The sequence below is a fragment of the Panthera leo genome (assembly GCF_018350215.1).
Source record: "Panthera leo isolate Ple1 chromosome Y unlocalized genomic scaffold, P.leo_Ple1_pat1.1 chrY_random_Un_scaffold_86, whole genome shotgun sequence".
Taxonomy (NCBI): domain Eukaryota; kingdom Metazoa; phylum Chordata; class Mammalia; order Carnivora; family Felidae; genus Panthera; species Panthera leo.
In genome coordinates, this window is record NW_024962240.1 from 172,843 (window position 1) to 244,931 (window position 72,089).

Here is a 72,089-nt window from a genome sequence, read left to right on the forward strand (position 1 = left end):
TCCTCTTCATAAAAAAGCTATTGAAATTCATGGAAGATTTCTATACCATAAAAGCCTAGAAAGAGGAGTGCAGAAGATTAATTCCTATTACTTGGGAAAATAATCCTTAAAAATTAATAGTTGAGCAGGATCTTTACAGTCAAATTAGATGATGATGTCTTTAAGACAGTTATGAGTAAACTAGTAAAGTGGTTATAAAAATAATTCACTCTTAACCCATATCTAATATTGCTCTTCTTTTCTTAGTATGTTTTTATTCTATACTCAGTGATTTTTGTAAAATGGCTACTTTGATCGTTTATGTTTGCCTGCATTGTAGGAATTGTATTTGGCCAAGGATTTTGTATTGTGTACAGAGGTAAATGAAACTTACTTAGAATATTTTATAATCATTACTTTGATATCTGGTTTTTAAGCATAAGAACATGGGGTTTGTATGGAAGTTATTCTTAAATTCTTTCATTCACCAGGCATTTTATTGAGTCCCAGCCATTGATAATGCAACTAATGGTTACAAATAAGATAATATATTTTTTTGTATACCAAGTTAAAAGATAGGAAATGTATAAATAAAAATAAAGTGTAAATATAATTATTTTCTTGTACACAAAAACATTAGAAAAAATAGGTAATTTAGTTAGTGCTTGCAGGGGGAGTTGACAATGAGTTGACATGAAGATAAACAGATGTTAGCTGAATCCTGCATTTTGTGAAGGAAGCAGCCCTGCATAAATTGTGGAAAATATTTTGGACCTAGAAACAGCAATGGAGTCCGTAAGGTGGAATTGCTAGTTGTGGCTGTTTAGATGGGCTAGGGCCCAATGAAGTCTCAGTAGGAATTTAGGACCTAAGATTCTTTTTGAAAAACAATATAAAATACCAGAATATTTTATGTGCAACAGTCATTTTTTTAATGTTTATTTTGAGAGAATTGGGGAGGTGCAGAGTTGGGTGCTTAACTGACAGAGATACCCAGGCTTCTCTGTGTGGAACAATTATTAAAAATTACGTTTTTAAAAATAGTTTGGGTCTGTGTAAAAGGTAAACCATTCTGAAATTTCTGAGAGTTTACAAAATTTAAGTAGTCCTGAAAAAGGAGAGTATGAAGTACTACATTAAAACGGTGTGTTTTAGGGACATAATTAAAACAAAACTGAGTTAAGAACTGGGTATGACAAAACATATTAAAGACCAAATAAGTGTACTGTTAAAGAAAAGTAAAGGAAACTATTAGGTAAGTAAATATAGCTACACTGTATTGGCAAATGTTCATTTTTAACAACAAATAACAGAAATATAGAATATAAATAGTCATTTTGAATAAACACTAGTAACTTGTTTTCTAAGTGACATACGCAATTGTTTTACATCTCTTTGGGACACTGGAAAATTTAAATGGTAGAAATAATAAAAATGAAATGAGCTATATGGTAGAAAATGTGTATTTTCATGAAATGTGAGAGCTATTAATTTTTAAATACTGGATGAAATGCCAAGAGTTTTAAAAAATATATATGTACTTGTGTATTGAATGGCTTCATGGAGGGAAGTTATTTGTCAAATGTCTCATATTTGGCAAGTGAAGAGACTGGTCAATAAAATACATGCTTTTGGGGAACAAAACCCATTGATCTTTAAGTTGATTTTAGTTTCAGTAGTTACTGGATTTGTAAAATTTGTTCATTTGTTAAACTTAAATTGGTTTAATGTTATGGTTATTATACTTAATCTTTTTAGTCGTTGGATGGAAAAGCAATTAAAGTAGAGCAAGCCAACAAACCATCTTTTGAAAGTGGTGGTAGACAGAAACCACCACCTCCTCCAAGAAGCAGAGGCCATTCAAGAAGTGCAAGATGTGGAAGAGGAGGAAGTGGGGGAGTGAGAGTGCGTCCCTCACATGGAGGACACTTGGGTAATGTTTTAAAATACAAGGATGCAACCATAGAACTGGAAAACAGTAAGTTTGAATGTATGGAATTCAGTTTTTATTTACATCTTTTATGAGATGGATGAACTGTTAGATTCATCAGATGAAGAATTAACATTAGTAATAAATGCTAAGGGTTTATAGTTTTAAAAAATGATTGAAATAGGTAATGTGCAAAAAATAATCTTGCAGTGAAATGGGATAGATACCAAACTAAATTTAGTTTGTTTTAGCAGTATTACCAATTATTTCTAGTCAAATCAACAATTTTTCCTCAGTACTCATTTTTATTGATTGTATGTTTTTATAGAAGTTAAGATTGGTTGTTCATAACAGTGACTGGCTGGCTCTGTTTGTAGAGCATGGGACTTTTAATCTTGGGGCTGTGAGGTTGAGCCCCATGTTGGCCATAGAGCTTAGATAAAAAAAATTGTTGGCTTATATTTGAAAATCCATCTTTTCTTTATTGTGGAAGTTATTTCATTGCATCACAAAAATATTGGGGAATCTTTACAAATACGCAAGAGAAAATAAAATCACTCAAAATACATGTTTCATGCATAATACTTCATATTTCAGGATTAACCTTGCAGTATTGTTTTCCATGTGTGCATGTGCAAACATCTATGCAAATCTCTTCATTTTGAAAGAAGGGTTTTCTTCCTTGGTTTTTTGTAGAAAAAACAACAACTTGGATTTGGGAAAATATAGGAAATACTATAGAGCTTTTTTTAGATTTTTGAAGATGGGTTTATTCAGAAAGAAATTTAAAAGCTGCTGCTTCACAAATAGTATGTACCTTTATCGTGTGTGGGAAGGATAATGAGTTACTGAAAATGGTATTTATGAACTTTTCAGAGAAATCTTTTTTATTCATTATGAAAGGGAGTCACTTCATGTACCACATAAACTTTATTTCTTCTATTAACCAGTCTTCAAATCAAACATTGGGCTTCCATTTTTCATAATTAAGTGTGATTTTTAGGAAATGGCTCCTAAAGTGGAATTGCAAGGTTTGACCCATTTAAAACACACTAAATTGATCATGATAAAATTTTAGTATTTTTGCCATGTTTCAAAAATTCATATTTTTCTTACCTATAACAATACTGGGGACTTTTTCTAGTTGAAAAGATAAACAAATGATTTTTGATGATTTAATATGTATATCTTAAACTATTAAAATTGAACAGAACATAGTTTTTTTCATTGATGTAAAATTGCTGTTATTTTGTAAGTGAACTTTAAGAATAGTATGTTAATTTACTCTCAAGATACTTCATTTTTAAAATATATTCCCCTTTTCATTTTTTAAAATAACTTTATTTATGCCTATGTGTTCTATTTTTCAAAAGCTTTCTTGACACCAGGATAATAGAGCAATTACTTACCATTTTTCTCCACTCTTTCAGTTTTCCCCAAATGTGTGTCTCTTTCATATGAATATAAAATGCTTCTTAAATTTTTCTGGGTTTTCCAAGTTGATTTTCATAAGAAGTCTTTGAACTCTATTTATGTCTTACTAGGAAACACTTTTAGTTTATACAAGATGAATGCCTAAAACAATAATATTGTGTAGTAAAGATTTTTAAACAATAATTGAAACTTGATCATTAAAAATTCTACTTACTAAAAAGATTTCATTTAAATACAGATGATCGTGAATATACTGTTAATCTCAACATGAGTTCTTCCAGGGGACCCTTTCCAGTTAAAAGAGGTTCATCTTCAAGAAGTGGAGGTCCTCCTCCAAAAAAATCTGCTCCTTCTGCCCCAGGGCGTAGCAATAGAGGGATTGGAGGAAGAGGTAAATTCTATAAATTAAAAAGGCAATAGTTTCTTATAAATGAAAATCACTTATTTTCAACTGTTTAAATTTCAAGAAGCACAGTGGAATGTGAGGAAACATATGGGGCTTATTTAGTGATCATAACCTATTTTTGGTGAGGAACTAATTGTTCAGGTTCTAACTGTAGATGCAGTAGATAATTAGCAAACATCAGTGGGGGAAATTTTGCCTTTAAGGTCCATGTTTGCTATGGAACTCTTCATTTTTCTTACAGTTCTTGTGAGCATGCTTTGATTAGCAGGCTTCTTTTTTCACATGGATTCAAGGTCAATATTTTCATGAAAATGTCCCATGAGAGAATATTTTCATGTATAGCATAGTTTGGCTATGTATTTTGATCACCTGGTTTATATTAGTTACAAACAATAACTACGAGTTATAAACAAAACAATACTTCTTTTTTTCTTTCTGAGTTTGGACCATAATGGTGTTCTGCTATACAATTTTTGCTTGAAATGTGGGTGGTGGTGGATACACACTTAACCTCAGTGTGAGTTCTTCAAAAGGATCTGTGCTAGTAATGCCCCAATGTAAAAGTTACCAGAAAGCTCAGTATTAAAGTCATAAGCTTATGTGTAAATCATTGTTTTTGTTCTGTGAGTATACGAAGAAATATGTAAGTACATAGAAGATACATTTTCTGCTACCAAGAATTCTCTCACTGGGAAGGAAATATGTTATATAAGTATTTCATCCTTAATAAATTTAGAAATTAGCTGGGAAGATACTGTACACATGGATAGTTATTTAATTTAAAAAATTAAGGCTTGATAGACTTAAAGGAGACTGACATTTTAAGTTGGGGGAATATGAAGTGCACTTAGGCATGAAGTATATAGAAGACATTAAGACTGGTGGAGACCTCAGTTATAAAATACATGGAAGACATTAAGATTGGTGGAGAGCTCATGTTTTAAATTCTTAGGTAGTAGTCCTTAGGGAATTTCAAATTACTTAAGACAAATTAAAGCAAGAGATGAGTATCATCAAATACACTAACATAATTTTGACAAGTAGGTGTAAGATTTTGGATTGAACAGAAAAGGAAGCAAGAGGGCATAGAAAACTTTTGAGTGAAGAAATAAATACCATCTTTTAATTGAGAGAAATCTGAAAACTTTAGTTCTCTTAATTTAGTATTGCTATTTAAACCTTGTTATATAGAAATTGCCATTATCATATTTACCCTTCTGAGGATCTGGTAGAACGTCAAGTGTAATTTGCTGTAATTAAGTGTATTTTGCTGTTGACAAAATACACAAGAAGCCTACACATTTCCAATGAAAGAATTAAATACTGAGCCAAAAAATAAATAAATGAAGGTTGAATTCTAGGAACTAATCATAAGAATTAATATGTGAAGAGAATATTTATGGGAGAAAGTTTTCTTATTTTGAAAAATGTACAGTACTTTCAAATTAGCCCCTAAAAAGTATTGCTAATGAAACACTAGAAATCAGTATTGCCATCATTAAAAAGACCAAGCTATCTACCAGTTGGTGTGGTAAATTAGAAAATATTGTGTATGTAAAGAGTTTGAAATGTAATACACTATGATATGATACTACTGTTGGTGTGAGTGGGATGAATTGGCAGTCAATCATTTCTCTAGCTGAAAGAAGATACATACGTACTTCAGTCAGTGAGAAGTTTGAAGGTTTTACACCTGTTCTTTGTGCTGTTAATATTCATTAGCAATTCCTATGAATGTAAAAAGAAGTAAGGGGCGTGAAATTTCTTCTAGCTAGAGCAGTTTTAATCACTGAATGATTTCATTGCATGTGAATCTTGGGTTTAAACATTGTAAGAAATACTGGCTTTGAAGGGATAGTGGAATATAGAAAGCCATGGAAAATGTTTAGGTGATACCACGAACATTTAGGAATTTAAAGAAAAACATCATTGTAAATTAGCAAAATCATAGAGGAAGCAGGGTATATTACATATGCAGGTACTACAAATTTGCAGTTGGGGGTTGTAAATAGAAAATGATTCTTAAAGCAGGAGAAGGCACGATTCTTTTAATGGAATGAAGAGATGAAATAAATAAAGGAAATGATATATAAAAGAAATGGAGAGTTTTAAATTGAACCTTAATTATGCAGTGAGCTGGCTACAGAAAAGACAATCTAGGAAACTGATGAATAATAGGATAATTATTTAATACATTAAAGTTACTTAATGCCTTTGCTGTGTTAATACTTGGGACACTGAACAAGTATTCTTGGCAGTGTTAGTATATATACACAGGTAAAAGATAAGAAAACATGGAGTATCTTGAGACCTAAAATAGTGGCTAAAAATAGCATTAAAAGACTAAGGAAAGCGTGTAGATGGAGTTTGAAAATAAATTAAAATAACTTATCCTTATAAATACTGTGTTTTTGAACAGCCATCAGAACATTTAACTAGGACTGCAGTAACAAGGTTTGAATACAAAAAGAATAGTTCGGTTGTAATGGGATCTTATAATGGAGAGTATATTGAACACTGAGAGTAAAAATAATGATTAATAGACTTTCAGGTAACCTAAACAAGAGATAGATTAAGTAAGACCATAGCAAATAGGGGAGAAAAGCTGCCAGAGGAAAATAGGCAGATTTAATCACTGAATATGTGGAAGTAGCTACAAAGTTGCTTATATTTAGAACTTTTTTTTAGCAGTTGATGGTAATTTAAAGATTATGCAAAATTTATGTATGGAGTGGAAGATATCAGAAGATAAAACATTCAAGAAATATATGTAAAGATGCAGACAAAAAATGAACATAAATATCCTAAAGGAGAAACCTGTAAGAATTGTGGAAAGAAATCCGTGTTTTGATATCATAAAAGTTACTGAGACACTTACTTCAGAATCTTTAAATTAAAGGTCCATTGTCCCATGGAAGAGAAAACTATGGAGGTCCTTCGCGCAGAGAGCCGGTCTCTTCTCGGAGAGATGACTATATGTCACCAAGAGATGATGGTTACAATACTAAAGATAGGTAAAGGGGGGGTCCCTGGGTGACTCAATAGTAGGTTAAGCATACTACTCCTGATTTCAACTCAGATCATAACTTCAGAGTTGTGAGATCAAACCCCACATTGGGCTCTGCTCTGAGTGTGTTTGAGGTTCTGTCACACTAATGTGTGCTCTTTCTTTTGCAAAAATTAACTTTTTAAAAAGGTACATAAGGGAAAACAAAGTATATAAATTGTCAATGCATTTTTTGTTGTTGAAGTTCTAACATAAAGCTAAGTATTTTTGAGTTAACAATTTAGAAATATTTAGCACATTTACAGCGTTCTATAATCACCACACTTTACCTACTTACAAAATATTTCATCATCCTACAGTAAAACCCTGTAACATTAAGGGTTGCCTGCACCCTTCCCTAGAGCCTGACAAACACCCATCTGATTCTGTCTCTGTTGATTTACCTATTCTGGATATATCATACTAATGGAATGAGACCATATGGCTTCTTTCCTCTAGCATAAGTGTTCTCCGTATTCCTCCGTATTGTAGTATGAATCCTTCTGGTTATTTTAATGGCTTATTATATTCCGTTGTGCATATAATAAATATAATCTGGGTTACTATCATCATAGTACATTTTTGAACATTGATAGTATTTCAGTACCTGTTTTCAGTTCTTTTGGGTGTATACTTAGGGGTGGAAATTCATGGTTGTGTAGTAATTCTGTTTAATTTTCTAAGGAACTAACTTTTCCCACATGGATTGTACTTACTTTGCAGTTCTGTCATTGAAGTACAAATTTGAATTTCTCAGCATTACTAACTTGATACTAAGATATTACTTGATACTAAGTTGATATTTTCCATTTTTTAAGCTATTATAGCCAACTTACTAGGTGTGAGGTAGTATTTTAATTTGTATTTTATTAGCTAATGATCAACTGAGCATCTTTTCATGTGCTTGTTGGCCATGTGTGTATCATCTTTGGAAAATAAGTGTATTCAAGGGTGCCCATTGAAAAAAGTTGTTTTCTTTTTTTTGGTCAGAGTTTTCAAATATATTCTGGGAATTAGGAATTACATTTTAACAATTTACTTGTTTATTTAAGTTATTCGAGCAGAGATTATCCAAGTTCCCGGGACACCAAGGATTATTCTCCATCACCTAGAAACTATGCATACCGTTACTATGACCATTCAAGTTCTCGGGATGAACATTACTCTAGAGGATATAGGTACTGAAAGTTTTCATTTTTATCAAATAGCTGCTTGAAAGTCTTAATTCTTACATTAATATTTTTTTATTTAGTGATCGTGATAGCTATGGTGGAGGTCGTGAGAGAGATTATTCTGAACATTCAAGTGGAGGCTCTTACAGAGAATCATACGAGAGTTACGGTACGAGTCCAGTTTTTCCTGATAAATCATAGAATTAGATTTAACAGGCAAGATTGGTATGTATATTGTTACATCTAATTCCACAAAGGGAAAACTATAGAATGATATTCTGATTAGTTTGAAGATCCTTGAATTACTTTAATAGTACATTTAAACTAACAATGCCTTTGTGGCTAAACTGACAGTCCCCTCTTATCCCTAATTAGAGAAAAAATACTTAAATACAAGGAAGGGAGGAGCGCTTGGTTTGGTTGGCTTTGTGGGCTAAATATCTAACTCTTGATTTTAGTTCAGGTTATGATCTCATGGTTCACAGCATGGGTTTGAGTTCAGGGTAGGGCACTGCACGGACAGTATGGAGCCTACTTAGGATTTTCTCTCAACCTTTGCCACTCTCTCTCTCCCCTGCATGCACATACTGTATCACAAAATAAATACACATTAAATAACAAGAAAGGGACAGTGTTCAACAGTAGAAAGCATAAGAACAGCATGAAGATCAGGATTTCAGTCCTTTTTCAGAAACTGATAGAACATTTACTTCAAGTAACCTGTTTAACCTGAAAAATACTACATTTATACTTCTTTTTAAGTTTAAAATACCTTGATTAGTGCAGCATAATATTTTCTCAGCAGAGGCAGATAAAAACCTATCTCTTCCAAATATTTAGTACTTGAACTAGAATCACAGTGCAATGATACTCTCCAAAATTGTCATGTAGTTAGTTGTTTTTACTTGGTCATTGACTTTGCAGGTAGCTCCCGTGGTGCACCACCAGCACGAGGACCTCCTCTGACTTACAGTGGAAGCAGTCGCTATGATGGTTGTAGCTGCACACGTGATGGATACGGTGGAAGTAGAGAAAGTTACTCAAGCAGCCGGAATGATGTCTATTTAAGTGGTCGTGAGCATGGTGGCAGACAGGAACGAGGGTTTCCACCTTCCATGGATAGGGTGTACCCTGCTCTTCGTGAATCATATGGTAGCTCAAGTTATGGGGGTTCCAGAGGTGGTCATGGGGGAAACCGATCTGAAAGAGGAGGCCGTAGCAAATACTAAAAATAAGTTATGTGCCAGTTTTTCTTTGTTTGTTTTTGCAAAGAGAAATTTTAAATGCTACTTTTTTCTGCTTTATTGCATTGGTTAATAAAAGAAAAATGTTACCCTTGTGGGGGCAGGCACACTTTTATTTGCCCTCCATGCATTTTTGGTAAGAAAAAAACATTCAAAGTAATTTCATAATAATATTAGTGTTAATTGAGGAATATTACAGAAGTTATTTGAAAATAGTGTCTGTATTGTTAAAACTTTTAGCATAAGTTTCCATAAAATGGTATTTCCTTTATTATTTTACTATTTAGCTATAAAAAATGTGAAAGCAAATTTGTTTGAAAGGTGAATTGCACTGTTTGCCTGAAAATTTCCTTTGTGTTGGAAATAAATGCATACAATATAAATGCATACAAAATCTGTACTCTGAAAGAAAAAAAAATGTTACTTTTGGGGAGAGGCATACATTAACTTTTCCTTCCATGATTTTTTTGGATAAGATGAAAAGCATTTTTCAAAGTAGTTTCATAATTGTTAATGTTAATTGATGAAAACTAGAGAAGTTGTTTAAATGTAATTGTCTGTATTAAGAATTTCAGAGTAAACATTTCCACTAAATGGTTATTTCCTATGTGGTTTTACTGTTGACTTAAAAAAATGAGAAAGCAAATGTGTATGGAAGGTAAATTGCATTGTTCGCCTAATTTTCTTTTTGTGTCTGAATGAATATAAATGCATATAATATAAAGTGGCATGTTCTTTTCTCCACAGCAAGCTGTGCCTGTTTTCCACGTGGGCATACTAAGCCATTTATATATTGTTTGCAAGTTTAAATGTGTAAAACAGTTTGAGAAATGGATTACAAAAGAATGTTTGCTTCATTACTTTAAAATCTTACGTATACTTTATTATTCCAAAGGAATGGTATAAGTTGAAAGAAAAATTAGATACAGGAGGAAACAAAAATACTGGAAATCAATAATTAAGTATCCATTTCCTTTCCCAGATTAAAGCAGATGACCAGAGTGGGAACAATGGTCATAAAATCAGTTTTCCACCTGTGTCAAAACTGAACCAGTTAACGTTACAGAGAGTTAAGATGATGTGAATTTTGTCAAATGCTTTCTCTGCATCTATTGAGAGGATCTTACGGTTCTTGTCCTTTCTTTTATTGATGTGATGAATCATGTTAATTGTTTTGCAGATGTTGAATCAGCCCTGCTTGGTGGTGGTGAATAATTTTTTTTTTAATGTATTGTTGGATCCGGTTAGCTAATATCTTGTTGAGAATTTTTGCATCCCTGTTCATCAGGGAAATTGGTCTGTAGTCCTCCTTTATAGTGTGGTCTCTGTCTGGTGTTGGAATCAAGGTAATGACAGCTTCATAGAGTTTGGAAGTTTTCCTTCCATTCCTGTTTTTTGGAACAGCTTCAAGAGAATAGGTGTTAACTCTTCCGTAAATGTTTGCTGGAATTCCCCCGGAAAGCTGTCTGGCCCTGGACTCTTGTTTTTTTGGCAGAGTTTTGATTACTAATTTGATTTCCTTACTGGTTATGGGGCTGTTCAAATTTTCCTTTTCTTCCTCTTACAGTTTTGGTAGTGTATATGTTTCTAGGAATTTGTCCATTTCTTCCATATTGCCCATTGTATTGGCATATAATTGCTCCTTATATTCTCTTATTGTTTGTATTTCTTCTGTGTTACAAGTTGTGATCTCTCCTCTTTTATTCTTGATTTTATTTAGTTGGGTCCTTTCCTTTTTCTTTTTGATCAAACTGGCTAGTGGCTTAATTTTGTTAATTCTTTAAAAGAACCAGCTTCTGGTTTCATTGATCTGTTCTACTGTTTTGTTTTGTTTTGTTTTCAATAGCATTAATTTCTGCTCTAATCTTTATTATTTCCTGTCTTCTGCTGGTTTTGGGTTTTATTTGCTGTTCTTTTTCCAGCTCCTTAAGGCGTAAGGTTAGATTGTGTCTCTGAGATCTTTCTTCCTTCTTTAGGAAGGCCTGGATTGCTATATAATACTACTAACTCTAAGATACATGAAAATGAAACAGAAAAGTAAAAGATTTCACATTTGCTTTTGCAAATGCAGGATTTTTTTTTACCTTAATCCTGGAATTCACTGATTGCTTTGAATAATGAAGAGGTGAACACAAAATGAGCAGCAGGAAAGATTTTATTAGAATATTAACAAAGTAGAAGGAAAGAATAGAAGGAAAGCTGCCTTTGCAGAGAGGGGGCATTTGAATATGAATACCTGTGAATATAGGAAATGGTCCATTTTTAAGGTTCTGGTCAGCACCCCTTTTGCCTGCCGCTCCTTCCTTCTCAGGCTCTGCCCTTGCTGGATAGTTCTAGGTTCTGGCTTGTCCATTCCTGATTGGCTCGACTCCATTGCATTAGAGATCAGACTATAGTCATAATGTGCATCGTGTAACACAAGTTTTATGAAAGATTGGTTTTTTTTAGATAGGTATTTTGATTTTTAAATTCCTGAGGGGAATGGGAGAGGGAGTTGGTGGTGTCTGTAACATTCTTAGAGGAACCTTATACCCAAAGGGATTTGCTTTGGTCAGACACTCCCAAAATTGTTTTGGTATGTTTTTCCCCACCCAGGGACCTCAGGTCCTAACCTTTCCTTCTCTGCCTACTGAGTCCCATGTTTTCCTACTATATTCCCCTCCACTGAACGCGTGTCTCCTAACTGCTGTTAGGAATAGGGACAGCGACCAGTCTTAACTGCTTACTGCTGAATGGGGTTGACAGAAACGGCAGGTTCAGAGGTCGATCCAGAGGTCCAAAATAATAGGGTATTTGGAATGTATGGGCTGGCATGATTTTCTTGGATGTCTTCTGGCATGTGGTGGTCCCTATGAATTGAATAGAAAAAAAGTATATTAGACCAGGAGCATCAATATTCCAAATGCAAAACCTCCTGGGGAGGAGGTCACACCAATAGAAGGGAAGACACATTGTAACCCTCCAAAAAGTCCCTGATGTGTTTGGTCATTTTTTCTAAAACTATGGTTTTTCTTCCATCTTCTGTGCTTATTCAGATCTCGTGATACTATTAGAATACTTAAGTCCTTGAACTGGTTTATGGTCCTCAATCCCCAATTTTCCCTTTGACCATCCAGTTTCCATAGGAGCAACTCTGAGGCATATTTAATTTTACCTCAAGGAAAGACATCTTTGATACACAGAATATTATAAATTTAGGCAATTGTTTATCTGTCCTGCAGCTAGCAGCACTATAGTTCTTAGTTCAGTCATAATATCCTTTTGTAGCAATTGGGTGTGGCTCTCTGGAATTATAAAAAACATTGTGAAAAGTCAAATCTCAGTGTATACACACAGGGACTGGGAGAAAATTTAGTCCTAAGTTTTCTGGAGATGCCTCTAATTAACGCTGTGTTTGGAAGGTTGGCCAGGAGTGGAAATGACAGAAAAAGACTCCAGCGTAGGAATGAAATAAACTGTTTTCCCCCATTAAATCCAGAGTTACACGCTGAGGCTCTGGGTTTCTGACCTGTAGTTGGTTCAGGGGAGCCGCCATGAAGTCTTTGGCCCCATCAGTTCCTTTCAAGGACACTGGTTACCTGAGCCCTCCAAGACTGAAGTCCTCAAGAGCATTCAGATATCCATTCACGGTCTCCACACAAGGAGCATGGACTACTTACACAGTTTTCACTTTTGTCCCCTCTGAAGACATCCTAGTTTCCAGTGCACTTAATAGCCACATAAATGGCACTTGGTGCCAGGACTTTGGGAAGTGTGGTCTGACATAGTTTGTAAGGCCATGACTAAAGCCTTAGATTTTTTCTTAAGCCTCCTTTTCTGTTCCTTATTCTCCTCTTGACCTCAGTTATAATATACTGAATTGGCTGCTCATAAGCGCCCTTCCACGGTCCCTTCCAGCCCAGATAATTTTTGCAGTTTTCTCTGAGTATCTGGGGCCAGTTGAGTGACAGGTTTGTCCTTTAGAATCAGCTTTGGGGGTGTCAAGGGAGATAACCATATGTTTTTTAAAAAGTTTTTTAATGCTAATTTTTGAGAAAGCATGAGCAGGGGAGGGAGAGAGAGAGACACACACAGAATCCAAAGCAGTCTCCAGGCTCTGAGCTGCCAGCACAGACCCCGACACGACTTGAACCCATGAATTATGAGATCATGACCTGAGCTGAGCTTAATTGAGCTACCCAGATATCAGTGGCACCTGTATATTTGATGAGAGTCTTCCTTAACGTTTCCAGGAAAGCCACCAGGTTTTCATCCTGTGTCTATAAAAGAGTGGCTTAAAATTTAGGATAACTTAAAGGTTTAACCTTAGAGCTTAATTTCTCCAAAATAAGCCTGGGAGTTGTGGCAATACCATTCCTCAGTGGGATGGTCATAGTCCCAGTTAGGATCTTGGGAAAGTAGTGCCTGGGTCCCAGTGGGAAACTAGAAGTTCCAAATAGAACTAGTCTCATAATAATATCTTATGATATCTCATCCTCCTATCTTTCTGCTGTTGCCAGAACCCTACATTTCTGTCATTAAGAGTCTGATTCAACAAAAGCAATATATCTTTCACAGTCAATTCAAAAACAATATTCTGAAAAGGCTCTATATACTCCTGCAGATCATCAGAAAATTTACCTAGATTTCTTTTTGTCTGCTTTAAATATTAGAATGAAAAAGGTACTTGTAATCTTATCATGGTGGTGCCTTTTGTGTCCCTCCTTCTGGTACTCTAGGTTCTTGTAGGAGAAACACACCTGCTACATCATAGGGAGGACCTGGATAAGATAGGCGGCATTTTAAAGTGCACATTTTAAAGTCTCGATATATACATTGAGGACCCCAGGAGAAGGGTGAGGTGGAAGACTTCCCTTCATCCTTTTCTAGATATGCTGTGGATACAGGTAATCTTATTGCTGGGTCTTGGAAAGGACTGCCAATAAGCCAGAGTTGACCTTGCATTGCATACACGTTCTGATCTCTTAAATCCCGAAAAACATTAAAGATAGGGGACTTCTCACCATTTCCCCTATATTTACAAAGCAAGTCCAATTGTATGATACTATTATTTTCATTGTTTATTACTTATCTTTGAGTAAGAGAACAAACAAGTGGGGGAGTGGCAGAGAGAGGAAGAGAAACCCAAGCAGGCTCAATTCACACTGTCAGTGCAGACCCAAGTGTGGGACTTAAGCTCACAAACAGTAAGATTATGACCTGAGCCAAGATCAGGAGTCCGATGCTTAATCAGCTGAGCCACCCATGTGCCCTTGTAGGGGGTAGTATTATAATTGATATTTCCCTCTGACACTCAGGGTTTTTTTTTCCTTCCTCCAATTTGTGTTGGAGCCAAACCTCTGTGCAAAAGAAAATGAGTCACTTTTTTCTTTAGGTTTTGTGGATCAAAATCATCCCAATTATTTAGAATGCATTCCAAAGGAGTATTGGCTGTGGTGGGGGAATTACCCATCTATAGGAAAAAGATGAAAAGGCTTCCCTTACCTCAATTTCTTATAGCTGGCCAGGAGAAGCCTCATCTCCTGACCCCAATAGTTGGCCAGGAGAAATCTCATTTCCTGGCCCCCCATTTTGGCTAGCTGTACAACTGGCAGCAAAAAGCCCCATCAGTCTTGCGAGGCGGTGGGAGTAGTAGCTCTTATCTAGGCATGACCCTTCCTCCAAGAACTGACCCATCTTCCCTGGTTTCATCTACCCCTTTGCTTCCTGCCTGCGGGACTTTAGGATATTGACTATGACCAAGCAAGACTCCCCTGGTTGCACTAATTTTAGGATGCACTAATTTTATTTTGGCCCAATAGTAAGTTGCTATAGGTCATAATAAAAACTGTTCCTCTTTACAATTACATTTCAAAATGCTGGCAAAAACCATTTTTTTGTAAGGATACAATTGAACATTGAGGGTGGGCTAAAAGGGCGTAAGCTGAGTTCTATTCCTCTGGCTTTTTCAACAGTCTCTGCATAAATATGTTCCAGCCATGTGGGTGTCCATTTTGAAGTCACTAGAGTGGGACAGGTCAGCATACAGTGGGCTAAGTGTAGCACAATGACTCCCATGTGTCCTGGTAAAAAGTCTTTGATATATCATAGTCCTCTATGTCTCATATGGCACAGGCATCATCCATTCCTGTGCTTTGCAGGAACACAAATATGAAGCATTTGGAGGCCAGCAGCAAGAGTATCGCCATCATTTCCCCCAGCTTTTAGGTCAGAAGATGGACAATTTCAATCTTAACCCCGTGTACTTTTAAAATTCATTCATTTTAATTTTAGCCCATCCTGACCACACATGACATTCCTTTCCAAAGTTTCCCTTTACAAATCTTCTATAACTTTTCTTTGCATTTACGTTTTGCCTCTAGACACTTCTCACCAAACAACCAGTCTTATTTAGAACAAAATTACTTTGTCTTTTACCTTCAACAAAAATGCATTTCTATTTCTTATATATTTCTTAAATACTTTTCTACATACAGAGCTTCTTTCCTTATTTCTATCAGTTTAACTACATTTAACAGAATTTTAACTCTTAGAAATCTTACTCTCCAGTGAAAAATAAGTAGTAATCCATTGCGAGCTGTACATTACATCAGAATTCCACAAAGCATGTTTTCCAACAGACCCAAATATCCTTGGTTTTCTTCAATAAGTCAAAAGCGCAAACTTATGTTTAGTAAGCAATGCTTTATAATATCCCATCCAGTTTGGAAAAGGCCTAAATATTCAACAAACTTAATCTACCTTATCAGCCAAGCAAAACTTTAAAGCATTGTTGCAGTGTATCAAAGACCCTTAAAGCTATCTTAACATTTAACCATTAATACTTTGAGATAAACAAAATTAACCATCATTTTAAGTCATATTTTTGCTTACAAATTGCAACAGAGATAACATGAACTTATTTGACTCTCGGTAAACCTAGGTAGAAAAATACTATATTTATTACTGATAACTCTAAATACATGTCTATCTTAATTAAACAAAGAAACTTAACATTAGTTTAAATACCAAATATGTTACACCTGTGTTCACTTAAAAGTCAACCAATTTGTTAACCATTATCAAGTTTCATCTGTGGCACCAGTGAGGAAATCTGAGGTAGGCAGTGTAACTCTAAAGGGGTGCTCTTTGCTTTTTGACAGTGAGTGGAGGAGGAGCCCATGGTGCAGGAGGCACCCCAGATGATATAGGAGGTTGTCATGCTGGCTGCACTAAGTGATGCAGAAATAGGAGGAGAGAGGTATGTAGAGGGAGGTAGAAAATGTCAGGTTTCACCAACAAGCTTGGAGGCCCATAAAAGCCTTTGTTCAGAAAGGCAGGGAAATAGACCTTGATTTTGGCTCTTTAACCCCCCACCCAATGGCTGATATTCAAATTGTAAGTTACTGTTGGGCCAAAATAAGATTAGTGGATTCTGAGACAACCAGAGAAGTCTTTCTTGGTCACAGTCCAAACACCCCAGGTAGGAAACGGAGGGGTAGGAGAAATCAGGGAAGACAAGGTAAGCTCTGCAAGGTGGGGTAACGCGTGGGTAAGAGAGACTACTACCAGCACCTTGTGAAAATGACAAGGCTTTTGGCTGCAAGTTGCATAGCCAGCCAAAGTGCAGAGCCAGGAGATGAAGTTTCTCCTGGCCAGCTGTAGGAAATTAAGATAAGGGACACTTTTTTCCCTTTTTCCTATAGATGGGTAATTCCCCAACCAAGGCCATTACTCCTTTTGAAAGCATTATGATTCATTTTCTTTTGCACAAAGGCTTGGCCCCAATACAAATTGGAGGAAGAAACCTGGTTGCCAGAGGGAAATATCAATGATATAACTATTCTACAATTGGAATTGTTTGCAAATGTGATGATAAATGGCAGAATTTCCATATGTTCATTGTTTTTCGGCCTGAAGAAAAAAGAGATACATGTAAGCAATGTAATGTGGATCCTGATTTAATGGCCACCCTTTCTGAAGTCCAGCAATCAGGAGGGGAAACAATTAATGACCTCTTGCCTGTATCCAAAAAAGACCTAGAGAAGGAGGAAGGGAAGTCTTCCACCTCAACCTCCTCCTTCAGTCCTCAATCTATATATGTATATTAAAAAACATACAATTCTGCTCCTTGTTGCCCACCTTATACAGGCCTTCCCTGTAATGTAACAGACATGTTTCCCTTACAAGAAGCTAGAATGCCAGAAAGAGAAACTTTTACACTACAAGGTTTAAGACAGATAAAAGGAGATTGGGTAAATTTTCTGATCAGGTGTTGTATAGAGGTTTTTCAAAATCCTATGTATGCTTTTGAGTTGATCTTTGTTAAATCAGACTCTTAATGAGATAGAAAAATTTGGGGTTCAATTTCTTGTCTCAGCAGCTAAGAGATATGGGGATTAGCAAGTCATCAATTACCAAGGGACTAGAGGTACTATAGAGAAATTCCAGCCCCCTACTGGAGCTCAGGAAATTCCACCCCAAGATCCTAATTGAGACAATGACCATCCCAATGGGGGATGGTATTGCTGCCACCTCCAAGCTTATATTTTGAAAAAAAATTAGGATACCTAAGTTTTAGCCCTTAAATTATGCTAAATTAGCCACTATTTTACAAATACCAAATGAGGCCCCAGTGGCCTTCTAGGGGAGGTTGGGGGAGGCTTTCATGACATATATGGCTATCTCCCCTGACAGCCCTAAAGCAGAGATGATTTTAAAGGACAAATTTATCACTTAATCAGCCCTTATTATTCAGAGGAAATGCAAAAATTGTCTGTTGTACTTGAAGGAAACTGGAGGAGCTCTTACAAGCTGCCAACTGGGTATATTACAACCAAGATAAAAACAAAACAAAAACAGGTAGAATTAAAAAAACAATCTGAGTCCTTAGTTGTCACCTTACATACCATGTCAGACCAGACTTCCTGAGGTCCTGGCCCCAAATGCCACTTATGTGGATAGGCCACTGGAAAGGAGACTGCCCTCAAAAGCAACAACAGAATTCAGAGCCCCATAAGCCATGCCACCTTTGTGGAAACAATTACTTGAAGCCTGAGTGCCCTCGAGGACCTCCATCCCCAAGGGCTCAGTTAACCAGTGTCCCTGGAAGGGACTGAGGGGTCTGGGGCTCTTTGGAGTGGTTCTCAGAACCAACTGTCTATTGGAAGCCTGGACCCTCTAGTAACTCTGGAAAACTCGGGTTACTAGCATGTCGGATCACTTCCTAATTGATAATGGAGCCATATATTATGTTGTCTTTTCCACTCCAGGCCAACTATCCAAATGCAGCATAATGATTGGAAGCATTTCTGGAAAACTTGTAACTAAACTTTCTCTCAGCCCCTGGGATGTATATGGAAACCTAATTTTTTCTCATTCTTTCCTGATAATTCCAGAGAGCTTTATCCCTTTGCTAAAAGGGACATTATAACTAATTGGAGACTACAGTGCTGCTAACTCCAGGACAGATAAACAATTATGTCAGTTTTGGAGAATTACTGGATATTGTAGGCTGTGGATACCAGGGTTCAGAAATTAACTCTCACACTGTATCAATTATTAAAGGAGACTCAATCCCATCTATTCTCCCAAGGAAATAAACTGGGGTCTAACTAATGGACACTGGCTCCAGTGACTCCAGCCCTTGGGATGGTTACAAACAGAGCAGGAGAAATTTCTATTATTGAGCTCAAATACCTGAAAGATCATTCAAGTACTGCATCAGGCCTTTTATAAGATATGGTAAACGGCTGCCTTAACTCTTTCTCTAATAGGAACAAATCAACAAACAGAGGCAAAAATTAGCAGACTCATGGAAATCTTGGAGCAACATATGGAACTGGACATCCTGGCTCCTCTCTTTAGCTGGTCCTGTCTTAATGCTTTTCATAGCCCTCCAGTTTGGTCCTTGTATTCTTAATATGCCAATAGAGTTTATTTCCTCTCATTAAGAAGCTATAACGTTCCATATGATGCTCCATCTGGACCATTCTAGCTGTTGCTACTCTCATTTGGAGAGTACAAAGAACCCTAGCTGTCTCACACTCCCTTTCAATGTCCCTGTCCAGCAGGAAGAAGCCAGAACAGTTTTTGCCCCTCCTCCATGGCAGCAAAGGATTCCCTGGCTTCCACAAACTGATTTCCCTAAGTCTCCTACATCAGATTGAGAATCAGGAGGGGTGAATGAGGAGGAAAGCTGGTAAACAGAAATAAAAAGAGGAGTCAGATGTATGAAGTCGGATACTCCCCTTGCATGATTTTGGCTTCTGCAATCTTGCCTGTCTCTTGCATCAGTCAGAAGTCAGAACAAGTAGCTTGACTATACTAGCCCCTGGAAGTGCATTATGTATAAAGGACCAGTAAAACCTGAGCCAGATGCTCAGCCATTGGAGGTGACTTCACTGAGTGGCAGTGGTGTGAAATAAACAGTCTTTCTGATTCCACAAGTGCTTGTGGGTTGTCTCTTCCTGGGCACCAAGTATTTGCTGTAACAATCGTAAATGCTGAATGAAAATTCATAACCAGACCTGAAAGACTTATCCCCTTTAAGTTTTTTTAGGAAAATAATTTAATATGGTGAATAGTTAAATTCATTTATAATGTAGAGAATATGAAACATCAAGTAGAAATGTATTTAAATTTGAGTTCTATTTTAGTTCTATTTAGTTCTTTTTAAAAAAGCTTTCTCTATACATCTTATGGGAATAATATTGCTGCATTATTTTTGAGTCAGTGATACATACAGTTTATGTTAGTTGGCTTATGAAAAATGGCAAACATAAAATACCTAACTGAAAAAACTCAAGTTGGAAGTGTTAAATAATTATGTCCTGTTATTGACTGTGGTCATTAAAACTGGTTTCTGATCTTAAAGCATATTAAATTGTCTTCAGAAACTGTATTGAAAATGCCACACCAGGGAGTTTCCAGTATCGGATTCAAAGTGCATCCTTTTTTGTAGGTGATAAATATAATACCAGAGAATACTAGATTCTAATATCTCATAAATATGTGTCTTTTAATGGAGCTGAGGGTTGTTGGGGAGGAAGAAATTTAATGTCCCCTTCAAGATCCTTCAGTCCTTATGGTTGTTGCTTTAAATTCTCCACCAGGCATGTTACTTACATCTGCTGGGGTTCGATCTCTGGCTGTGACCTTATCTTGTTGTTTCTTTGGGGATGAATTCCTTCTCCTTGGCACTTTGTCTAGGTCTCTGTCTTCTTCTCTGTGTTAGAAAAGCCTGATATGTTTCCTGTGCCCACAGTGCCCACGGTGCCCACACAGTGAGACTAAAGGCTTTATGAAGAACCAGTCATACAGTGTGCAGGACTTCATGCTTCAGGGAATGTCTGTGGTGTATGCTTGGTGTGCTCTGCTGCTCTGCTGTGGCTGCTCTATCCCTCAGGCCAGTCATCTGCAGATGCTCTCTTTACCTGCAGTGGACAGTGTTGGGTCCTTGGCCAGAGTGGGGTAAGTTTTTAAGCAGGCATGGTAAAAGAGACCTGATGCTAGTTCCACTAGAACTGAAGTCCTGCACAACTCAATGGTCGGTACACGTGGGGTGTGGGGGATGTGTGCTGGTCTTCTGGGGGAGGCGCCCCCTGCACTGGCTTCTATGCACAGAAGCGGTGCCAGCAGAGTGCAGGGGGGCAGGACTCGGTGTTAGCAGGTCAGGCATCCACTGTGTGGGCACTGTGCTATTTACTGAAGTGGCTTATGGTGGGGGCGGGGGGACAGAAATGGGACCTAGCCAGGTCCCTTGTTTCTGGAGAGAGGAGTTCATGCTTATGCTCTCAGGGAAGTCCCCCCGAAGAAGAGTGAATACTTTCCCCTCATGTGTCTAGGTGTCTTTCAGATTGCTGTTTTCTGTCTATTCCGCGTTACTTGCCGGCCCAGAGGAGCACAGTGCATTTGGGGTTTACCCCAGCCAGCTCTGCTGACTTCTAAACTTCCAAACTTCAGGGTCCTGGTGTTGGGGAGATTGGCACCGGTCCTCTGGGAAAGGTTCTCGCTGTGCTGCGACAGATGCAGGTTTGGTACAGAAGGGCAGTCACACCAGAGCACAAGGGTGTGGGATTTGGAGCAAGCCTGCTGTGCAGTGTTGTGGTTAGCTGCCCTGAGGATGTGTCTCTGCACCTCCGCTCAGGAGCAGAGGAAATGGTGCCCACCAGCTCCTCTGTCTCCACAGAGGCAATGCCACGCCTCACAGATGTGTTCCAAAACAAACCAGCAGTCTCTCCCTGCCCACTGAGGTGATCCTTAGAACATGCCATCTGCCCAGAAGTTGTTTGCCTGTCTTCTCTCCAGGAGTAGGGCACCGTCCTCAGATCTCCATCCCAGCTATCCTGGGGACCTGTGAAACTCCAGGCTTTGAACCCCACTGTTTACAAAAGCTCACAAAATTCACCCCCTCTCGTTGTGGAGTGAGTGCCTTTGGGGAAATGTTCCTGTGTCTTCCCCTGAGTGTGCCTCTTTCTCACCCTTCTTTGTGACTAGGGTTCTCTGCACTCTGCAGCACCTGCAGTCTGTTTCCCTCCCGAACCATGTCTCTGCACTTCTTACCTTTCTTCGTGTGGCCTCTTGTCTCTCTCTACTTGTGGAGTTTGTTTCTGTCAGTCCTCAGGTCATTTTCGTGGGTACTCAGAATGATTTGATGGTTATCTAGCTGTGTTCGAGGGACAAAGCAAGCCTAGGGTCCTCCTACCACACCTCCGTCTTAGCTCCTCTAGGGTGGGTTTTTTTTTTTCCCTTTTCTTTTCTGTTTGAGTGAACTTCCATAACATTGTTGGGGAGGAAGGAATTCCATGTCCCCTTCAAGATCCTTCTAGCTGGACTGTGAATCAGATTGATACGAGGAGAGTAACAGGAAAAAACATCAAATTCAATTTCATATACATGGGGACTCCACACCAACACAAAATTGAAAGACTGGATATATGTGACATACATCATTCTGCACTAAGGAGAAGCAGGTAGGAGTCTGGGCTTTCAAAGGGAAGGTGTGCAAATCACAGGAAAAAGATAGAGAGTAGATAAAGTGTTTGCAGACAATGGGGCATAGGAATTTTCACAAAAAGGCTTTGCTGAATTCCTCCTTGTTTTACCTGCTTCAATCCCTGTCTTCCACCCCTCGTTCTTATCATAATGTAGTTATCTGTGCAGATTGCTCCTTCCAGGAGCAGCTCCTCCATCTAAGTTGTCTTGAGTCAGCTGAGGGAGACAAGAGGGTCAAAAACTTTTGCTGAGTTGGGACGCCTGGGTGGCTCAGTTGCTTAAGCCACTGACTTCAGCTCGGGTCACGATCTCACAGTTGTGAGCCTGAACCCCACGTCAAGCTCTGCGTTGACAGCTCAGAGCCTGGAGCCTGCTTTGGATTCTGTGTCTGCCTCTCTCTGCCCCTCGCGAGCTCGTGCCTCTCTCTCAATCAATCTCTCTCTCTCTCTCTCTCTCTCTCTAAAGAAAAAAAACATTTAAAAAAAATTTAAAAAAAAACAACAACAAACTTTTGCTGAGTCTATTCGGTTGTGACTGTTTTTAACTGGAAATAATCTTTGTGCCAAAGTGGCCCATCTCGGGGCATCCTGCCATTGGCCTCTACAGGAGTTTTCTATATGGTGAGTAAACTTAAGTGCCTTGTATGCAAAGTGTATGTGATATGGCTTATCATTTGTTTTCACATGACTGTCCCAATATTTCAATACAATAAGAAAAGACAAAAGAAAACTGAGAAAGTGAAGAGAAGAAAGAAAAAAAAAGCCTGACCCAAAACGAGAAAAATAAATGAAAAATAAACAAGAGACTATGAACCTGAGTTTAAATGAAAAAAGTAAAATAAAATAAATAAGGAAGCCTGGTCTTATTTCCACCAGAACTGTGGGTGTCATTTGGACACTTGATTTTCAGTACACTTGGTGCTTGTGGGGTGCTGTCGGTGCTGGTCTTCTGGGAGACCAGCCTGCTGCCTCGCTCAGCATCAGTCTTGCCTCTCAGTTGACAGGCAGGGAGCAGCAGGTCCCTCATCCACTGGGGGCTGCTGTGCTGCTCTCTAAAGTCTGACCCTGTTTGTGTTCTGGCAGGCAATGGCACCACTCTAATCTCTTGCCTCATGGACAGGGGATCTTCCACTCCCGGCTCTTCAAATAGTCCTAACAGAAGAGCGAAGGCAGTGTGTTCACAGTGTGCCACAACTCTTCTGTGTTGTTGTTGTTGTTTTTGTTTTTTTTTTTTTGGGGGGGGGGTGGCTGGGATTCAGAACCCAAAGCCTTAATGGACCTGGTCTCACATGGATCCCCACTCCCTCCTGTAGATTAGAGCCTCTCCACACTGTCTGAAATCCTGCCCCTGATAATCAGTCCCCCGCCTGCACAGTGTGCGGAATCTATGGTGTAGCATTGCTAAAAGCGGCAAAAGCTATATTCCCTCTGGATGCACCTCTGTCCCCTGCTGATGGACGGCTTTGTGCTGGGGCTTGGCAGGGTCTTTGGTCCTTGAGATAGTAATATACCCTGTTGCAAAAGTACTCCAGGAAGAGGAATGTTCTCTCCCAATGCACCCCGGGTATCTCTATACCATGCTATGTACCCTGGGACCATTTCTCTCTTCCCCAGGAAGCCACAGCTCTGCTCCTGAGAAAGTCACACACTTCCAAAACCTGAGTTTGAGTTCCAAATGCTGTTTGAAAACAAAACAAAACAAACAGCAAACAAACAAACACCTGTGGCCCTTTTTGTGTATTTTTTGCCCCCAGTCCCATGGTCAGAGAGGGTTTCCTCTTTTGCGAACTCAGCGCCCCTCTTTTTCTCTTCGTTTCGTCTCTCTGTGGAAAGGGTTCCCTCCCTCCATGGCATCACCATTTCTCTGTCACCCAGTTCACTTCCATGCACCTCGCACCTCCCATGTTGTCTCCCTCTGACTCTGGAGATGGTTCTGCCACTCCACACACACATTGCAGATCGATTTCCTGGGTGTTCCTGGGAGTCGACCTCAGGAGAGCTGTGTTCGCCCAAGTCGTATCAGTTCTTTATATATTTCAGGTATTAACCCGTTATCAGATCTGTCACTTGCCCACATCTTCTCCCATCCAGTAGATTGTCTCCTGTTCCTTCGCTGTGCAGAAGCTTGTATTTTGTCATTATCTCAATAGTTTGTTTTGCTTATGTTTTCCTTGCCTCAGGAGACATCGAGGCAGTGTTGCTATGGTAGATGTCAGAGACATTTCTGCCTGGGTCCTGTTGTTAGGAGTGTTATGGTTTCAGGTCTCACACATACTCAGTCCAATTTCAATTGATTTTTGTGTATGGTGAAGAAAGTGGTCCAGGTTCATCCTTCTGCACGTTGCTGTGCAGATTTCCCAGAGCCATTTGTTTTTCTTTTTCCCCCTGAATATTCTTTCCTGCTTAGTGGAAGATTAGTTGGCCGTATAGTTGTGGGTCTATTTCTGGGGTTTCTGTTCTGCCTTATTCATCTGTGCGTGTGCGTGTGCGTGTGCGTGTGCGTGCGTGCATGCCTGTGTGTGTGTTTTGAGCCAGTACCAAATATTTTAAATACTTCAGCTTTGTACTATATCCTGAAATCTGGTATTGGGATGCCTCCTGTTTCTACATCAATATTTATTAGGATTTTTTTTTTTTTTTTTTTTTTTTTTGTCTATTCAGGGTCTTTGGGGGTTTCCTACCAATTTTGGTATTATTTGTTTTAGTTCTGTGAGGGCTACTGTTGGTAGTCTGATGGGATTGCATTCAATGTGTAGATTGTTTTGGGCAATATGGGCATTTTAGCATGAATGTCTTCCAATCCATGAATATGGAATGTCTTTGGGAATGTCTTTCCATTTAGTTTGGGTCATCGTCAATTTATTACATCAGTGTTTGACAGTGTTTCAAGTAGAGATGTTTTACCCTGCATGGTTAAGTTTATTCACAGCGTTATTTACGTAGTTATTTTTTGGGTAAGATTGTAAATGGTGTTACTTCCTTAATTTCTCTTTCTGCTACTTCGTGTTACTGTAAAGACTCACTTCTGGTATCTGCGTATTAATTTTGTATCCTGCCACTTTCCCTAATTAGTTTATTACTTATACTATTTACTTATTTATTTTTTTGGTCGAGTCTCTAGGATTTTCTATGTATAGGACCTGTCATCTGCAAATAGTGACAGTTTAATTTCTTCTTTTCCCGTGTGGATGCCTCTCATTTCTTTTTCTTGTCTGATTTCTGTGGCTAGGCGTTACAGTAATCATTGATAAGTGGTGAGAGGGGACATCCTTGTCTTCTTCCTGAGGTTACCTGAACTTTCAGCTATTCTGAGTTAATTATTGCGTATGGTGTTCAATGTCCAGCTTCATTCTTGTTTTCGTTTCTTCTTCTTCTTCTTCTTTTTTGTTTAATGTGGCTATTGTTTCCTCAGCATCTTTTGTTGCAGGGGCAGATTTTTGCCCTCCGAATGGCTCGGCACCCTTTGTGGAAAATCATCTGAAAATGTGTTTGAGAAATTATTTCTGTGCTCTTACTTTCATTAATCTTCATGTTTGTCTTCATCCCAACACCACATCATTTTGATTATTGTAGCCTTGTTTTAAGTTTTAAAGTCAGGAGATGTGAGTCATTCAACTGTTTTCTTGTTTTGTTTTGTTTGTTTTGTTTTGTTGTTTCAGTATTTGGCTCTTCTAGTCCCTTGAGATTCCATATCATTTTAGAATGGATCTTTGCACTTTTGTAAAAGAGACACCCCTGGTAATTTGATAGGGACGCATTGAATCTGTAGATCACTTTGGTAATACTGCCTCCTTAACAATGTCCTGATGTTAGTATAGCCATCCCATTTGTCTTTTGGTACGTTTTGTATGGAATATCCTCTTCTACCTGTTTTTCTCTACCTGTTTGTATTTTGGACCTAAGGTGAATCTCTTGCAGGCAGTATGTAGAAGGACCATGTGTTGATCTGCTCATTGAGTTACTTACTAGCATTTTTTTTTTATTGAGATATAAGTGTTATAACTTGTACAACCTAATGATTAGATACCTGTACACAATGGAAAGTGATCATAATAAATCTAGTTAACATCCATCAACACACATAGTCACAAATTTTATTTGTCTTCTGATGGGAACTTTTAAGATCTTCTGCCTTGTCAGCTGGCAAAGATACGGTACGCTATTTGTCATTACCTGTAGTCAAGATACAGTACATTACATCCTCTGGAGTTATTTATGGAATAAGTGGAAGTTTGCACCGTTTGACCACAGTCACCCATTCTTGGCTCCCCCAACCCTGATTCTGGCCACCACCAGAATTTGTGTTGTTTTTGTTTTAGGACCCACGTGTAGATCAGATCACATAGCATTTGTCTTTCTCTGTCTGACTTGTTTCAGTTAGCGTAATGTCCTCAAGTTCCATGCATGTTGTTGCCAACAGCAGCATTCCCTTACATTTTTATATCTGAATAATATGCCTGCCCTCTCTCATTGGGGGTGTGTGTGTGTGTGTGTGTGTGTGTGTGTGTGTGTGTGTGTGTGTGACTTTTTTATCCATTCATGAATTAGTGGACGCTTAGTGTTTCCCTTTGTTAGCTACTGTAAATAATGCTTTAGGGTACATATATTCTTTAGTTTGAATGTTCATCTCCTTCCCAAAAGACTTACAAGTGGAATATGGAAGTTCTACTACCTTTCATTTTCTGAGAAACCTCGAAAGTAATCACCATAGTGGTTCTCTGGTTCTGTGTGTATTTTAGGCTTGTACTGTTTCTGTTCTTGTTCCACTGGAATTTGGATGGGGATCTCATGACTTGGTAGATTGCCTTGACTAGGATGCACATCCTAAAAATGTTCATTCTTGGGGCACCGGGGTGGCTCAGTCGGTTAAGCATCTGACTGCAGCTCAGGTCGTGATCTCGCGGTGTGTATGAGTTTGAGCCCCATGTCCAGCTCTGTGCTGACAGCTCGGAGCCTGGAGCCTGCTTCAGAATCTGCGCCTCCCTCTCCCTCTGCCCCTCCCCTGCTCGTGCCCTGTCTCTCTCCCTCTCACACACAAAAATAAATAAACATAATTTTTTAAAATGTTGATTCTTCTACCCTCATGAGCATGGAATCTCTTTCCATTTATTTGTATCTTATTCATTTTTTTTTCCATTGGTGTCTTATAGTTTTCAGTGCAGGTCTTTCATCTCTGTGTTTAAATTTATTCTGAGATATTTTATTATTTTTAGTGTAACTGTAAAAGGGGTTGTTTTCCCAATTCCTCCTTGGATAGAAAGAAACACAGCTGATTTTGGTATACTAATTTCACAGTTTGTAACTTTACTGATTCAGGTATTAGTGCTAGAAGTTTGTTGGTGGACTCATTAGGCTTCTCTATACATATGATATAATGTCATCTATAATTAGGGATCCTTACTTTTTCCTTTCCAATTTGGATTATTTTATTATTATTTGTTTTCTTGTCTAATTGCTTGTCCAGGATTTCTGATAGTCTATAGAGTTAAAAGTGGTGAGAGTGGGCATCCTTGTCTTTTTCCAGATCTTAGAGGAATAGCTGTCAGCTTTCCACCTTGGGCTATGATGTTAGGTGTGGGCTTGTCATATATGGTCTTCATTGCAGTGAGGTGTCTTTCCTGCAAACCACTTTGTCAACAGTGTTTATCTCATAAATGGATGTTGATGTTTCTGCATTTATTGTGATGATCACACGATTTTTATCCTTTATTTTATTATCGTAGTGTAGCTTTGATTTGTGAATGTCAAACCATCCTTGTATTCTTGGAATAAATCCCACTTGATCATAGTATATGTTTCGTTGATTGTATCGTTGAATTTGGTTTGTTAATATTTTGTTGAGGAGTTTTGCATCTCTGTTGCTCAGGGATATTGGCATGTGATTTCCTTCCCTGTTGTGTCCTTGTCTAGTTTTGCTGTCACAGTAAGACTTTGCCTCATGAAAATGAGATTGGAAATGTTCCCTCATCAGTTTTTTTTTTTTTTTTGAAAGAGATTGAGGTATATAGTGTTAATTTTCTAAAATTTGGATTGAATTCAACGTTGAAGCCATGGGTCCTAGAGTTTAGTTTGTGGAGAAATTGTTAATAACCGAGTCAGTCTTATTATTTGAAATTTGTGTTTTCATATTTTCTGTTCCTTTGTCATTGTGCTCTTGGGTTATCTTTTCTAGGAATTTATCCATTTCTTCTAGGTTGACCTATTCTTTTGCTCTACAATTGTGCATGATAGTCTCATAATCCTTTGTATTCTGTGGTATGTGTTGTAATGTCTCCTTCGTTTCTGATTTTTTTTGAGTTCTGTAGTGTACTTGGTTAGTGTAGCTAAATTTGCCGTTTGTTTTTAAGAACATTAGCTGTCCCTAATCTTTTCTACTGCCTTTGTAGTCGCTATTCCTTTTAGTCCACTCTGATCTGCGTTATTTCCTTCCTTCTACTAACTTTGGGCTTTGTTTATTCCTTTTTCCCCTAGTTTCTTGAGGTATAAAGTAGGTGGTTCACTTGGGCTCTGTGTCTTGATATAGGTATTTATTACTATGAACTTCCCTAGTAGGAATGTTTTTGCTGCATCAAATTTTGGTATGTTGTTTATCCACTTTAATTTGTCAGAAGGTTTTTTTTTTTTATTTCTTTAGATTTCTTTGTTTATTTCTTTAGATTTCCATTGGTTTTTCACTTTGTGATGTTTAATCTCCACACATTTGTGAATTCGGTTTTCCTCTCTCATTACTTTGTAAATACATTGTGCCGCTTCCCTCTAGCCTACACACAGTTTCTGCTGAAATGTCTGCTGATTGTTTTATGGGGATTCCCTTGTACATACCGGGTGTTTTTGTTTGTTTGTTTGTTTGTTTGTTTTTTCACTTGTTGCTTTTAGACGCTCTCCTTGTCTTTAATTTGAAAGTTTATTTATGTTTATCGTATGGGTCTCTTTGAATTGTTACTTGGAACACTGCCGGCTTTCTGTATCTGGATGTCTATATCCTTCCCCAGGTTTGGGAAGTTTGGAGCTGCTGTTTCTTTGATATGTTTTCTGCCCCTTTCTCAATATCTTCTCCTCTGGGACCCTTATTATGTGAATGTTGGTGAGCTTGGTGTGCCTTAAAGCTGTTTTTAATTCTTTTTTCTTTTGGCTTCTCTGATTGGGTTAGCTATCCCAGGAAAGACTAAATATAGAAACGTATGTTGATTCTTACATAATTATACCCCTTTTCGGTTTGAAGTGCAGTGTTTGATCTAAAAAGGATCATATTACACCTTCTGTCTCTCTTTTGATGTCATAATATCAAAGAGAAAACAAACTTTTTGTTAAGCTCAGCTTTCACTTGGCAGCTATTTTCTTTTATATGTTTTACTCTATTGAATTTTATTATGAAAATGCAAGATTTTTCCATAAGCCTGAAATTTCTGATGAAATTATTTGCATTTTAAAAGTGCTAAACTCTTATTGCTTAGGGATAAAATGATTTAATTAACTCTTTGACAGATTTGGTAAGTTGAGAGACTAGCTGTTTTTAGGAGAACTTTATGTATGCTGACAGTAGGCTCCTAGCCTGTTTCAAACTCCTTGAAAAATAAAACACAGAAAAGCTCCTTGAAGCATACTTGGGAAATATGTAACTACTAAGTGTAATTAGAACCTGCCTACTTTATTTACACTACAGTTTTGAACAAAATAAAAGTACACACATACACCCTTCATTGTAATGACTTAGCATTGAACTTCTTATTTCATTGTGAATTTTCTCTGTGCGATGGGTTGTTCCACACAAGTTAGCAGTATTTTTCGTGTAATGAAATGTTGGTTGAATTGAAATACCACTTCTAAGAATCTTTTTCTAATATAGTTTGTATTTTATATCAGGCTGCTGCTGCTTCTTTTTTTTTTTTTTTTTTTCCTGTATTTATGTGTAAGCAGGGGGAGTGTTGAGAGAGGGGGCGTTGGAAAATCCCACTGGGGCTTCATCTCACAACCACAGTATCATGAGCTAAGCTCTTATCAGGAGTCAGAGGCTTAACCAACTGAGCCACCCAAGTGCCCCAGACTTGTTTCTTTTTATAGACAGTTTATCTAATAACATCATGAATATATGTATATAAGTATATTAATTATTGTCTTCAGCTAAAATCAATGAAACAGATACGTTTGGTCCTGGAGATGATGATGAAATCCAGTTTGATGATATTGGAGATGACGATGAAGACATTGATGATGTAAGTAGTGGATAAAACCTTGTGTTTATTATTTCTTTTATTTATGAATTACATACAAAGAAACCTTTAATCTGGGAATGTTGAACACTTAAATTCGGTATCTTGTTGAGATCACTCCTTTCATTTGAAAGTTCATTAATGTTCTGAAACCATCTAGTTACACATTTCTTTTCTCTGAGAAACCTTACAGGCCTTTGAAGCATTTCTTTCTGAAAAGAGCAATATTATTTCCTCTAACATAGATACTTCATGATGATAACTTGCTTTAATGAGAGGTAACTATTAAGAAATGTAGCAGTTTTGAGAATGTACCTTCTCCTAGATGAAATACTAGCATGTAAAAAGCTGGTTCTTGTTTGAACCAGCTTGCTGAAGCATTCAAATTGCAATATACTTCAAACCGGAGGTCTGTTGTCAACTTAATGTATTGGGATTACAATTTTATCACGTATCAGTGTTGTGTGGAACGTGGTTATTTCTCTTAGTGATAAAGCAGTTAGAGCAATAAAAGTAATAATGAATGTCTCACTGTTTTGCTGTTACTGTATGTAAATAAAATTCATCCTGATTTTCTTGGCATGTGTGGATGAAATAATTGGGATGGTGATATATCTTAGATTTCTATCAGGCTTAGACTTTTTTTTTTTTAATACCTCTGTAATAAAAAAGTAATTCAGAGACCACAAATCCAAAAATATTAGTGTTAAGTCTTGGATTTAATACTTGGAATTTAAAAATGTGTAGAGCATTTATTCCTGTCAAATACTGTGCAGCACAATTAGTAGAGTTGTTCAAAAATACAAAGCCAGTCTTTGGTAAGTGTAAGTTGAGCACCACACATGATGCTGATGCTGCTGTCACGTTGGTAATCATTGATCTAGATCGGGGATTTCCAGATCTTTTCATCACCAACAAAGCCCTTTATTTTATTAAGAGCATTTTCAGACATTCAGAGAAGTTGGAAGTTTTCGAAGTGAAACGAACGCCTTTACATATAGTACCAAGATTAGACAATTTACATTTTTCTATACTTGATCTACCAGACCAGTCCTTCTATTCAGCTACAGCTCCATAGTATTTTTTAATATATTTCCAAATCATTTAGATTATTTCCATGAATTGAAGAAAATTGAGTACATACCTCCAGTGTAGCTTTTTACCAGATTTTTTTTTTACCATGTATTTATGCATTTTTAAACATAGGGTACTATTTAATGAAAGTTGTATACATTTTAGGGGCACCTGGGTGGCTCAGTTGGTTATGCGTCCGATCTCTCAGTTCGTGGGTTCGAGCCCCACATTGGGCTCTGTGCTGATGGCTCAGAGCCTGGCGCCTGCCTCAGATTTTGTGTCTCCCTGTCTCTCTGCTCCTCCCCTGCTCATGCTCTCTCTTTGTCTCTCAATAATAAATAAACGTTTAAAAAAATTTTGAAAAAGTTGGATACATTTTAAAACATACCTAGAAGTAGGAAATAAAAAAGGATGAAGAAGAACATAATTGTTAAAATTTTCTTTATGTACCTTATTTGTGGACCATGAGCCAGAGTATTCTTATGACTAAATTAATCCTCTGACAGTAGGGTGATTATTTTCTGTGCCAAAACTTAATGTAACAATTGCATTGTGCATTAAGGACAGATATGAACTTTTTGACAGCTGAGTTAGGTTCAAAGGCTAGGTAGGAGCTGAAGTAGAAGTGTATGTGAATATGAAGAGGATATTTTGGCCTAGGACCCGACTTTCCTAATTTTTAATTTTTAAGGTACTTACAATTTAATTTTTAATATAATTTAATTTTTAATTTTTAAGGCGCTTATACTTCCACATGTGTGTTCCCACTCTCAAAATGTAAGATCTCAAGTCACCAGCATGAAAATAGAGAAGGAGATTGTAAATGTCATTGAGAATAATTTGCATAACATAACATTCTCAGAGAGTTCATAATGACTGCAACAGACAGGAATTGAGAAATACCTAGTATATAAAATTTTTCATTCAAAGGCTTTATATTTCAGATAGTATAAAGGGTCCTTATTATGCAGTAGACTATTTATTGTATTATAAGAATTAGTTTTCAGTGGATTTCATGTTTTTTTTCACTTACAGATCTAAATTGAACATGGTTTCTGAGGATTGTTCTACAATTTGGATTTTGGCTATCACACCTGTTAAAAGAAGACTAAAACATCATTTAGTATGAATGTATTTTGTTAAGACATGCTGATCTATTTTCATTGTGTAAAAGGATTATATTTCTCTAAAAACTGACTTAGCTGAATTATTTAAGTGAAATTTTATTGTTTGGATATAATGGAACTTAGGGGGAAAAGACTGTAATACCTGCTGTTAAACAGTAGAAAGAAACGAAGAAGAAGTGTCTTTTCCACTGTGACTATTTTATTGTAGTTAATAGGTGTTTTGAATAAATTGCCTTATCATCATAGGTTTTGGTAAACCATGTTCCAGCTAGTATGTTAACAGAATCTTTATGTATATTCGAGTTACCTAGATGTTCTGTAAGATTTTTGATTTAAGGAAGGTGGAAGTCCACATTTAAAGTCAAGAAAGGGGGCTATTTTCATATTTATGTGGCCATATGTATTTCATTCTAAGCTTGATAACTTACACATTATTTTCATCATTTTATGTTGCCACCATCATAAAAAAAAAAAAAAAAAAAAAAAAAAAGCATTTCCGAATTGCATTTTTAGGACATCGGTTTAAATAACATTTTTCAATTTGTAATGTTAGTAGTTGCAAAAATTCAGGGCTAGGAAACCTGGTTATCTTTATATTTGAAGTATTGACATATAAGTTGGTAGTGTTTTTACTTAATATTTATAGAAAATTTTTCAAATAAGATAGCTCTGATTGTGAAATAAGTAGGATATTTCTTACACAGGAAAGGTTATGTTAACATATGTGATTTATTGTCAAAGTCATATGCATTGTAACTCATAATTTTGGACTTTATGAGCAATTAAATTACAATGTATAATGAAAAACTAATTTTATAGTAACTTCCATAAAGTAAGTTTTTCTTAAAGTATCCCTTAGCTGGGGTAGCGGGAACCAGCACTGAGAAATATAATAAAATGTGTTGTTGAGTGTATTTTTCCTTGCTTTGTTATTGGTGTATTTTATTTTATGTAGCAACTTCTGTGTGTATTTTAGTAGGAGTTTAGATCATAATCTTTCTATTTGACCTTCTGTTTATTTCAGAGTTATCAACTGTAATAAGGTGAAACCACTATAAGGTAGTGGTTAGTTACCACTACTAAGGTACTACCACTACTAAGGTAGTTACCACTACCACTGTTAAAGCTTACACCACATTAATGGAAAGGATTCATCAGGTAGTTTGTAAAGCATAGTTATTTTCCCGAGGAGTTTTTAGCAATGAGTAAATACACTTTGACCTGGTTTCAAAATTATAAATATAACAAATAGAGAGGAGAATAAACTTTCGTATTGTTTCATCTCACTTTGCCATAATTTTACTTCCTAAATGTTACAACTTGAGCCAAATCTGATGCCAGAATACATACATAGTTAAATCTAAGAATAAGAAATGAAAATGCACAAATGTAGTTCATGGTTCTTTTCTGTGAAGTTCCTGAACATTTATCAAAGGTGGAATGTGTCTGAGACTGAGGAATTGTTTTTAATACTGTAAAGAAAATATCTGTGAAGAATTGAGTTACGAATTGTCTTCCAAGTAATCAAAACTTGCCTGATATATGTAGCCTTTTATACATAAAAGGATGCTATTGAATTTACATATTCCTCAACATTCTGCCAGGAATGTCAGAACTTTCATATGTGATGCAGTTTGTGTTAAGTAGAGAGCCACTCAAAACATCTTTTTTCTTACTTGTTCCTGTAACAAATATAGTTTGTCTAAAGATTTTCCTTGTGTAAATTACACCAGTATTTGTGTTTGCTAGTTGTTATGGTCTGATTGTGCAGTCCTTAAAATTCTTCTGTTGAAACCTTAACATGGTTAAGATGATGATGGTATTAGGAAGAGTGTCCTTTAGGAGGTATTAGGGTCAGTGTTACAAAGAAAGTTTCAGAAGGCGCTCAGCAGAACACAAACAGGAACGACTGGCATGTGCATCCTGGACTTCCAGTATTCACAGCTGTGAGAAATAAAATTCTGCTGTTACAAGCCATCCAGTCTGTAGGATTTTGTTATACCCTGAAAAGACCAAGATTCTGATGATACAGAATTTCTTTCTTGCTGGTCAGGAACAGTCCAGCTTAATGTTTCATCTTGAAGAATACAGAATCATAATTAAACCGTTAGTTGGATTAAAGTTGTAGCTCAGGTACAGGATTCCATGAGAGAGTTTTCCATTTTTTTGTGATGTATTCTTGATGAATGTTGTTTATAAACCTATCTTTCATCTAGACTATACAAATTGTCAGCATACGACTTCAAAGTACTCACATAATACTTTTTATTTTTGTAGGCTCAGTAGTGGTTCCCCATTTTATTTCTGACTTTAGAAATTTGAGTCTTAGTTCTTTTTTCTTAGTCCATACAGCTAAAGGTTAGTCAGCGTTATTGATCTTTAAAAAAAAAGTTTGTTTATTTTTGAGAGAGAGAGAGAGAGACAGAGAGAGAGAGAGAGAGAGAGAGAGAGAGAGAGAGAGGCACTGAGCACAAGGTGGGGAGGGGCAGAGAGAGAGGGAGATGCAGATCCTGAAGCAGGGTCCAGGCTCTGAGCTGTCAGCATGAACCGTGAGATCTTGACCTGAACCCAATTTGCATGATTAACTGACTAGGCTACCCAGGTGCCCCAGTTGATCTTTTTGAAAACCAACTTTTGGTTTCAGTGATTTTCTCTATTAGTTTTTTTCTCTTTCACTTAACGTCTAATCTTTATTTTCTTCTTTGTAGCTTTAGGTTTTTCTTTTTCTGGTTAGTTAAGGTATAAAATCAGATCATTGATATGAGACCTTTTCTGCTTATTATGTTAAGGATTTATAACTAAATTTTCCCCCTTTTACTGATTTTGCTGTGGCTTGTATGCTGTAGTTTCACTTTAATTTGTTATTAAGTATTTTATGTTGTGATTTGTACTTTGATCCTTTGGTCGTTTGTGTGTGTGTGTGTGTGTGTGTGTGTGTGTGTGTGTGTGTGTGAAGTATTATGGCTTTCTTAATGTTTATTTTTATTAGTTTTGGTAGAGAGTGCACACAAGCGGGGGAGGGGCAGAGAGAAGGGGGAACAGAGGATCTGAAGCAGCTCTTACCTGACAGCAGCAAGCCTGATGCGGTGCTTGAGGCCAACGTGGGTCTTCATTCCACTAACCCTGAGATCATGACCTAAGCCCAACTTGGAGCCTTAGTGGACTGAGCCACTCAGGTGCCCTAATCCTTTGGTAGTTTAATAGCATGTTGTTTGACTTCCACAATTTTGGTATGCAGGACTCTGTATTATAAAATAGTCAAATATCATGTTATATAATTACCATTTATTTTGTTTGCATCTGAGGTTCTTCTATATGCATATTCATTTCAATACAATATTTAAGGTGCAATCAACCTCATCTAATTCAACACAGATTTAACTTGAAGATGGAATTCTCTAAGTTGCTTAAATTTCCTTTGTACGATGACTGTAAGAATGTTCAAGTGTTCTATAATCTTAGTAGTAGTTTAGAGTTTAAATATTGATAGGTCTGGTCATTTTATTCTCTTGTCCTTAATATACCTTTTTGCCATAGTATTTTAATACCAACTTAAATAAGATGTGTTCTTTCCTATTATAGTTGGAGTAATAAAGTCAGATGCAGACTATTTGCAATTCAAAAATATTAGGGGTGCCTGGGTAGCTCAGTTGGTTGAGCATCTGACTTTGGCTCAGGTCATGATCTCACGGTTTGTGAGTTTGAGCCCCATGTCAGGTTCTGTGCTGAGAGCGCAGAGCCTGGAGCCTGCTTTGGATTCTGTGTGTCTCTCTCTCTCCCTGCCCTTCCCCTGCTCATGTTCATGCTCTGTCTTTTTCAACTCTCAAAAACAAATAAAAACATTAAAAAATGAAAAAATAAAGTATTAAACAGCTCCTGCATCAGTTGGCTGTTTTTTGGTTTTTGATTTACAGGATCCTCTGTTGTTCATACTTCAAACGACTTTCTTTCTGTTTTTACGTTTATTTATTTATTTTTTTAGAGAGAAGCAGTGCAGTTGGGGGGAGGGAGGAAAAGAGAGAAAGAGAGAGAATCCCAAGAATCCCATGAGATCATGATCTGAGCCAAAATGAAGAGTTGGATGCTTAACTGACTGAGCCACCCAGGTTTCCCAGGTCATTAGTTTCTAATGAGAAACTGACAATCCTAAATTACTAAAATGAAAATACTATTTTATGTCATTCAATATATATGTTAAGGTCTGTTAGTGAAATGTATATTTTGGCCAACTTTTTATAACTTTTATCAGGACAGTCCTTTTCAGTATGTGTTTTGCTCTGTTTACGTGGAGGGTCACAAAATAGGAAGAAAATCAGAGTAAAAGTCCTGTTGCTATCTTAAGATACGAGGTTGTTAGGTAGAGGTTTAGTTGGATTTTCAAAGGTCCAAATAGGTTTTATCTTCTCTTTGACCCACCTACTAGATAACTGATAGAGATTTTATTTCTTTTATTTTTTTCTTCCAAGATTTTATTCAAATTCTAGCTAATTAACACAGTAATACTTATTTTTGAGAGAGAGAGAGAGCCCGAGAGGGAGAGGGGCAGAAAGAAAGGGAGAGCAAGAATCCCAGGCAGGCTTCAGGCTGTCAGCACAGACCCTGACTAGGGTCTGTGAGATCATGATCTGAGCTGCAATCTAGAGTCGGATGCTTAACTGACTGAGCCTCTTTCTTCCCCCCCCCTCCCCCTGCCTCTCCCCCTCCCCCTTCTCCCCCTCCCCCTCTCCCCCTCCCCCTCCCTCCCCTCCCTCTCCCTCCCCTCCCTCTCCCTCCCCTCCCTCTCCCCCTCCCCCTCTCCCCCTCCCCCTCTCCCTCTCCCCCTCCCCCTCTCTCCCTCCCTCTCCCTCCCCTCCCCTCCCCCTCCCGCTCTCTCTCCCTCTCCCTCCCTCCCTCTCTCCCTCCCTTCCACAGTTTTTTTGACAAATAGTTTCTTTTTTATTGCTGAAGGTTAGTTGACATACATGTTATATTCGTTTCAGATATATTATTCAGTATGATATTTCAACAATTCTATTAATTACTCTATAATCACAATCTGTCACCATGCAATGTTATTGCAGTATTTTGACTATATTCCATGTTGGGTATTTTCACCCAAGTGACTTTATTCTATAATTGGAAGTTTGCACCTCTTAGTCCCCTTGACCTATTTCACTCCTCCTGCTCCCTACCCCCTCCCAACTTCTCTTCTTGAAATCAAGAGTTTGTTCTGTATATTTTATTGTTTGTTTGGTTTTGGTTTTGGGTGGTACTTGTTTTGTTTCCGTATATAAGTGAAACCATGTGGTATTTATCTTGTGCTTTCTGAATTCTTTCATTTAGCATAAGAGCCTCTATTCTATGTTCATAACTGTTTCTGGAAATGAAAATGGCAAACATTTTTTTTTGTTGCTGAGTAATATTCAGTTGTGTGTTTATGGCATATATATGGTTACACACATATATAACATTTAAACGTTTTTGAATATAATTGACATGCAATGTGACATTAGTTTCAAATGGAGAACACAGTGATTCAACAATTCCATATGTTATGCTATGCTTACCACAAGTGCAGTTACTATCTGTCACCATATAACTGTGTTCTTTTTGTTGTGCCTTTCATCCCTGTGGCTTACTTATTCCATAACTGAAAGCCTGTGCCTCCCACGGCCCTTCTCTTATTTTCCACAGTCACTATCCCATCCCCTTTTGTAACCGTCAGTTTTATTCTATGTTTGTCGGTCTGATTGTGCCTTTTGCTTATTAATTTTTGTTTTTTTAGATCCCACATGTAAGTGAAGTTATATGGTATTTTCATTTTCTGTCTGATTTGTTTCACTTAACCATAATACCCTAGGTCTAGGTCCATATTGTCATAAATGTCAGGATTCCACATCCTTTTTTGTGTGTGGCTGGATAGATGTATCACTTCTTTATCTATTTATCTATTGACAAATAGATATTTATCTATTGATAGACATTAGAATCCTTCCTTATGTTTTCTATTTTAAATAATGCTGCCATAAACATAAGGGTGAAAATATGTTTAAATTTTTTATTTTCAGTACATTAAATTAACTCCTAAAAACAATCTAAAAGTGTACAGTTTTGCCTTCTTAAAAAAAATACTAAAAAAACATTTTAAAACCCCCAGCAGAATCTTGGCGTTTATAATTCAAAATCAGATTACCAGAATATTAAATATTTTAAAAAACTATGTCTTTTAAAAATATTTATAAAGTTACATTCAGTTTTGTGGAATTGTCATGAAAGAATGGCTCAAAACTGGGAATGTTCCTTCATTCCTACAAATAAAACCTGACCAATACAATCTGTGAAGATTCTTGAATACGTGAGGTGTTCGATGTAAGTATCAAAGCCTTCACCTTCCTTCGTGTAAGAACTTAATGCATATGAGGGGTTGGTTGTAGTTCCTGGGGCTGACTGATGGCGCATTGAGCTTTCCTCCACCTAGAACAGTGTAGCAAGAACAGTTGGACCTTTGGGCTCCAACTCCAAGTATGTGGTTTGGAGAGCATTGTTAAAGACTTTTTCATTCAGAACTTTGGGACTTTGAAAATTGAGCATCTTCAGAACCCATGGTTTTAAATGTCACCTGACTCATTCTTTGGGAGTAATCTGCATTTTGGGAAGGACATCCACCTGCTCAGTTTCCACAGGTCCATCCTCTGGGAAGGAGACCGTTTCCCTTTTAAACCTCAATATAAAAACTCAATATATATGCCATCAGTAACCATTATGTAAAACTGTCAAGGCATCAAATAACCCACCACAGAAGCAGGAAGACTACAAAATGATGAGGAGTGAGGAGAGCAACCTGAGTCCACTGGGCCAGCACTTCTCAGGGACACTGGAATGAGCCCAGAGCACGGGTTGGTCAGATCCAGATTGATTAGGTCTGCCGGTGCTCCTGCTGGTCTGCTGTGTGACACTGGGCAGAGCTGCTAGGCCGCCTGGCACCTCCACACATAGTATAGTGCAAACTAAGCTACAGTGACTTCTAGATAGTGAATTAAAACATTGAACCTACTACCTACCAAATTCACAAAGCTGACTCTTGTAATCTTCTGGAGACTATAGGTGACGCTGGTTGTTTTTTATTTATTTTTATACCCAATCACATAAACTGCTTTGAAGAAAATAATTTTGTCTTTATTTAAAGAGCTCTCATTTTGTCAGTGCCCTTAAGCAATTATGAGTTTCATCATTTAAACACTTTCCAACTTTCAATATTACCATGAAATAAATATGAGAAAAGGTAGAAGATTGAGTGTTTCGCTAAAAAAAAAGAAAGAAAGAAAGAAAGAAAAAAGATGTAGCAGTTTTCTTTATCCCAACATTGTATTCTGCTTCCATCTGTACTTTCCACTTCCCTCATTCTTAGAGACAAAAAGATGGCGTTAGAAACTTTGATATGTAACAGGCTACATAGAGAAAAGAGGTTATGTCACACCTATTTGGTTGCTACATTTAGAAGCTGATCCTGTGATTTTAACAAAATGACTAGGTAGTTGAAAGAATCCATCAGATCTGTGTTTCTGAGAAAATGAGCACATTTGAGGAAATGCAAAATGCTCTTTAGGCTTACTGACTTTAGTTGCTTTCAGAGAGAAATTTATCAGAGAAAATATTCTCACCAAATATTCTCAAGTCCAAGTATGGAATTCACTTGGGAAGGAATCTCACAGATGAGAATTGTGAGAGTCCTGTGTATCTTACATGTTTTATAGTTCTTACCTTGGAATGGCCACACTGAAGACATCATACCACACAGACCCTTTCAAAGACGATTGAGAATTTTTCTAAGACCTTTGATGACTAGTACACAGCCATACAATGTCTGGACTTGAAACAATTTGAACGTCATAATTTCAATCAAAGCTCCTGTTCTAACATTTTGTTGTATAGAACACCTCTAATATTTGTCAAAATAGGAGACACTTTCATTTCCCAATAGTGACCATTAAAACAAAAACCTTAAATATGATTTTTTTCTTTTGTTATAAGTTCTTTTTAACAATTTTACTCTGTTGAAATAAGACTTACTTTAAATAGTTGCGTAGCAAAAGCTTTTAAAGCTTGGCTTTTAGCACACATCCAGGCCACTCTAATGGCCTGAAGCAATACTAAAAATCATAAAAATCAGTGAACATTCCCAAGTTTTCCTTTCGCATTACATGACAAGTTCCAGGATCATACTCTTTAAGGCAAAAGTGTGTCAGTTCTCATTATTTGGACATTTTGTAAGGTTTATAATTAAGAGATCACTATATAACATCCCCCCCAAAAGTTGTTATAAACATCGCCATCACTTCAAAACTGTATTTAATACTGTGAACCAGGAAGAGAGGTAAGCATAAAGAGGCCTGTCTACTCTGCATCGCTCACAAATGAAACACTACTAAAATAGAATTCTAAAGAAAATTCTTCTGAAAGCTTTTCATAAAAATATGCAACACCATTGCTTTGGTTTCCTCTGCATCCAGGAAACTAATCATAAAATTTGAACCCTCACGTTACCATGCCTCAAATTCTATCTAGGGTATTCTTTTTTTTTTTTTTTTTTTTTTTTTTGATTTAAAATTTAATTAGCCAACATACAGTGCAATATTGTTTTCAGGAGTAGAATTCAGTGACTCCTCACTTACAACACCCAGTGCTCATCACAAGTGCCCTCATTAATAACCATCACCCATGTAGTCCCTCACCAACTTACCTCCCTCCAGCAACATCAGTTTGCTCTCTATTCTTGAGTCCCTTGTGGGTTGTTTCCCCCTCTTTTTTCCCCTCCCCATGCTCGTCTGTTTTGTCTCTTAAATTCCACATGAGTGAAATCATATCGTATGTCTTTCTATGATTGACATTTTGCTCTCAAAATGTGTGAAAGATTTCATTTTGGGGGATGACTGAGTAATATTCCACTGTATACCTATCCACATCTGTATCCATTTACTAGTCAATGGACATTTGAGCTCTCCATAGTTTGGCTATTGCTGATCGTGCTGCTGTAACTCCTAGGGTACATGTGCCCCTTCAAACCTATATTTTTGTATCTTTTGTGTAAATACCTGATAGTGGAATTTTTGCATTCTAGTGCTTTCAATTTTTTCAGGAACCTCCACACTGTTTTCCAGAGTGACTGCACCAGTTTGCATTCCCACTAACAGTGCAAGAGAGTTCCCCTTTTCTCCACAGTTGTCAACAGCCGTGGTTTCCTGAGTTGCTTATTTTAGCCATTCTGACAGGTGTGAGGTGGTATCTCAGTGTGGTTTTGATTATTATTTCCCTGATGATGAGTGACATTGAGCATCTTTTCATGTGTCTGTTAGCCATCTGTATTTCTTCTGTGTTGTTATAAACTTTCCTCTCAGAAATGCTTTTGCTGCCTACCAACTATTTTGGACCATTATATTTTTATTTTCATTTTTTCCACATTATTTTTCATTTCTTCTTTGATTTCTTCATTGACTCATTCATTCTTTAGCAGCATTTCATTTAACCTCCATATAATTGTGTTCCTTCCAAGTTTTTCTTGTGGTTGATTTCTACTTTCATAGTACTGTTATCAAAAATGATGCATGATAGGACTTTAATCTTTTTTAATTTGTTGAGACTTGCTTTGTGGCCTAATATATGATCTAGTCCAAAGAATGTTCCATGTGCACTTGAAAAGAATATGTATTCTGCTGTTTTATGATGGAATGTTCTGATTATATCTGTTTAGTCCATCTGGTGCAGTGTGTCATTCAAAGCCATTGTTTCCTTATTTATTTTCTGTTAGATGATCTGTCCATTGATAGAAATGGGGTGTTGAAGTTCCCTACTCTTATTGTGTTACTATTGATTAGTTCCTTTATGTTTGTTGTTGTTTTATATGTTTGGGTGGTCCCATGTTGAGGGGCAGGATTGTTTACAACTGTTAGAACTTCTTGTCAGCCCTGCCACTGCAGAGCCTGGCCCAGGGCTTGATACCATGAATCTTAAGATCGTGGCCTAAGCTGAAACCAAATTTCAGATGCTGAATGTACTGAGGCACACAGGCGCCCCTTTGGGTACTTTATTCAAATTAATTTGTGATAGAGTTATTTTTATTTGGCTTAAAAATAAGCTTTTTGGGGCACTGGGTGGCTCAGTCATTTAAGTGTCCGACTTCAGCTCAGGTCATGATCTCACTGACAGTTCCAAACCTGCTTGGGAGTCTCTCTTTCTCTCTCTCTCTCTCTCTCTCTCTCTCTCTCTGTCTCTGTCTCTGTCTCTGTCTCTCTCTCAAAAAAAAAAAAAAAAAGGCTTTTCTAATTTAGTATTTTTTAGACTGGCAGAAATATTGGTGCTAACCCAAATATTTGTTAAGTTTATGTGACTGGGGTTAATTTACAGTAAAAAAAAAAAAATCATAAAATTCACTTTAAGTTTATAAAGTATGCCTTCAGATTTGCCAGCATTAAGCATAATACAGACATACAACTTTTATTCTATATGGGCTTAATAAGTAAGTTCATGTTATTATTTCTGTTACAAAATTTGCAAGCAAGAAAAATAACTCAGTATGATGACTTTTAAAAAATGTTTTACGATATTTTCATGAGTAATCCAAATATATTAAAAAATAAAAGCAAGGGATTTAGAGAGGTGTAAGTGGAATGAGATTTCTGGTGAAGTTTTCAGCAATGCTATAGCATGTATAGTGAAATGGTTTCCCTAAATCTTTTGCTAACTTGAAACTTTAAAGTTTGCTAAGGTAAATTGTGGATAGTCATTGAGTATCTAGATCATTTTCAGATAAGATAGAGTAATGAACCGTTAATAATTGAACATAGGTTTATCTAGTTTTGGCTTTATATAACAGAGAAATTGAATATATTAGTAAACATTTTCCATGGAACAAGGAAATATTTACTAAGAGGAATAGCATGCTTCTGCAATTTATAATGTACTTATAAGTTTGACAGTGCTAGCGTAAAGATGCTAGTGTAAAATGCTAGTGTAAAAGACATCCCACAATTGCCTGCTAGGCATTTCACTAGAAATTAAGGATTTTAAGGGTTAAGAATTCTAGTAAATATGTATGATAATATAAACTACTTAGAAATAATAAGGGTGAAAGGAAACAATTGTTTATGAAAACTAGGCAAGGAAATACAATAAGTAATTGTTCCAGAATGAGAAAAAATGTAAAAGACAAAAATCTAAATGGATGTAAAAAAAAGTTATAAACAGTTTGTGGAACAGCAATCTAGGGAAGGAAACTTTATGTAACATCAAACTCTCTAATAATGGATGGATTTATTTGTTGCTTTTCAAATAAGTTTTAAGAGAGGCACCTGGGTGGCTCAGTCTGTTAAGCGTCCAACTTTGGCTCAGGTCATGGTCTCGCGGTTTGTGAGTTCGAGTCCAGCGTGGGGCTCTGTGCTGACAGCTCAGAGCCTGGATCCTGCTTGGGATTCTGTGTCTCCCTCTCTCTCTGCCCCTCCCCTGCTTGTGCTCTCATTGATACAATGTTGGCACAATGTTTAATGGTATGATAAATCCCTAATTGTCTCAGCCAAACACAAATCCATGTGGTTTTGTTTTGGAGGTTTGTCTGTCTCAAAGGTGATACTTACCAAATGGAAGAGTGTGGACGTGGGAGTATAAAAGTTCAAGATTCAAGCCTTCGTTCTCACTTAGATGGCCACTTCTTGTAGTATCTTGGATTAATGACTTAAATTCTCAGAACTTTACTTTTACATTAGTTTAAGAAAGTGGGAGTAATAATTCCAATTTTATGCAGTTGTGTTTGGAGGACTGCACATGCAAGGGCACTCACTGGTCCTGACACATCAACAAAAGCTAGAACATGAAGAATTGATGAAGCAAAATATATCAAACTGGGTTTTTGTATGTAAGTGACACAAAAGGAAATTAGTGTAATTAGGACACCTGGTAGAAACTCTCACCACATCCTCTAAGATGGAAAGTAGTGTGCTGCTTGTTAGACCCCAAAAGTCACTAGTTGATGCAGGACGGTGTAGCTGAAATGATCTTTATATAAATAAAGTTAGCTTTAAGTCCTGTCTGGCTATGTGTTGGGGACCACCTCATCTGGGACAGGAGCTTTTTGTCAATCTCAGGCCCTCACAAGCAACAACATATTTAAATGATGAATTATATCGAGGTATATTCCAAGTCCTCGACCATCATACTTAGACTTTCAGGGTGCTATAGACTGATGGTCAATTTCCTGAGGTGTCTAGGAGTGGAGAAGGGGATGGGAGCTCATGTTCCCATACATTTAATCTACTTGCCTTGGGACTTTTCCAGTATCGTGAAATGATGTGAGATGTGAAAAGCGCATGCCTGCCTGGCCTGAGACAACTGCTTTTACTCTTCAAAAAAGAAAATCTATCACGTAGAGGGGCCAGACCCTGATTGAGGAGTGTAATTTGCAGAGGTTGGAGTTTATTTTGCCAAATTATTTGTTACATTTCCTGATACATAGTGATAATTTTGGAGTAAATGCTTTTTCTAAAAGGTAACCATTATTCATGAACACTGTGTCACTCAACTAAAGGGCATACAGTGGGTAAGTATATTTAATTTCCTTATACTGAGCATTCAAAGTTTTCCCTTACACAGAACCTGTGGGAAAGAGTAAGCACACACTTGGAAACTCTTTCTGCTTACAGATGTGTAAAGAAACCATTTTTTAGAGTAGAGTTTCACTTAAGCACAGTTAGAGAGAATCTCAACCAGATGTGTTAAAAGTCACTTTAATCTTCCAAGATGTGGGTATTTCAGATTTCCCCACGCCCATGTATGTATTTCAGTAACAGTAGCCTGAAAATCATCTAGTCATAAAAGAATGTTACTTGGTACTATTCAGTTTGGAGGGGAAGAATGTTTTCTTTGGGAGAACAATAAAAAAAGAAAATGATCAGAAAAAAATAATAGGAAAGTGGGTATCCTGGGTTGTCTGCTGTAGAGTCTAGGAGGAATCTGTTCAATTAAGGTAACACCCCTGGGAGAGGTATCCAGAAGTAGAAGTGAAATCATCAAAGTGATCTGAGAAATACAGAAAAATGTATAGCATGGTTTTGGAAGCCATAAAGAACTGAATCCCTGCTGGGAAAACAGCAGTGAAGAGTCTAGATTTTATTCAGCTCTTGCTGTCTTGAAGATGGGTTAGACCAGTGGACTGATGAATACTGTGTTGTTTTGTTTGTTTGTTTTTGTTTTTTGAGTTGAGTCATAAGTTAACATGACTTACAGTTCCTCCCAGTAAAGTGAATTGTGAGGTAGTTTTTAAGTGCATCAACAAAGCTGTGCAACCACTGCCCACAAGGCAATACAGGGTGTTGAATGTTTAGCTTTTAGATGACATATATTTCACATGCTGTTCAGTTTACCCTTCAAAGTGTAAGATTCAGAGGGTTTTCGTACATTGCAAAAGTTGTGTAACCACCACCAATCTAGAACAAAGAAATTAGGTTATTTAGTAGAAAGGATCATATATTCTGCTTGTTCTTGAGTTTTAGTAAACAGTTTGAGGATGAGTGAAAATAGTTTTTAATGGATAGGTTGTTTGTACTGCAAAGTGTTCTGTTGCATAACTACCACTGGTAAATTAATAGGAGAAATCTGATCATTTTAGTAATTTCAGTTCCATCCTTGTTTCTCTAGAAAATACAAAAAAAGGAATTTTTACATTTCTGCAGTAAGTGGAAGCCCGGAACTGAAATTGTCTGTCACCTGATTTCCTCCTTCTCAGGATCACGGATGGCGTTGCCCGGGAAGTGGAGAGGTATTTTTCCTTCACAGCGGTTTGTCTGAGTAAAGTGGGCTGCTTTGGATTCAACGTTATCTGCTTTCATCCTGAGAAAAGGGCTGATCGTATTTCAACATTATGAGTCCATAGTTGTTGGGTGGAAATATTTTTGTGCAGCCCCGTGAAATTCCATTTTGGCGGCTGGGGTTAGAGAACGGCTGGGTCTTGCCTCTCAGCTGGAGGTCATACTGCCCCACGCTGACGGTTAGCACCCAAGTTCTTAGGCATTGGATTAGTGGTGTTTGACACGTGAGTTCATTCTTGAGTGCCTCGCCCAATATTGCCAATAAAGTACGATTAGGTCCTGTCGACCTATTTAAAACGTGTTCTATGGCTGCGAAAGCAATGACAGTCTTCCCGGCAGACGCTAAGGTAGGAGTCGTGCACGTCTCTTCTATACTTTTCTGGCAGGAGGAATCATTGAACGATGCTTTGTTCTCGGAATCTGGTAATACCAGGTTTGACCACCTGACACGTTAAATGCATTATTTTTAATGGCAATATAATGCCCATCATTGTCTTTTCAGCCCGAAGCCCAAAGAAGCACTTGAAGCATTGGACGCGCTACAAACCAATGACTGTCTTTGTGAGTATAATTTTATTTGCTCCCTAGTCATAAGTAGTCATAAGTAGGCACAGGCCTAATGTTTGTTACGTTCTAGAAGCAGTGTTCAGTTCATTCCTTATATGGGGCTTTCATCTTGGTTGTAGTATATAGGCTTTTACAAAACTTCCATTGTACTCTCTTTCAAATAGTACCCTAAGAGTGACACCTAGGTGGCTCAGTTTGTTAACTGCCTCACTTCGGCTCAAGTCATAATCTTCCACTTGGTGATTTTGGAGCCTCCTTTGCATTCTGTGTGTCTCTTTTTTGCCCCTCCAGCACTCACACACACATGCTCTCTGTCTCTCAAAAATAAATAAACATTAAAATTTTTTTTAAATAAAAAAAGTACCAAAAAAAAAAAGAAGAAGAAGAAGAAGAAGAAGAAGAAGAAGAAGAAGAAGAAGAAGAAGAAGAAGAAGAAGAAGAAGAAGAAGAAAAGAAACACAAAAACTGTTGTCATCCGCATTAGAAACTATGGGCTAGAGGGCTTTCTGAGCCTCTGTTACCTTCAAGTTTGACTCTATTCTCTCACCCATAATTTTGCTGAGAATTATGGCATTCCATCATTTACTATCTGCTTATTCACAGACTCATGCACACTAGACATGTATTATACCATAGGATATGCTCAGCTACACTGACCACCACCATTGCTGCCACCATCCCTGTCTTGTTGAGGCTTTTATCTCACTGGGAGAAGAGACAAGTTTACCACATGTGCACAGGTACATGTGCATAGGTGCACATGGTAAGGGTGTCAGGAATGGAGGTGGAGTGATTACAGTTTAAAAAACGGTGACACACCCAAAAAAAGCTCTGTTTCTTCTTTTAAAGTTTTTATTTATTTTTGAGAGAGACAGAGAGCACAAGCAGTGGAGGGTCAGAGAGAAACAGGGAGACACAGAATCCAAAGGAGGCTCCAAGTTCTGAGCTGTCAGCACAGAGGCTGACATGGGGCCTGAACTCACAAATCGAGAGATCATGACCTGACGTGAAGTCAGATGCTTAACTGATTGAGCCACCCAGGTGCCTCGAGCTCCCCACTTTAATTGATTGATTGATTGATTGATTGATGGATTGATTATTAATTAGTTGATTAATTAGTTAATTAATTAATTGAGAGACAGACCAAGCAGCGGAGGGGGAGACAGAGAGGGAGAGAGAGAATCCCAAACAGGCCCCAAGCTACTAGGACAGAGCCTGATGTAGAGCTCTAACTCACAAACCATGAGATGATGACTTGAGCCTAAAGCAAATTGGATGCTTAACTGACTAAGCCACCCAGGCGCCCCTCGAGCTCCCCACTTCAGAGTGGGCTTGCCGGGCCCAGTGGCAACAGAATTAACAAATGCGGTGTAGTTCACATTAAAAAAGGAGTTGAGTGGCAGTACATTCAATTATCACAAGTAAGTAAATTCACTTAGTTGTAAATGAGTTATATTAAAAGTTAAAAGAGCTGCTAAGTTATTGAACCTAAGTTACTGATTTCAAAGTAAAAGCCACAGGACACACAAAAAGGGGAGGCAGTTGGGTGAGGAATCCCCATACCCCAGAGGTAGGTGGTAAGTGATGGTACTTAAACTGAACCTGGAAGGTGGGGCAGCACTTGACAATAAGCTCAGAGTGCCTAGAGGCACAGTACTGCAGGAATCCTACCCAACTAATTAAAAGTTTCTTGGGTCACAAGGGTCTGACAAGGAAGAGATAGACAATACCTACCTGGCACAGTTTGTCTTCAGTGGATATAGTGAGACTAGAGAAGAGTAGTGAAGCCACTCAGAAAGGTTTGGCTTTCTGAGGACAGAGATAATGCAGTTAAAGACAAATGGGGGAAGTTTTGTGAGAATGTGCTAAAATGCGAAGGATTTTAAGCAGGAAGAAATGTGAGTTACTTGTTGGAGATAATATCCAGCCCCACGGGTTAATATGAGAGGCACTTGGTAACTCATCTGATGGATTATTTATTTAGCCTTTTTGGCACCATTTGAACTCCTGGGTAACAGAAATCTGTGTCCCTTGTCATGAGTTTACCAGAGAGAGCACTTTGGAGATCTGAGTAAATGACCTATTTCTGTCAGATTCTGCTTCAAGTGCTACATGTGCAACTGACACATAGTACACTGTTTCCTCAGTTACTACAAAGTGAATGAGTGGGGACTCCTTGCAGAATACTTAGGGTAAACATGCTGGGAACCTGGTACCAGTCTTTTCACAGATAATCATGCAATCAGTGATCATATGTGTTTTAAAAGGAGATTAAAAAAAAAAAAAAAAGTTAAATAGATGCCCTGCAAAGGAAGCTTAAGAACAGTTTCTGTTGAAAAGGATTCCTGTATGAACCTGAGTTTCAGAGATTTTTGAGGGCTAGTTCTTATGAGTGAGACATCTCTCTCTATAACCATGTCTAAGGTTCTAAAGTTCAAGAGTGTACTGTATATACTGTATAGCACCGTGCCTGGAGTAAGTGAGGATTTTACATATACTGGAATCAAGTAGCAAAAGCAAGTATGAAGATTGAGACTGTGCAACTCAGACTATTGCAGTGTGAACTTGACAATACTTGAACTGGTAAACAGTGAAGAAAGGTAGAAGGAAACACATGTATTGATCTAGCAAAGTTCAGAGGTAATGGGCGTCGCTTGTTTTGAATTTAGACTGGAATTGCAAGTGGCTTGTTTTGAACCGAGACTGGAATTGCAAGAGAATACTGGGATGTTTCAGATGGGCTGTGAACACAGCATTAGACATAATTAAGGTGCAGTGGTGTGTTCAGCGTCTGGGAAGGTGGTGGTAGTGCCAGAGGTGCTTGCATAAAGATAAAATGGAGAGTTGGGTTGTGAGCCTGGATTGTAGTGTGAGGTGCACAAAGTGAAATTTCTGTTTGAGGGGACTCCAGATCTTCTTAACAACACAGACCCCTCTATTGGATTAATGAACTCCTGTCATGGATTCCTCTTCCCCACAAGAACTAAAGTCCAGTTTAACTTCTTCTAAACTAAGGCACTTCATCTGCTAAATCTGGGTAATCTTTACCCAGACAGATCAGATAATCTCTTCATTTTCTTTTGCAGACACCTTGTCCATCTGTGGGATCCTGCAACCAAAAGAATGCTCCCCCTCATAATCTTTCCCCAAAACAGATTCAAGTATGCATTCATTGGAGATGAAGTAAACATAGTAGACATAGACTTAAGCATTCTCAATCCAATTTCCACAGACACATTGGGTCTTCCTGGGAGGGGTGAGCAGAAGAGGGAGATAGTTTACATCTCAATGAGGTGAGCTCAGAGAGGTGGTAGAATTCCAGAGTTATGTCCTAGCAGTTTGTGCACCTTTTCTAACTATAGCAATGCGTTGAATACTTTTTAACGGGTTGTGAAAGCCTGGGAGTATTTGGAAGGTGGGGATTCTTGCTTTATCAGGGGTGTTCAGGCCAAAGGGGTGTTGAGGTCTGGACCAGGACTTCTGCAGCATCCAGTCACTTATTTAGTAAAGATCCTTCCATTTTTCCTTTGTCCTTCTTGTTATTGTTACATTCTAGCTCTTTCCTTCTCAAAATCGGAAACCCAGAGGCAGGGCTAATGATGAGTAAGGACACAGAGTAAGTAAATGGAAAATGGGTTACGCTATTGTATGAGAAATCTAGCATGCCTTGGTTGCTTACATGTGTGATGGTTGAGCATTCATTTGTGTGTGTGTGTGTGTGTATGTGTGTGTGTGTGTGTGTGTCTGTGTGTGTGTGTGTGTGTGTGTGTGTGTGTGTGTGTGCGTGAGCGTGGGGAGGGGTGAAGGAAGGAAGAGCATGCACACACCTGAGTGGTTGCATCTATCTTCTCCTTGGAATCTTGACTGCATTAACTCAAAGAGGTCTCTAATGGCCATTGTACAAGAACATAGGAGCCATAAGTATAGTCACTTCCACTTCTAGCACGTACTAGGACAGGTCCAGGTGTTGGTTGTTTTCATTCAAGCACATCCATCGAGTATTGAGGATTTCCAGCCTAGTAAAATACTGTTGTGTTCAGTGCAGCATAGTGTTTTTGCTGCCTAGGCAAAAGCATCTTTGCTTTAGTGATGTACCATCATACCTGTTTCTGATCAGACATCATCAGCATCAGGAAGACAGGAGAGCATTTCTGCTCAGTGTATGACCCCAAGGGCTGTTTTGCTGTTTCACTGTGTCTCACACACACAGCAGAACAGGAAAAAGTGAATAATGGGAGTCAAGACACATGGACTTGGCTGTCCACTTGGGAATTTGGACCAAATTACAGGGATATTTGTCTGGGACCTAGTGGTCCTAGGGTCAGATTTCCTTGTTCTGCTTTGTGGTTGGTTTATTCAGGCATATACAGTCCACCAAAACTTCTATAAGAGTGAATTCGCACATAAGGATATTTCTGAATTGAACGATAATTCATTAGTGTACTCTTTTACAAACAGGATGTTGTTTCCTTATAGAAGAATCATGAAGATCTAAGTAAAAGTCCTGAGTGCCGCGTTCATTAATTATATGACTTTGGCAAAAGTGTGTAACTTCTCTTGAGCCTCCCGTTTTCTTGGTAAATGGTAATAATACACTTTCTCATCAGGGCACTCTAAAGATTCAGTGAGTGTCTTACTAACAGTGCTACCTGGCATTTTCTTGATACAGAATAGACATCCTGCCTCCTGCCCTCCCCACACTTGACAGCATTTTGAGGAAACTTTCAAGGGATTTCCCCTTTTGTAAAGAGAATTCCAATCTTTCTTCTGGTTAGGGAATACCATGTTGGAAAGCAGGATCACCCCTGAAGTATCCATTCCTCTTTTCCCCGTAGTTAAGATCCTGAGGTATTCCTCAGGTATTCCTGTTTCACACATAACCCAGTCACCTTTATAGTATGTACACCAAATGCCATCTAAACATGATCCGCATTCTGTAGGTGACTATCAGTATATTCAGTCAGAAATTGTTTTCACTTTATGTGTTTTACTGATTTGTTTTTCATTTTTCTCCAAGTTTATTTCTTTGGGAGAGAACATGTTAGTATGTCTATAGGCAGACCAAGCATTTTCTCATTCAGGTAATGCCTTGCTTTGTTGGTTTCTCCCTCTCCCCCATCTCCAGACCTTTCTCACTGCTTTGGTAAACCACTTCAATCAAGATCCATTCTCCTTTTGTGCATGGCTCCAGTAAGGAGCTACTTTCTTTTACCTGTGAGAACTAGGATTAGAATCCTGTAAGGTGTTGAGTTGTCCAGCTTGATGGGTCTGTTGTGTCAACTCTGGTGACTGCTCTTCTGGTTTTATAAAGAAGTCACATCTTAAGAGACCACACAGATTAGTAGTCACTGTGAATTTTTCAAAGGGCAGGGATGGAGAGAGAGAAGGAGATATCTGGCGTACTATGTTTACCCACTGGTCCAACCACACTGATCAGCCACCACATAAAAGCCTGTGTCCTGAAAGATATTAAGAAGTAGCAGAAGTTTGAAGTACTTACTTTGGATTTGAGAGCTTGACCTTCTGCCATACGCTGAGACATTTGAGGAAGTGATGTTTGAGCTTGTTTGCTGGTTGATTCTGTGGGCAGACAATTACGGAACTTTCTGTATCACTGTCCTATGTAGCTTGGCTCAAGCCAAGGGTTCAAGGGCACAAGACTGTAGAGTGGACCACTGCAGGCTCCCAGGACCTTGACGATGGCTGAGACCCACTAGGGACCTTTATCACACCAGCATGATATACCTTAGTGGAGAGACAGAACAGTCAAACACCACCAAACCAAACTAAAGCGCAACAACTACAAAAATCAGGAATGGGATGATTTGGGGTCTTGTGAGGAAAATGGATCCTGATAGTTGTAAGACATCCTTTCCCCCTTGAACCTAATGGGAGAACAGGAGGTGGAAGTCTGGATCCAAGTAAGGAATGTGTGAATGCTTTAAGCACTGAGATGCATTGTGGAGCTTTGGTTAAGGGTTCCAGAGCAGACCTTCTCACAGGATGGGGGAAGTCACTTAGAACTAGAGGCACCAAGGAGCGCCTGGGTGGCACAGTTGGTTAAGTGTCTAACACTGACTGAGGTCATGATCTCATGATTCTTGCGTTCTAGCCTTGCATGAGGCTCTGTGCTGACAGCTCAGAGCCTGGAGCCTGCTTCAGATTCTGTGTCTCCCTCTCTGTATCTGCCCGTCCCCTGCTTGCACTCTGTGTGTATGTGGTCTCTCTCTCTCTCTCAAAAATAAACATTAAATAAAGGAATAAGTCACCTCTCTTTAAAGAGAGAGGCGATGCCTTTTCCAGGGGCAGTTTGAAGTGAATAACGGTGACTTTTAGGTAGTTGAAGGGAAATGTATGCTCCCCAAGACTTCAAGTTTGAAGTTGTGGTGGAGAAGTAAATAGATGGTAGTGTTGCTGCCATTCGGAAATGGTTGATCAGTGAGAAGATGTGCAAAGGGTACAAGTAGAACACAGATTTATAGATACAGAGAACAAGCTGGCGGTTGATAGAAGGGAAGGGGTGAGGGTTAAGTAAAAAGCTGAAGGAGATTAAGAGGCACAGACTTCCAGTTATAAAATAAATTAAGTCTCAGGGATGAAAAATACAGCATAGGGAAAGTAGTCAGTAATATTGTATGGTGACAAATGGGGACTGCGAATGGGGTGAGCATTGAGTAGTAATATGTATGTCAACTGTACTTCCATTTAAAACAGTAAGTAAAAATTTAAAATTTAAAAGATAATGAAAACAAGGGTAGATGTAAAATAAATGTTTTGGTGTATTTGTTTTTGCTGTTTTCCTTGTCCTTACTCTCAGCAGGAGCTGCTACCCTTATATGACTATTGACAAGTTTCCCAAGTCAGCTGAGACTACATCATGAAAGTGACGTAAGGAAACAATGGAAAGTGGCAGGCGGGATCAGAGTGTTAAACAGATATCCCATTATTGAGGTCATAGTCTGGTGGTTATACCTGCCTAGCCTGGAATATTCAGAACTGATGAGTTAGGGTGGAAAGAGGGCAGGATTAGCTTTCACTAGAGGTATTTTAGAGTCACCTAAAATATGATGAATAAGATGGGGATGTCACATCTTAAAAATATGCAATGTGAGAAATATGCACACTGGCTCAGTCAACGGAAGGATTCAGAGACTTGGAGCACAGTGAAGGGGGGGCTTTAATCAATGTTCTTGCAAGAGCAGGTGTCTGATGGATAGGCACACTCAGGGCAGTTACAGAAGGCAGTTTATTTCATGTACAGGTTGCTCCCCTGTTTTTCTCATTGTCTGAGTACTACAGATGTTACAGCCTTACCTGGCCATTGCCTATGTCCACGTAAGGTAAAAAGTAGTCTGACTGGACATTTCCTAAGGTGACGAAGAGACTTCAGTTCTTTGGTGCATGCTCATTGCAAGCCTACAAAAAATAAGCCCAGGAAACGGAGAGGGGAAGAAGAACCGGGAAGTGAAGTGTCTAAGGGTTTGGCACTCCATTATGGGGCGGGGGAGGTTCATACATATTTGTAAACCTACTGTTAACTAGACAGTACAGCTTTTATTTGGTGTTTCTGAAAATGAATCATCTATCTTGTGACATGCAGGACACACTGGGATTGGAGAATGGATTCAGAGGACAAAAAGATCTTGCATCATGAAGTTGGATTTGCAGAGCTGGAGAGGCCCAGATTTTATTCTGATTAGGGGAGGTCATTGTGAGAGGATCTCAGCAACTGGATACAGCCATTTTAGTACTAGAATCTGGAATGTCATTAGTATGGAACAGGGCTCCAGGGCTGAAAATTCCTGCTAGTAGTATAGCAGTAAGTTTGTCAAAACAATACTGGATTAGTAACTGGTTAGTGTGTAGAAGTGATGTGGTAGGTACTTTGAAAGACTGGGAATGCAATGATGGCAAAGAGGAGAGATAGGTCCTCACGAGTAGATAGTGGCTGGCATCTTACATTGTCAGGGGCTTACTGATGATTGGTTAAAAGTTAAGTGTAAGTGGCTCTTCTAGGTAGGGCAGGGAAACGTGGACAGGTTTTTTCCAGGCTGTCCCCACTGGTTGCTAAGTCTACCTCACGTAGTACCTTATTCCCTGTAGTTTGTTCCCTGGGTCTCCAGGAGAATGTAGGAAAAATTTATTTTCCCTGTCTCTGTATTCCTCCGCAGCTCTGTGACGTTATTTACTGTGCACTGAAACAAACCTAGATTCTTGGCCTGCTGCTCTGTGGCTTATGTAGTCTATAAAACCATCAAAAATTTCCACTTTGAGTAGAGGACAAAGAGAAGGATAGACTTCCATATTCATATCATTCACTCATTCATAGGTACTGACCCTGTCCTTGGACAGCTGAGAAAACATATCCCTGCTTTGTACCATTTGTCTCCTTAAGGCATATCTGCTTGGATGTGGGGTAGACCTCAAAAACCTCTTTCCAGTAGCCTGGGCAATCTGTGTCTGTGTACCTCAGTAGACTCTGTGTTTTCATGTACATAAATACAGTAATACCATAACTTGAATATTTTCATGTCCTGGTACTCTAATCAGTGTTTCAAGGACAGCACACCTAGTACCACCATTATGTAAAACGTATCAGGTGGCATATCCATTCCTGTAGTCATCTGTGCTTGCACTTAGTCTGCTTTACTTTTTTTTTTTTTTTTGCTCCTACTGCTGTACTCAGATCCACCCAAACTCATCTCTTGGGCCCTGAACTCTCAAAGCACTTCTTTCCTGTGCCTTCCTACAGCAGTCAGTAAAGAGAAGCTTTATTCATTTGCCGTGTGTGTGTGTGTGTGTGTGTGTGTGTGTGTGTGTGTGTGTGTGTTTCATACATGCATGTGTGGACTTGGAATTCTCATGTTTTGCCATTTAGTACCAAACAGAAGTCTGGAATTACTGAACTTGTTAATTTGGGAGTGGATGCACTTTAGCAAGGTAGAAGGAAAGGATGATGTGTTTCCCTTTGGAAAGAAAAGTGCTCAGTCAGCCTAATTGTTTTAATTGCTGTATTTGCACAGTGCATATAGGTGTGCCTTTAATTTTTGCATTGGTGTAGGACTCTGAATTCTATAAGGGTTAAAAAAATTTTTTTGATACTTATTTTTGAGAGAGAGAGACAGGGACAGAGTGTGAGCGGGGGAGGTGCAGACAGGAAGGTTGACACAGAATCTGAAGCAGGCTCCAGGCTCTGAGCTTTCAGCACAGAGCCCGACATGGGGCTCCCACTCAAGGGCCTCAAGATCATGACCTGAGTTGAAGTCAGATGCTCAACCACCTGAGCCACCCAGGTGACCCGAATTCTGTAAGGTTTTTAATTTGTTGGTCCGGTAGGTAGCTCTGACCAGGAAGCTAGGCAGTTTTTATGTCTGTGCTTATCTGAGTGTCCCCAGGAAACTTGGAGATGATCACGATTTTTATTTTAATGATGATAGATGTGGGCCTGGGAAAGGGGTTAGTAGAGTAAACAAACTAAATACGAACTGAAGATAATGGCTGGATAGGTGTTGTAGTCGTGGACTTTCAGCTGGGTCAGTGCTTTCTCATCCTATGAACTAGGTGGAAGCCAAGCTTCAGCACTGTACACAAATGGCCTGGGAATTGCGAGGCTTGTAAAGCCCAGAGTTACCGTAATTGATTGAGCTAGTGAAGCTTAAATTCTACAGGTGTGGAAAGGGAAAGGGAGTGGTCATGCCTTCCCGGGCTGTGGGTATGTATTAAATAGACTCGTATTTGTGTAGCACCTTGCACAGGGTTAGATCTGCAACAGTGGAAATAATTGACACTTAATTGTTTTGTCAAGTCCTTTGTGATCATTTAACTCATCCTGCCCTCTTATCAGCTCTGTCAGGTGTAGGAATATGCTATAATTACTCCCATTTCACAGGGGATGCATCACCTCACATCTAAGGTGGAGGGGACAGTATTTGAACTCAGCACTTTCTTGTACCACAGAGAGCTCAAGCTTAAGTTAACTTTGCTTAACATGCTCTTCTTTACCCACTTCCTGTGCATACCAGAAGCAATGCTAGTCGCAAGCAGGTAAACCTCACTCACTCCTTCCAGCCTAAAGAGAAAGGGGGGAGTGGAAGACTTATAGAGGGAATGTGGGAACTGATAAAAAGAGTAGCTCCTGGAGTCCATTTAGTGTGCACCATTAGGAGGTTTTCTAGTTTGGCTCTTGGTCCCTGTTCATACTTTACATTTACCCAAAATGTTGTCCTGAGACTCCTATGAGGTTTACAGTAACTTTCACATTTCGATAAGCTGATTAAAGTAGCAACTTTGGAAGGGGAACCCACTTAGTCACTTTTATTTTTTTTAATTTTTATTTATTTCTATTTATTCACTTTATCATTTTTAGGAGGTGATAGATACTCTGTGGGGAACCCGAGTTATGTGCGATGGGTGTTGTTCTACACAAATGTATTATACTTATTTGAACTAGCATAGTGTACCATTTGAAACCCCCAAAAAATCTCTTCTGGAGCATAGTAGGGCTTGGATAACCATTGGAGTGATTATTCATGTACTTGGTATGAGGCATTTTGAACAGCCCACAATCCTACATGATATTTGAATACCATCCTGTCTTGATGCTTACAGCTTTGCAGTGCAGGCTAAAGTTTGTGGTTGTGGTGACTCCACCTTTGGTCTTCTTTTTCAATGTTATCTTTTGCTATTCATTTCTTTTCTGGTTCCATACAAATTTTAGCATTGTTTGTTCCTAAAAGAAAGTAGCTCTGTGAAGAAAGCTGCTATTATCTCAATGTGTAGATTGCTTTGGGTAGTGTCAACATTTTAACAGCTTGTGGTCTTCCAGTGCATGGACCGCTTTTCCATTTCTTTGTGTCTTCTTCAGTTTCTTTCATAAGCTTTGTGTAGTTTTCAGCATACAGATCTTTTACCTCTTTGGTTAGGTTTATTCCTATTTTATGGTTTCTAATATAATTATAAACAACGTAATTATAAACAGGATCAATTCCTTGGTAATTCTTTCTGTTGTTTCATTATTGATGTATAGAAATGCAACTAATTTCTATACGTTGATTTTTGTACCCTGCGGCTTTGCTGGATTCATGTTATCAGTTCTAGCAGCTTTTTGGTGGGGTCTTTCAGGCTTTCCATGTAGAGTATTATGTCATCTAGGAAAAAAAGCAAATCTAGAAATGTGTAATCAAAGAAGTCTCATCTGAGGAAGTGAATTCTTGATTCCGATCTACCATGCTTAGAGCCAAACTGGGTGGACATTCAGTAGTTTCTTTTGTGACAGTAGAAACTTTTGTGACCTTGTTGCATGCCTAGTTATATTTTTACCTACCAGACATTTGTCTCCTCAACTTATGGGCAAAACCATTCATTTGTGGGCAGATACACATCCATTTGTGGAAACAAAAGCACAAATGCATAACTGTGCACTCAAATGTAGCATCCTACACACATACACACACACACACACACACACACACACACACACACACACACACACACCCCTACTTATCATTGAGTCACCTTCACCTCCCAGCAAGTTCAAGACTCTTGCTCGCTCTTCCCCTGGCCAAAGAGGTTGGCATGGCGGATACATTTTCAGTTCCTAATTGTATATAAAGCCAGACATGTTGGGTGCAATGTTCTATTTATGTTCAGTAGCCTAGTTTATCAGTTGTTTTCTTGTACTCTTCTGTTTTGCTGCAGCTTGTTTTATCTGCTTATTCTATCAATTCCAGATCACTTCCAATTTATCTGTTAAATTCTCCTTCAAGGAATTCAGTTTGGGCCATTTCCCCTTGTATATTTGCTAGTTTCACACTTAACTACTTTGTGACTGTTAAGACATGCAAATTAAAAGTACTATATCTCCCATGAATTTTATCCTTTTGTTTAGTATTCACATAGTGTTTTTAAGTTCGTTTTCACTTTTATGGTATCTGTAGGTCATAGCTAAATGGTGATAAACCTGAGCTATATTTGTGTTTTCAATACACTATACTTCTGGCTTTTTGTGTTGCCCATTTAAAGTTGATGTAATCTGTTGATGCATGTTACTTTTCAGTGGTGCTTTCTACTTGTCCATGCTTTTGAGTACAGTTTTTTTCCCCTGCCGCATTTCACATCTTTTGGATTGGCTAGTTTTTTTAATGATGCTGTCTTTTATTTCTCTTTCCTTAGTGAATTTAAGCCATTTCTCACTGTTATTTTAATGGTTACTGTTGAAATTACAGCATGAATATTGAAATCACCAAAGGTCAGAAGTACTTAGCTTTTTTGTCCTTTTCTAGGGAAGAAGAAGGGCTTGAGAATTCCACACTCCTCTCCCTTATACCCTATTGGCAAATGGCAGGTTTCTGGCCTTATTTTGGAAGATTATGTATTTATAATTATGATTTAGGACTTGGATTTTACCTGTATTAGACCTTTTCACTTAGTCTGACTCATCTACTCTTCTGTTTTTGTGATTGTTGTTTGTTTGTTTGTTTTGTTTTGCTTTGCTTTCCATGGTGAGTTCTCAGCAGTTTCTTCTCAGTAGCTTCCATTTCTAATTTTCTTTTCAACTTGAGTGTGTAAATAAATACATCCCTTAAACCCATTCCACTTGGTTCTTAATTTCATTCATTGCCTTATTTATTTTCTGAAAGATATTTTTATGATTGTTTTTCACATCTACTTGGTCACTTCTGCAAGATTCTTTTTGTCCTTGAAGATATCTTTTCACTAGTTTCGAGTTCTGAGGTCTGTGTGAGCCTGACTGTTGTAGGTAGTTTTCCTCTCCCACTCCTTCTCCGTCTCCTTCTCTCTCTCCCTCTCAAAATTTCTTTCTTTCTTTTCTTTCTTTCTTTCTTTCTTTCTTTCTTTCTTTCTTTCTTTCTTTCTTTCTTTCTTTCTTTCTTTCTTTCTTTGAGAGAGAGAGGGTGCAAGTGAACAAGGGACAGAGAGAGACAGAATCTCAAAAGGGGGAGACAGAGAGAGAGAGAGAGAGAGAGAGAGAGAGAGAGAAACAGAGAGAGAGAGAGAGAGAGAGAGAGAGAGAGGAGAGCGAGAGAAATGGGTCTCCCCCAGGACTCATGTTTTACCTGAGTGGTGCTCTTGCTCACCCAGTGTGGGAACTGAGCTCACCAGAAGTGGGGCTTGAGGTCACCTGGAGTGGGGCTGCAGGTCATCCAAAGCAGGACTGGAGGTCATCTGAAGTGAGGCCTGTGCTCATTCAAAGTGAGGCTCGAGGTCACCCAAAGTGGGGCTTGACTTACCTGATGTGGGACTCAACTCAGGAACTGTGAGATTGTGACCTGAGCCAAAGTCAGACTTAACAACTAAGCCCCCCACTACCCGGTGAGTCTGTATTGTGTTGTGCACTGTATGTAAAAATATGGTTTCTTTAAGAATGCCATGAAGGAGAAGATGATCCTGCCTTCCTTTTTAAGTCATGTTGCATTTCATTTGAATGGTGTCTGAGGTGTCTCTTGGTTGACACTTGGGGTTCCCTGTGCTGGCCTGGCAGTGTAGAATCATTAGGTTTTAAGTCCTTAGGAAGACAGGTTGGCTTTTGGCTGAGGTACTTGTGACAGGACAGCCCTTTGGGGCCCCGCTGGTTGTGGGCAGGGTCAGTCTCCTATTAGATTCACCTTTACCAGTACCCTTACCCTTGGTATTTGGCTTCTGTTCCTGTATTACTGGACGGTCACTTTGTGTGCTCTGAGTTCTTTTTTCCCATTTTGAATCTGGAATTTCCTTGCTATTTTCTAAGCTTTAAGACCTTTTAGGAGTTTTTTTTAAAGAAATACTTTATACATTTTTTATGGTCGTATTCAAAAACAGGGAGGTTGTTTTGAGATGGCCTTTGCCCATCATTGCTGCAGATTGTAAATTGGAGGATGTTTGAACTGATGTGTCTCTCTATGCTTATTCTCTTTTGTTGAATGGACATTCTCTCTAATCCCATTGTGTTTGATGTGGGAGAATAGGAATTTTTCCTTGGCTGGAGGATGTATACAGGTCCTCTGGGGAATGGGTACTCTGGTTTATTTGGCAAAACTGTTTTTCAGGCCAGTGTTTATATATGTAAGCCAGTAACTAGTAGGGCCACTTAATGTCTTGTTGAGGTAGAAGCAAATATGGCCATCTCCTGGTAGACTGGATATGTATGTTCTGACTCCTTATTTTCCTGACGGCTGTCTTACAGTCAGTCATAGAGAGTAGAGCTCACACATTTAAATATTTTTAAAATGGTGACTCTTGTGCAGACTCGACTTCAGCCTACATTTATTGATTCCTAGTGGGCATCGTTCTGAACATTATAGTCTTATTGTTGGAAGTTGACACAACTTGACAGAATTAGTGTTTTCATCAAGTAATGTCATCAATCTATATATAGCCTTCTTCACTTTACATCTGTTGTGACAAGCAGATGCAGGGAAGGTACTGTTATCTAGAGTATGAGATTTGTTTCCAGTAACTTAGCCATATTTTATTTCCCTATACATATTACATCTATAGTGTTCCCTCTCAAGGTGCCTGGAAAACAAACAAAAACTTTGTATACCTTTTAAATGACAGGAACTGTGAGGCATTTCTTCTACTTTTCACAAGCACTACTTTTACAAGTAGGCTTTGCCGTTCTTTTTTTCTTTTTTTTCCTGTTGAATGCAAACCACTAAACTTTAATTGACATTCACTAATGCCTTTTTGTGGGGTTTCAAACCCTGCCTGTGAAGTTGTGGGGGTTTGGAGAGTTGTCGTCTCCTTAAGTAGCTAGATCAAGCCTAGCATTTTTTACTGAGAAGATGCTTTTCTCCAGACCTTCCTTACTGCTGCATTACTGTCCAAGTATCACAAAGTTTTTTCTATATTTTTCCTTAGTGGCTCCCACAAGAAACTGAAGGGTGGGCCTGTTACACTGATGTAAAAAAGAAATTAATACCTTTTAAAGGCTATCATGAAATATTCTAGCTTTATTTAATTTATTTTATTTTATTTTATTTCATTTCATTTCATTTTATTTTATTTTATTATTTTATTTCATTTTATTTTATTTCATTTCATTTCATTTCATTTCATTTCATTTCATTTCATTTCATTTCATTTTACTTTTTTAAGTAGTATTTATTTTCAAATTGGCTAACATACAGTGTGTACAGTGTGCTCTTGGTTTTGGGGTTAGATTCCCGTGGTTCATCGCTTACATACAATACTCAGTGCTCATCCCAACAAGTGCCCTCCTCAATGCCCCTAACCCACTTTCTCCTCCCTCCCGCAACCCCCCCATCCACCCTCAGTTTGTTCTCTGTATTTAAGTCCCTTATGATGTGCCTCCCTCCCTGCCTGTTGTAACTATATATATTTCCCCCGTGGTCTTCTGTTAAGTTTCTCAAGAGCCACATATGAGTGAAAACATATGATATCTGTCTTTCTCTGACTGAATTTTTTCACTCAGCATAATACCTTCCAGTTCCAATCGTGTTGGTGCAAATGGCATTATTTCATTCTTTCTCATTGCCAAGTAGCATTCCATTGTGTATATAAACCACATCTTCTTTATCCATCCTTCAGTTGGTGGACATTTAGGCTCTTTCCATAATTTGGCAATTGTTGAAAGCACTACTGTAAACATTGGGGTACATGTGCCCCTATGCATCAGCACTCCTGTGTCCTTTGGGCAGATTCCTAGTAGTGCTATTGGTGGGTCATAGGGTAGTTCTATTTTTAATTTTTGAGGAACCCCCACACTGTTTTCCAGAGCAGCTGCACCAGTTTGCATTCCCACCAATAGTGCAAGAGGGTTCCTGTTTCTCCACATCCTCACCGGCATCTGTTGTTGCCTGAGTTGTTAATTTTAGTCACTCTGACTGGTGTGAGGTGGTATTTCAATATGATTTTGATTTGTATTTCTCTGAACATGAGTTCTGAGTCTGGTGGCCATCTGGATGTGTTCATGTGTCTGGTGGCCATCTGGATGTCTTCTTTGGAAAAGTGTCTATTCATGTCTTCTGCCCATTTCTTCACTGGATTATTTGTTTTCGGGTGTTGGTTGGTAAGTTCTTTAGAGATTTTGGATACTAACCCTTTATCTGATATGTCATTTGTAAATATCTTTTCCCATTCTGTCGGTTGCCTTTTAGTTTTGTTGATTGTTTCCTTTGCAGTGCAGAACCTTTTTATCTTGATGAGGTCACAATAGTTCATTTTTGCTTTTAATGTCCTTGCCTTTGGAGATGTGTAGAGTAAGAAATTACTGCGGCTGAGGTCAAAGAGGTTGTTGCCTGCTTTCTCCTCTAGGGTTTTGATGGTTTCCTGTCTCACATTTAGATCTTTCATCCATTTTGAGTTTATTTTTGTATATGGTGTAAGAAAGTGGTCTAGTGTCATTCTGCATGTTGCTGTCCAGTTCTTGCAGCACCATTCGTTAATATGTAATTTTTCATATCTTTTTTTTCCATTGGATCCTCTCTCCTGCTTTGTCAAAGATTACTTGGCCCTACATTTGTGGGTCCAATTCTGGGTTCTCTGTTCTATTCCATTGGTCCTATGTGTCTGTTTTTGTGCCAATACCATACTGTCTTGATGATTACAGCTTTGTAGTAGGGGCTAAAGTCTAGAGTTGTGATGCCTCCTGCTTTGGTTTTCTTTTTCAATATTACTTTGACTGTTCGGGGTCTTGTGTGGTTCCACGCAAATTTTAGGATTGTTTGTTCTAGCTTTGAGTAGAATGCCGGTGCAATTTTGATTGGGATTGCACTGAATGTGTAGATTGCTTTGGGCTGGAATTGACAATTTAACAATATTTATTCTTCCAATCCATGTGCATGGAATGTTTTCCATTTCTTTGTGTCTTCTTCAGTTTCCTTCATAAGTTTTGTAAGGTTGTCAGCATACAGATCTTTTATATATTTGGTTAGGTTTATTCCTAGGTATTTTGTGGTTCTTGGGGCAATTGTAAATGGGATTGATTTCTTGAATTCTCTTTCTGTTGCTTCATTATTGGTGTATAGTAATACAACTGATTTTTATACATTGGTTTTGTACCCTATGGCTTTGCCAAATTCATGTATCAGTACTAGCAGCCTTTTCGTGGAGTCTGTCGGGTTTTCCACCTGCAGTGTCCTGTCATCTGCAAAAAGTTACAGTTTGACTTATTCTTTGCCAATTTTGATGTGTTTTATTTCTTTATTTCTTTTCTTTTTCTTTCTTTTTTTTTTTTTTTTTTTTTTTTTTGTCTTATTGCTGATGCTGGGACTTCCAACACTATGTTAAACAATGTTGGTGAGAGTGGACATCCCTGTCGTGTTCCTGATCTCAGGGTGAAAGCTCTCAGTTTTTCCTCATTGAGGATATTAGCTGTGGGCTTTTCATATATAGCTTTTATGAACATAGTTTAAGTATGTTCCTTCTATCCCAGTTCTTTCTTGAGGGTTTTTATTAAGAAAGATGCTATATTTTGTCAAATGCTTTTCCTGCATCTATTGACAGGATGATATGATTCTTATCCTTACTTTCACTAATGTGATGTACCACATTGATTGATTTTCCAATATTGAACCAGCCCTGCAGCCCGGGAATGAATCCCACTTTGATCATGGTGAATAATTCTTTTTATATGCTGTTGAATTCGATTTGCTAGTATCTTGTTGAGAATTTTTGCATCCATGTGCATCAAGGATATTGGCCTGTAATTCTCCTTTTTAGTGGGGTCTCTGTCTGGTTTGACAATCAGGGTAATGCTGGCTTCATAGAATGAGTTTGGAAGTTTTCCCTCCATTTCTATTTTTGGGAACAGCTTGAGAAGGTTAGGTATTAACTGCTTTAAATGTCTGCTGGAATTCCCCTGGGCAGCCATCTGACCCAGGACTCTTATTTGTTGGGAGATTTTTGATAACTGATACCATTCCTTCACTAGTTATGGGTCTGTTCAAACTTTCTATTTGTTCCCGTTTGAGTTTTGGTAGTGTGTGGGTGTCTAGGTATTTGTCCATTTCTTCCAGGTTGTCCAGTTTGTTGGCATATAATTTTTCATAGTATTCTCTGATAATTGCTTATATTTCTGAGGGATTGGTTGTGATAAATCCATTTTAATTTGCAGTTGTATCTATTTGGTTCTTCTCTTTCTTTTCTTTTTGAGAAGTCTGGCTAGGGTTTTATCAGTTTTGTTTATTTTTTCAAAAAACCAGCTCCTAGTTTCATTGATCTGTTCTACTGTTTGTTTTTGTTTTTGTTTTTTTTTGATTCTGTGTTATTTATTTCTTCTCTTGTCTTTATTCTTTCTCTTCTTCTTCTGGCCTTGGGTTTCTTTTTTGTTCTGCTTCTTGTTCCTTTAGGTGTGCTGTTAGATTTTGTATTTGGGTTTTTTTCTTGTATCTTGAGATAGACCTGGATTGCAATGAGTTTTCCCCTTAGGATTGACTTTGCTGCATCCCAAAGGGTTTGGACTGTTGTGTTTTCATTTTCATTTGGTTCCATATATTTTTTTGTTTTTTCTCTAATTGCCAGGTTGACCAATTCATTCTTCAGTAGGATATTCTTTTACCTCCATGCATTTGGAGGTTTTCCAAACCTTTTCCTGTGGTTGATTTCAAGTTTCATAGCATTGTGATCCGAAAGTGTGCACGGTATGATCTCAATTCTTTTATATTTACTGAGGGCTGTTTTGTGACCCAGTATGTGATCTGTCTTGGACGATGTTCCATTTGCACTCAAGAAGAATGTGTGTTCTGCTGTTTTTTCGATGAAAAGTTCTGAACATACCTGTCAAATCCATCTCGTCCAGTGTATCATTCAGGGCCATTGTTTCTTTATTGATTCTCTGTCTAGATGATCTGTCCATTGCTGTAAGTGGAGGAGTAAAGCCCCATTCGATTACCACATTCTTACCAATAAGATTGCTTATGTTTGTGATTTATTGTGTTATGTATTTGGGTGCCTCCACATTGAATGCATAGACATTTATAATTGTTAGCTCCTCCTGATAGATAGACCCTATAATTATGGCATAATGCCCTTCTTCATCTCTTACAGCCTTTAGTTTAAAATCTAATTTGTCTGATTTAACTTTGACTACTGTACCTTTCTTTTGACTTCCAGTAGCATGATAGATAGCTCTCCATGCCCTCACTTTCAATCTGAAGGTGTCCTCAGGTCTGAAATGTGTCTCTTGTAGACAGCAAATAGATGGGTCTTTTTTTTTTTTTTTTTAAATATATTCTGATACCCTATATCTTTAGATTGGATCATTTAGTCCATTTACATACAGAGTGATTATTGAAAGTTAAGAATTTAGTGTCATTGTGTTATCTGTAGGTTTCATACTTGTGGTGATGTCTCTGGTCCTTTGTGGTCTTTGCAACATTTCACTCACAGAGTCCCCCTAGGATCTCTGGTAGGTAGGGTTGGTTTGTTGGTGATGAACTCCTTCAGTTTTTGTTTGTTTGGGGAATCTTTATGTCTCCTTCTATGCTGAATGAGAGGCTTGCTGGATAAAGGATTCTTGGCTGCATATTTTTCCTATTCAGCACATTGAGTATTTCCTGCCAATCCCTTCTGGCCTGCCATTTTCAGTAGATAGGTCTGCCACCACCCTTGTTTGTCTACTAGGTTAAGGCCCGTTTATCCCTAGCTGCTTCCAGAATTCTCTCTTTATCTTTGTATTTTGCCAGCTTCACTATATTTCATGGAGAATATTGATTCCTGCTACGTCTGAAGGAAGTTGTGTGCGCATCCTGGATTTCATTGTCTGTCTCCTTCTCCAGATTGGGGAAGTTCTCGGCTATGATTTGTTCAAGTGCACCTTCTTCCCCTGTCTCTCTCTCTTCGTTTTCTCGGTTTCATCTCCTCCCATGATTTTATCTTCTATTTCACTTATCTCCCTTCTGCCTCTTCAGTCCTCACTGTCACCCTGTCTAGTTTATTTTGCACCTCATTTACATCATTTTTTAATTCATCAAGAGTATTTTGTGGTTCCTTGGTCTCTGCAGCAATAGATTCTCTGCTGTCCTGTGTGCTTTTTTCAAGCGCAGCGATTAATCTTATGACTATTATTCTAAATTCTTGTTCAGTTATATTGCTTATATCTGTTTTGATCAATTCTTTACCTGTCATTTCTTCCCGGAATTTCTTTTGAGGAGAATTCTTCTGTTTCATTATTTTGGCTAGTTTTCTGTTCATTAAGGGTTTTAAAAGCTTGTTATGTGTCTGCTGCACCTGTGAGCACTGCTGTATTCAAGAGGGGTCGTATACTGTCCAGGGTGTGGCCCTTCAGGAGGTGTCTTTTGGAGAGCTGTTAAGTGCTCTCTGTTGTTGTGACTCTGGTTGCTTTATCTCCCTACTCATAATGATGTTTTGGACCCCCCACCAGGCTTTGATTTCTTCATTGATGTACCCCTGGAAAAGGAAACGAACAAAGAGAACTTAAAAAAAAAAAAAACACCCAAAACACCAGTTCTAGCCAATCTTTGGGGTGGGGGTGGTGTTGGTAGAAGAGGCCTTACCCATACAAAGAGAAATGAGAGGCAGGGAAAAAAGAAAAGAAAAGAAAAGAAAATTGAGCAGGCAGAGAAACTCTAGGGCTTAATCCAGAGAGAGAGAGAAGAAAATAAAGAAGCACATGTAGAATAGGCATAAGAGAATAGATTAAATATGTCTGCCGAAACATACCAACAATAATCAGACTGGAGGTGGGAAGAAATAAGACGGAGAAAAGGAAGAAAAAAATTCATGTATAATAAGAAATGTCCAAAAATTAAATCAGGAAATGCAAAACCATTGGGTGCCTTGGAACTGGTGGCAGTGCTGGTCTGGAGGAGGGGCTGTCTGGTTGGTCAATGCCAATCCTGCTCTGGTAGATGATGCAGTTACCAGGCACGGAGGTGTGTGGTTCGGTGTCGGTGGGTCTCGCCTCCACTGTGGGCGGCCACTGTCTGTTCCCTGAAGCCCCACCTTATCGGTGATGGGGAGAAAAAGGATGACACCCCAGTCTCTCCTCCACGGCGTGAGTGTCCCAAACCAGTCTGTTAGGCCGTCCTTGCAGTGCCGTGTGCGTGAACCAGGCTGTTTGTCCTGCTCTGCCAACTCCCATACCTCCCTGGCGTTCAGCTGGGATTTAAACACTGATGTCTTAAGGGGTGCCCCTCCACACACGTGGGTTCCAGGGAAGAGCCACTCTGCATTGCCTCAGTGCTCTGTGCGGTTTGTCCCACTCCGCTGACTCCCACATCTCCTTGGTACTTGACTGGGACTTAAACCTTGATGTCTTAAAGGGTCCCCCTGCATGCGCCCCAGTTCCAAGGAAGCGCCAGTCTGTGCCACTGATATATTGCCTCTGGCTGGCGGGTGCAGGCAGTCATTTTCCTTTGAACGGTTATAAACCTTCTTCCCACCGCACTCCAAGAAGGGGATTGCTTTCTCCCACTCCAGACTGAGTCTCTGAACTAGGTAGGGAGGCTGAGACTGAATCCCCTTCTCCCCACGTGCACAAAAGGGCAGCTGGCCCCAGGCCAGAGAAAGCCCCACGGTTAGAAATTGGATCTTTGCCCGTCCTGGTCGGTGGTCTTTCTCTTGCTCAGGTGCAGTCTTACACTTTCCCAGCCTCTCTTCCTCTTCCTTTTGTCTCTCTGCAGAAGGGGATCCCTCCCATCCATGGCTACACAGACCATTTTATCTCTCCCAGTTCATAGTCATGTATCTATCCCTGCCAGGTCCCTGGAAATGTCTTTGTCACTCTGTAGCCCGGACTCTTGGAATTCAAAGTCCTTTGCCCTCAACACTGCTGTGTTTGAGGGATGAGGGAACTTCAAGTCTTCCTGCTTCTCAGCCATGTTGGATCCACCTCCTGTTCTTAGCTTTTAGATATTCTTTGGGCACCTTAGTTCTCCTGACTTACTTGAGCATGAGGAGTTATCCATACCATATGGAAAAAATGTAATACAAGAACTTTTATAAAATCAGTTACATAATGTATCATCAATTGGTATTTCTTTGATTTTCAGTAGTCTTGCCAGTGGGAGGCGAAAACCTTCCATCCTTTTTATTTCTGTGGCCTCTCTCATACCAGAACTCACATAGGTTCAGCCAGCCTTGGATTTCTGTTGCCATCTGCATTTTGCATCAGTTGATGTCTTTGTGTTAGAATATCAGTGCATTATATTTTCCTTCCATTTTAGAGTCTCATTCTTAAAATCTTTAGATTGAATTGTCCCCCCCCCCCCTTCCCCCATAGCCATCATTTTCCCAGGGATTGATTGACAAGTGTATTATGTTTGTATCTTACTCCAATGGTACACAATTTCCAACTTGTTCTGGAGTCTCTTACGTTACTAGACTTTTTTTTTTTTTTTTTTGGTTAATTAAAAGGGACTTCTAACTTGGTATCGTGTGTCTATTTATAAAAGGGCATGCATATGGGTTTGTGGCTGACACTTTATTGGTGATGATTTTGGGAGAGGGGGCGTTTCTTAAAAGCATGCTCGTTCTGTGCTAAATAAAACATTAATGTATTAGTTTGTCTCCTGGGCAACGTGGCCTGTGCCGTAGACTGCGCATTTACGTTGTTACTGTGCTCTACCCAGTTTTTTTGAATGGATTAGAATTATGCTCCCCCATCTTTATATTTTCCTAGTGAACTCTGTTTGTTAATTTAAAATGACCCATACCCATTTTGTCTTTCTTTTTCTCTAGGCACTGTGTGTATAATGACTGGCGGGTTCAAAGTTGGTCATTTTGGTGTAATCACCAACCTAAAGACATGCTGGTCATTTAGTACAGCACATAGAAAAGATGCCAGTAGCAATACCTTTGCCACCAAAATTTCCAACATTTTTGCCATTGGTAGAGTAAGATCTTTAATATTTTCATTCCCTTTTAAGAAGGCCCAATGTAAAATGTAAAATGGCTGTGCATCCACTTACAGGTTTTTGTTTTACTTGTTTTTTGGTTTTTCGGTTTTTCTTTGTTTCTTCCTGTGTTAAGGTTCAGAGTGCACAAACTCTGTCTTTACAGTGGCTGGCCAGAAAGAAAGCTAGATGTGTAGAACACATACTTTTTCAGGTGGTTTATGTGAGAAACCAGGAGTGTCAAACAACAGATAAAGTTAAATTTAGTCTTGTTCCTTTTCCAGCACTCCCATCATTGGAATTGACTTGAGCCACAGTAAGAGTTCTAATCCTGATTGTGCTATGCTTCCTTCCTTCCTTTACTTTTATGATCCTGGTAAGTTTGTTTATCTATGCGAGGCTCCAGTGTGTACCTTAACAGTGAATGGAACTGACAGTTGATGGAAGGACTGTATGCGAGATGATCAGTGAGGTTGAGGACATGTAGAAAACATGTGCTACTATTTAGTTTTGCTCAGTTTCCTCCCTCAAACTGAACTTGCTTTGATGCCTTTGAGACTCTTTCTGTGAGTGAACCCTTCTGTCATGTCGAGTCATGTGGTATGCCCACATGGGAGGATTACCGCATATGGCACTTGAAAATGAAACTATGATCCTTTTTTAGCATTGAGAAAGTCCTCTAAGTATCTGCTAGATCTCTCTCTCGCCTGAATGGTTGTCAGCCCTTCCCTATCAGGAAGAAAAGGGCAAGGGAGAAGAATAAAAATAAAAGCTTTCTATCAAGCTATGTAACCTTGTACAGCATTATGTTTTCACGTGTGTAACATGGTAGCCTTTAGGCTTTTGGAGTTTTGGCTTTGAGGGAGGGCTTGTGGAACTAAGTACAATACTGCTGCTCCTTTTTCACTTTGTCACTAGCCACCTTCACAAGCAAGCCATTTATCTCCTCTTAACATCTTGGTGTCAGTCTTCAATGACAGTTGTGGGTTGGGGGAATGAGTGAATGCCTGTGAAAACCCGGTAAAACTGATGATAGGGAGTACATAGTTCTCAGTTTTGAACTGTAACATTCCAAGACTGGTGGTCTTGTCTTTTGCAGCACTGTTAGTGCCTCTCAAAAACACAACCACCGCCTACTGCCCCCCCAACTCCACAGAAAAACCAGTACTCATACAGTTAGACTAGCAGAGGGAAGACTTACATAGTCAGCAGTCTAGCAGTTGGAAGTTGGGAAGGGCTATGAGAGAAGCATTATTTTCCAAGTAACATATGTATAATGATAATTCTGTTTTCCTCAGATTGTTGTTTCATGGCATTTCATCAGGTGGTCATTAGGTGTGTTTGCATGGGTTTTGTGGATTTTAGGGGAAAAGAATGTTTCCCTTCTTCTTCCCTCTTCCTATTACCACCTATTCCTCGTCACTTTATTTATTCATTTATTTTACCTCCTCCTCTGTTGTAATAAATCTCCTCTAGGTAATAAATCTTGAATTTCCCTGTACAGAGAAAGGGTATCCAGACTTTTTTTTTTTTTTTTTTTTTTGGTTAATTAAAAGGGACTTCTAACTTGGTATCGTGTGTCTGTTTATAAAAGGGCATGCATACGAGTTTGTGGCTGACACTTCATTGGTGATGATTTTGGGAGAGGGGGCGTTTCAGCACAGAGCCTGACGCGGGGCTCGAACTCAGAGATCGTGAGATCGTGATCTGAGCCGAAGTCAGACGCTCAACCGACTGAGCCAGCCAGGCGCCCCTTGCCATATTTTTTAATACCAACTTAAATAAAATGTGTTCTTTCCTATTATAGTTGGAGTAATAAAGTCAGATGCAAACTATTTGCAATTCAAAAATATTAGGATTTTTATCCTTTATTTTATTATCGTAGTGTATCTTTGATTTGTGAATGTCAGACCATCCTTGTTTCCTTGGAATAAATCCCACTTGATCATGGGTTTGTGCCTTGAGGTCACATAGAATAGACCATGAGGTCTCCCAAAGTGGCACAGGAAGTCACAGGAAGTGGGGCTCAGGCCACCTGTTGTTTGGAATAAACTTAATCCAAAGGCCTTAATACACTGGAAGGGTGGCACAAGGTCACAAAGAGCTGGGTCCGAGGCCAACCAGAACTGGGTAGAAGTTCACTCAAAACCAGTTTCAGGACTAAGCTGAGTGGGGATCTAGGTCCCACAGCGCAGAACACATCACGAGCAGCAGTTTGAGGTCCTCAGGAGCAAGGCTCGAGGTCACCAGGAGGTGGATTCGAGGTCACCTGGAAAAGTC

The 72,089-nt window shown here is 38.6% G+C and overlaps 1 protein-coding gene and 1 long non-coding RNA gene across 7 annotated transcripts in view; both read left to right on the forward strand.

The window, feature by feature from the left end:
- The window catches only part of LOC122212884 (RNA-binding motif protein, X chromosome-like), a 12,373-nt gene extending 2,302 nt beyond the window's left edge, over nucleotides 1-10,071 (forward strand). For 3 of the 6 annotated variants that reach the window (XM_042926866.1, XM_042926864.1, XM_042926868.1), the window contains exons 4-9: nucleotides 1,738-1,957; nucleotides 3,582-3,734; nucleotides 6,649-6,763; nucleotides 7,848-7,973; nucleotides 8,048-8,136; nucleotides 8,892-10,071. In XM_042926866.1, coding sequence (XP_042782800.1) covers nucleotides 1,738-1,957; nucleotides 3,582-3,734; nucleotides 6,649-6,763; nucleotides 7,848-7,973; nucleotides 8,048-8,136; nucleotides 8,892-9,196 — 1,008 coding nt within the window. In that variant the 3' untranslated portion in view covers nucleotides 9,197-10,071. Of the gene's footprint in view, nucleotides 1-1,737; nucleotides 1,958-3,581; nucleotides 3,735-6,648; nucleotides 6,764-7,846; nucleotides 7,974-8,047; nucleotides 8,137-8,891 lie in introns of all 6 variants that reach the window. The other 3 variants (XM_042926865.1, XM_042926869.1, XM_042926870.1) reach the window with 3 other exon arrangements.
- Nucleotides 10,072-29,678: 19,607 nt separating this feature from the next.
- On the forward strand, nucleotides 29,679-50,763 carry LOC122212880. Its single transcript, XR_006199344.1, has 6 exons — nucleotides 29,679-30,398; nucleotides 32,505-32,592; nucleotides 44,900-45,029; nucleotides 46,259-46,379; nucleotides 46,931-46,989; nucleotides 50,082-50,763. It is a non-coding gene; the product is annotated as an uncharacterized LOC122212880 (long non-coding RNA).
- The last annotated feature ends 21,326 nt before the right edge of the window (nucleotides 50,764-72,089 follow it).